This window comes from Capricornis sumatraensis, chromosome 7 (genome assembly GCF_032405125.1).
Source record: "Capricornis sumatraensis isolate serow.1 chromosome 7, serow.2, whole genome shotgun sequence".
NCBI lineage: Eukaryota > Metazoa > Chordata > Mammalia > Artiodactyla > Bovidae > Capricornis > Capricornis sumatraensis.
Window position 1 is genome coordinate 50,395,847 of NC_091075.1, and position 72,089 is coordinate 50,467,935.

Genomic DNA, 72,089 nt, shown 5'->3' on the forward strand with positions numbered 1-72,089 from the left:
TGTAAAAGTATTATGAGGTTTTTTTTCTGATAATTAATTTCAAATAATAAATGGTATATTTCACTGAAACAATAAAAATATTCCAAAACACTGCCAATTTAATGTTTAAACTAACTAGAACTCATTGTTATTGCAAACCCTTTGGCTCTCTGCCAGAATTTTTAAATTCTACACCAGTTTTCATGACACTATATGATGAAAATCTTGTCTGTTCAAGCAATTATTTTGCTCTTACTATCCTGCTTTTCTGAGAGTTTTTCTTAACTTTGAATCCAGTAACAGATACATACTTAAAATATATTTATAAAAACAGCTTGAGTTCATAACATTGAATGTGAGGTTTTAATATGACACTGGTAATGTTAAATATACAAAGTAGAGTTCTGTAGTAATGTTAGGTGATATATCTTCCTTGGAAATGTACCAAAGGGTTTCTTTTACAGAATATCATATGGACTATGTTCTCTAAAACTACAGTTTCTTGGGGAAAAAAAAAAGTTGGTTTTGTGTATCTGTTCACATCATAATCTATAAAAATTATTGGTAAGAAATTAGTTACTAATTTCTTAGTTACAAAAAACTAAGATTATGGCATCCAGTCCCATCACTCATGGCAAATATATGAGGAAACAATGGAAACAGTGAAAAATTTTATTTTCTTGGGCTCCAAAATCACTGCAGAGGGTGACTGCAGCCATGAACTTAAAAGATGCATGCTCCTTGGAAGAAAATCTATGACCAACCTAGACAGTGTATGAAAAAGTAGAGACATTACTTTGCTGACAAGGGTCCATCTAGTCAAAGTTATGATCTTTCCAGTAGTCATGTATGGATGTGAGAGCTGGAACATAAAGAAAGCTGAGTGCCAAAGAATTGATGTTTTTAAACTGTGGTGTTGGAGAAGACTCTTGAGAGTCCCTTGAAATACATGGAGATCAATCCAGTCAATCCTAAAGGACATCAGTCCTGAGGATTCATTGGAAGGACTGATGCTGAAGTTGAAATTCCAATACTACTTATGCAAAGAACTGACTCATTTGAAAAGACCCTGATGGTGGGAAAGATTGAAGGGAAGAGGAGAGGGGGACAACAGAGGATGAGATGGTTGGTTGGCATCAGCAACTCGATAGACATGAGTTTGAGCAAACTCCAGGGGATGGTGAAGGGCAGAGAAGCCCATTGTGCTGCAGTACATGGGATAGCAAAGAGATGGACACGACTGAGTGACTGAACAACAACAAAGAAATTAGTTACAGAGATTGTGTTAGATAGGTTCTAGGAAGAGTTTGAGGTTTATCTCTGCCCTGTAGCAGTTTTCAGTTTCACTTCTGTTCAGTGCAGTCGCTCAGTTTAGTTTTCAGTTTAGGATATATATATATATATATATATATATATATATATATATATATATACACACACATATATATATGCATATATATGTATGAAATAGCAAAAATGAATATGGTAATATATTTATACGTAAAGCATTCCATTTATTGACAGCCTTTTCTATCTTTGGTCATTAAAGCAACAACTGACATTTAAGTATTATGTGCCAAGCAATGTGCTAAATGTTACCTTATAAATTGATTAAGTTGATGCTGTTGTTATTATCACTGTACATCTTGGTGCTCATGGCAACAAAGCTAGATCTCTGGATCAGGAATTCAAACCCTCATTGTCTAACACAAGATTCCTCTTTGAATTGTGTAGAATTGCAGTAAAATATTTATTCAAAAGCTCTCTATAGCATCAGGCCACTTGCAGTGGATTTATACTACTACAGATGTTAAACTGAATTTGACTTTAGATAATGGCAGAGACAGAAAAAAAAAAGTCAACAAGGACATGACTTTTTCAGATGCTAAAGCTAATAATTTGTCACTCAGATAAGCTTTTTTAAAAATTGTCTTCACAGAAGAATGGGTATAAGGTCTATATGATTAATTTCCATAAATTGTTTATCAAATCTGATAGAGTCAATCTGTCCTGTATCCAGATAGGTCATCTATAGGCAAAACAATGCTTATTTGTTGTTATTAATTTTATAAAATAATCAAGTATTTCAAGAATAGAAACGTACATAATTTTAGTTCATTTTGTAAGAGAAGATTAGGAGGAAAGATCCATAGGTATTTCAGGACTGAATAAGAGGGATAAGGCAGATTGTATTTCTTTACTGGTAAAGCATTTTAGATGAAACAGGAGTTTAGAAGTTTTTAGTAACATGATAGTGATGATGATTGTAAAGGCAAAGTTAGGGAAAAGAAGACATTTAGCAGATGGGGCAAAAATGATCAAATTTGGTAGATTTAAGTAAAGTATCATTTTATGTGATGCTTTGAAATTTTATATTGTTATTAAGCACAATTATTAATATGAAGAAAACTGCCCCCCCCAAAATGAAACACAAGCAGAAATCTTTTTTGTCTTGTCCTCATTTTCCTGTGATGATCTTAACAAATTATCTGTTATTTAAGTATAAATAAAATCTGTGAAACGTCTTGAGATTGTTTTGGGAGAATCCGTCAAGGTCCTCTAAAATCAATTTTCTATAGCCAGTTGCAGTTTAAAGAATCAGTTTTTTAGTTTGAAACATCTATGGTAATACTGTGGATTATTTTTAGTCAATTCTAACATGTTATTTTTGAGAACATAAAGTTTATTGTGTGATAAAATTGGAAATCACAAGATGTACATTATGTCAGGAAGTGATGAAAGATAAATGTCTGATAAAAATATCTATTATAAAGAGATATAGAACTGAGATATAATAGACAACAGCCATTTTAAGAAAATAAATTACATCTTATTCCACATTCTCATGTTCTTCCTCTGTGCTACAATGTTATATGCTCTATTTTTGTTCATAAAATGTTATTTAATGCAGTATAAAGATTCACATTTACCATTCCATATTCTTTTGCATTATAACACAATTTTAACCGAAGACTGCCTAGTGATAGAGCATGTTCACTAAATTTTTCAAGCAATTTCATTTTCTTTCAGAGAAGAGCAAAAAGAAGACAAAGATTTAGAGACTTGTCATTAGTTCACTTGTCAATGATAAAGAATGACACTCTTCAGGAGTTATTGCAGATTATAGAACATGACCTATTTTATGATTCTAGTTTAACCTTTATGGTGAACTGGTCAACTAATCAACTAGCACCTAAAAGTCAGTTTCAAACTGATTAAACTGGTATGTTGTTATAAGAATTCCAGAAATATAGAACTGGAAAATTCTGGCACAAATTTATAGCTAAGCATCTGGGTTCAGCCCCCTATCTCTAATATTGATAGTGAATCTTGCAGATTCAAATTAAAAGACATGTATATAAACATTTTGTTGTCATATCCTAATCCCTTAAGACTGATATCAGTTCAGTTCAGTCATTCGGTCATGTCTGACTCTTTGCGACTTCATGGACTGCAGTATGTCAGGCCACCCTGTCCATCACCAACTCCTGGAGTATACTCAAGCTCATGTCCATTGAGCTTGGTAATGCCATCCAAGCATCTCATCCTCTCTCATCCCCTTCTTCTCTGCCTTCAATCTTTCCCAGCATCAGGGTCTTTTCAAATGAGTCAGCTTTTCTCATCAGGTGGCCATAGTATTGGTGTTTCAACTTTAGCATCAGTCCTTCCAATAAATATTCAGGACTGATTTCCTTTAGGATGGACTGGTTGGATCTCCTTGCAGTCCAGAGGACTCACAGGAGTCTTCTCCAACACCACAGTTCAAAAGCATCAATTCTTCAGCTCTCAGCTTTCTTTATAGTCCAACTCTCACATCCATCCATGACTACTGGAGAAACTATAGCTTTGACTAGATGGAACTTTGTTGGCAAAGTAATGTCTCTATTTTTTAATATGCTGTCTAAGTTGATCATAACTTTTCATCCAAGGAGCATGCGTCTTTTAAGTTCATGGCTTCAGTCACACTCTATAGTGATTTTGGAGCCTCCCCAAAATAAAGTTTCTCACTGTTTCCATTGTTCCCCGATCTATTTGCCATGAAGTGATGGGACCAGATGCCATGATCTTCGTTTTCTGAATGTTGAGTTTTAAGCCAACTTTTTCACTCCTCTTTCACTTTCATCAAGAGGCTCTTTAATTTTTCTTCTCTTTTTGTCATAAGTGTGGTGTCATCTGCATATCTGAGATTATTGATATTTATCCCAGCAATCTTGATTCCACCTTGTGTTTCATCCAGTCCAGCATTTCTCATGGTGTACTCTACATATAAGTTAAATAAGCAAGGTGACAATATACAGGCTTTACGTACTCCTTTCCTTATTTAGAACCAGTCTGTTCCATGTTCAGTTCTAACTGTTGCTTCCTGACCTGCACACGTATTTCTCAGGAGGCAGGTTAGTGGTCTGTTATTCCCATCTCTTTAAGAATTTTCCACAGTATGTTGTTATAGGGACTCTAGGTGCAGTAGACCTAGGTATGGCATAAGCCCTCTTGAAGGAGGTCTCCACTGACCTCACCATGGAGCTGCCAGAACTTACACAGGTCTGGGAACCAGACTCTTGGAGGGCACAAACAAAACTCTGTGTGGACGAGGACCCAGGAGAAAGGAGCAGTGGCCCCACAAGAGACTGACCCAGACTTGCCTGTGAGGGTCCAGAAGTCTCTGACAGAGGTGTGGGTTGGAAGTAGCCTGCTGTAGGGTTGAGGGCACTGAGTACATGAGTGTTTGCATGGGACCTTTTGAAGAAGTTCATGATCTGAGCCACAGTCAGCTCCTGGTCTTGTTTTTGTTGACTGTATAGAGCTTCTCCATCTTTGGATGCAAAGAATATAATCAATCTGATTTCAGTGTTTACCATCTGGTGATGTCTATGTGTAGAGACCATTATCTTCATTACCTCCAGCATAGTTTGGCTTCAGGTTAAATAATAGGAAGGGAACACAGCCCTGCCCATCAACAGAAAATTGGATTAAATACTTACTGATCATGGCCCCTGTGGTCCACTGGAGAAGGGAATGGTGAACCACTTCAGTATTCTTGCCTTGAGAACCCCATGAAGAGTATGAAAAGGCAAAATGATAGGATACCAAAAGAGGAATTCCCCAGGTCAGTAGGTGCCCAATATGCTACTGGAGATCAGTGGAGAAATAACTCCGGAAAGAATGAAGGGATGGAGCCAAAGCAAAAACTATATCCAGTTGTGGATGTGACTGGTGATAGAAGCAAGATCTGATGCTGTTAAGAGCAATATTGTATAGGAACCTGGAATGGGAAGTGGTCAAACAGGAGATGGCAAGAGTGAATGTCGACATTATAGGAATCAGTGAACTAAAATGGACTGGAATGGGTGAATTTAACTCAGATGACCATTATATCTACTACCGTGGTCAGGAATCCCTTAGAAGAAATGGAGTAGCCATCATGGTCAACAAAAGAGTCCAAAATGCAGTACTTGGACGCAATCTCAAAAACGACACAATGATCTCTGTTCGTTTCCAAGGCAAACCATTCAATATCACAGTTATCCAAGTCTATGCCCCAACCAGCAATGCTGAAGAAGCTGAAGTTGAATGGTTCTATGAAGACCTAAAAGACCTTTTAGAACTAACACCCAAAAAAGATGTCCTTTTCATTGTAGAGTACTGGAATGCAAAAGTAGGAAGTCAAGAAACACCTGGAGTAACAGGCAGATTTGGCCTTGGAGTACAGAATGAAGCAGGGCAAAGACTAATAGAGTTTTGCCAAGAAAATGCACTGATCATAGCAAACACCCTTTTGCAATAACACAAGAGAAGACTCTATAAATAGACATCATCAGATGGTAAACACCGAAATCAGATTGATTATATTCTCTGCATCCAAAGATGGAGAAGCTCTATATAGTCAACAAAAACAAGACCAGGAGCTGACTGTGGCTCAGATCATGAACTCCTTATTGCCAAATTCAGACTTAAGTTGAAGAAAGTAGGGAAAACCGTGATACCATTCAGGTATGATCTAAATCAAATCCCTTATGATTATAACTGGAAATAAAAAATAGATTTAAGGGTCTAGATCTGATAGATAGAGTGCCTGATGAACTATGGACGGAGGTTCGTGACATTGTACAGGAGACAGGGATCAAGACCATCCCCATGGAAAACAAATGCAAAACAGCAAAATGGCTTTCTGATGAGGCCTTACAGATAGCTGTGAAAAGAAGAGAAGTGAAAAGCAAAGGAGAAAAGGAAAGATATAAGCATCTGAAGGCAGAGTTCCAAAGAATAGCAAGAAGAGATAAGAAAGGCTTCCTCAGTAATCAATGCAAAGAAAGAGAGGAAAACAACAGAATGATAAAGACTAGAGATCTCTTCAAGAAAATTAGAAATACCAAGGGAACATTTCATGCAAATATGGGCTCGATAAAGGACAGAAATGGTATGGACCTAACAGAAGCAGATTATTAAGAAGAGGTGGCAAGAATACACAGAACTGTACAAAAAAGATCTTCACGACCCAGATAATCATGATGGTGTGATCACTCACCTAGAGCGAGATATCCTGGAATGTGAAGTCAAGTGGGCCTTGGAAAGCATCACTGCAAACAAAGCTAGTGGAGGTGATGGAATTCCAGTGGAGCTATTGCAAATTTTGAAAGATGATGCTGTGAAAGTGCTGCACTCAATATGCCAGCAAATATAGAAAACTCAGCAGTGGCCACAGGACTGGAAAGGTCAGTTTTCATTCCAAGCCCAAAGAAAGGCAATGCTGAAGAATGCTCAAACTACCACATAATTGCACTCATCTCACAGTCTATTAAAGTAATGCTCAAAATTCTCCAAGCCAGGCTTCAGCAATACGTGAATTATGAACTTCCAGATGTTCAAGCTGGTTTTAGAAAAAGCAGAGGAACCAGAGATCAAATTGCCAACATCTGCTGGATCATGGAAAAAGCAAGAGAGTTCCAGAAATACATCTATTTCTGCTTTATTGACAATGCCAAAGCCTTTGTCTGTGTGGATCACAATAAACTGTGTAAAATTCTGAAAGAAATGGGAATACCAGACCACCTGACCTGCCTCTTGAGAAACCTATATGCAGGTTAGGAATCAACAGTTACAACTGGACATGGAACAACAGACTGGTTCCAAATAGGAAAAGGAGTACGTCAAGGCTGTATACTGTCACCCTGCTTATTTAACTTACATACAGAGTACATCATGAGAAACGCTGGCATGGATGAAGCAGAAGCTGGAATGAAGATTGCCGGGAGAAATATCAATAACCTCAGATATGCAGATGACACCACCCTTATGGCAGAAAGTGAAGAGGAACTAAAAAGCCTCTTGATGAAAGTGAAAGGGTAGAGTGAAAAAGTTTGCTTAAAGTTCTACATTCAGATAATGAAGATCATGGCATCTGGTCCCATCACTTCATGGGAAATAGATGAGGAAACAGTGGAAACAGTGTCAGACTTTATTTTTTGGGGGCTCCAAAATCACTACAGATGATGACTGCAGCCATGAAATTAAAAGACGCTTACTCCTTGGAAGGAAAGTTATGACCAACCTAGATAGCATATTGAAAAGCAGAGACATTACTTTGCCAAAAAAGTTGCATCTCATCAAGGCTATTGATTTTCCAAGGGTCATATATGGATGTGAGAATTTGACTCTGAAGAAAGCTGAGCACCAAAGAATTGATGCTTTTGAACTGTGGTGAACATGAAGAAGAGGAATGAATCAAAATCTATTTCTTAAAATACATAAAGGAAAGGAGCGGACAGCTTTTGGTGAGACAAACCAATATTAATCAGTTGGACACATGTGTTTATGAAGGGTAAGTGTTTGGAGAAAGAAATGTGTAATACTCTTAAATAAAAGCAGCTGTAATAAAAGATGAAATTGGTGATGGTTGATTGCTATCACAAAAATAATGATAATGATGACAGTAGTGTTGATGAAAAATAAGAAATTTAAATAATATCTTTGATTTTAGGTTAGTAAGTTTTTCTATATTAGGATACAGAAGTTCCAAAAATGCTGTAATCCTTTAAAAAAATTGTAAACTCTACTAAGCATAAGAAATTAATTCATATTAGGAGATCTTGGAGACTAAGACTTTTATGTTTCAGACTGTTCTATAGAGCTTTAATGCACATAGAGAGATATAGAAAATTATTTAATCTAAAAATCAGAAAGTAAAATATTTTGACAGCGTTTTAAATGTATTAAAACCTGAGGAAAACACTCTTTCTACTTATGCACACCTTTTATTAGCATACTTTTATATATCATATAATATTTTTATACAAATATATATCAATGCTGTCTTCCTCATTTGAATAAAGCAATAATTCTACAAACTGTCAAGACCATCAACTAAATATAAACAAAGGAAAATGTACTTTGATCTTGTTACTAAGTGTGTCAAAACATACTGCTTTAATGTCATTGTGCTATCAGGAAAGGGATATAAAAGAATCAACTGATTTTCTTGCTAACTTATAGTAGATACAGACTTGTAATGACTTGGGTAATAAAAATGAAAATCAAGAAATTTTAAAATGCATGTAGAGCCTTTTAAAACACATTTTATTTCTTTTTTCATGACATGACTGCAATCCATTTCCTAAAAGAATTTGCATGCTGGTATGCTTTTCATATATATTTAAGGACAAAAATAAGTCTTCACTAGATCAATGCCACATAACAAACACAAACTTGCCTACATCTTTCATCGTATAACAAAACAGTTTTTTTTTTTTTTGACAACAACAAACTTTCACTGTTACTTTTATTAAGGTTATCCTCATTTAATTGAAAGAGTTATTTTTAATTTTAGATTTTTTTAAAGTAAGAGTTTGTTTCCAGTTGCATCACTTGGAATAGGAATCTTAAAGCATCATTTTCATAGTAAGATGATGGTTACTCTGGACTAGCAGCATCTTTTATTTTTTTTTTTTTTTTGACTTTCAAAACAATTTGGGTTCACAATTCTTGCAATGTCTTCAATGAAATCACCTTTTATTTTTATGAAGTAGACAAGAAAACATCTGAAGTGACCTCAATATGCTCTCATTTCTTAGAAGAAATTCTTTTACATTATGACACATTTTTCTGGGGCTAGAAACCCAATAAGGCAAAAATATAAATTGTTCTGCCTTGTGTGTATGTGTATCTGTACAGATATGAGTCAGTATGAAGCAGGGAAAAATAAGAGTTAATGGAAAAGAATGTGTAATAACGCATCCTGGGTATGATTCTTAACTCCATCAATACTAGCTGTGTGATCTTAGGCAAGTTACTTATTTCTTGTGTCTCATTTTTTTTCATAAAATTAGAGTTATTATGAGCATTAGTAAATTAGTTATTATTAGATATGTTACTATTTGAAACAGTACCTGGCACATAATAAGCTCTCAGTAAGTCTTCACTGTTATTTTAAATATAGAAATTTTTATTATACATTATTAGTGACAGATCATTTCTACTTTTAGTGGTTAGCTGAATTTTAATACTGAATAATTATTAGTTCCTTTTCACTTTTCTACTATTCTCCTTGGCTTAACAGCAATATCAATTGAAAGTTAATGGATGTGAAATCTATTTTATAATGGCTTGTCTCACTGATGCTACTGCTTTACAACAATGCCTCAACAATTGATCAGGCTTATAAAAATTGATTATTATTTCTGTGCTAGATTTAAAACATTAATATTTTCAATTTGTTTACATAGACAATATGGGAGAATATAAAATAAGCAACTTGTTTATGCACTTCTGCTCAGTGGGAGTCAGTTCAGTTCAGTTCAGTCACTTAGTCGTGTCTGAATCTTTGTGACCCCATGGACTGCAGCACACCAGGACTTCCTGTCCATCACCAACTTCCAGAGCTTGCTCAAACTGATGTCCATTGAGTTGGTGATGCCATCCAACCATCTCATCTTCTGTCGTCCCCTTCTCCTCCTGCCTTCAATCTTTCCTAGCATCAGGGTCTTTTCAAATGAGTCATTTCTTCGCATCAGGTAGCCAAAGTATCGGAGCTTCAGCTTCAGCATCAGTCTTTCCAGTGATTATTCAGGACTGATTTCCTTTAGGATGGACTGGTTGGATCCCCTTGCTGTCCAAGGGACTCACAAGAGTCTTCAACTCCACAGTTCGAAAGCATCAATTCTTCGGTGTTCAGCTTTCTTTATGGTGCAACTCTCACATCCATACATGACCACTGGAAAATCATAGCTTTGACTAGACAGACCTTTGTCAGCAAACTAATGTCTCTGCTTTTTAATATGTTCTCTAGCTTAGTCATAGCTTTTCTTCCAAGGAGCATGCGTCTTTTAACTTCATGGCTGCAACACCCTCTCCAGTGATTTTGGAGCCCAAGAAAATAAAGTTTGTCACAGTTTCCATTGTTTCTGCATCTATTTGCCATAGGTGATGCAATAAAATATTTAATTGTGAGGAGTTAATTATAAAGTAAATCCAAGTTTGTAAATGTAGTTATGTGTATGTAAAGTACTCTTAAGATTGTTACAAACACAGCTAAGCTGTATTAAATCACTCCTCAATGCCAAATTCCTTAGGGAGAAGACTTTTTCTGTGTAAATTGCTTTTTTTCCCATGATTTGGAGTTCCCAGAGAAGGCTTTTCTGGGTCCAGCTGGGGAAGGGCACATCCAGAAATCACGGATTTCCAACTCAAATTCTCAGATAACAACATCATCTTACTTTGGAATAAAATTGTACCAGAACTAGTGATTTTCAGCTAATATTTTCTTCAGCTTCTATAGCATACAAAGCTCAGACAAGACTTAAAAAAAAGCAAACCATGTGAAAATAAAAGTGAGAGATAAGTTTAAGGTGAAGAAAAGATAGGGGGAAAAGGAGATCAAATACACCTTCGATGACCCATTCAAGCTATTTTCTTTTCCTTTTCTTCTATCTTTTATAGCAGTTAATATCTATAATTCTTTATTATATTGAAAAAAATCTTTTAATTTTTCACTCTTTAACAATAACATCATAGGTACTGGTAGGCCTTCTGTATCTTTGGATTCCCATGCATGGATGTGGAGGTTCAAATGTACTAATCCATTTTATTTAAAAGACGTGAGTATCTGCTGATCTTAGTGTGAGGGGTTTCTAGAACTATAACAGGGAAGAATAAATCCGACCCCATATTGGGATGCTTTTGGTCACTGTCTCATGTACAGTGTTACAAACCTTTGTCCATAGTTCCTCAGGCATTCTGTCTACAATGTATGGTAATCCCTTGATATATTCATCACCTCCACTGTATAATCATAAGGGATTTGATTTAGATCATACTTGAATGGCCTAGTGCCTTTCTCTATTTTCTTCATTTAAGCCTGAAATTTGCAATAAGGAGTTCATGGGGTCACAAAGAGCTGGAAATGACAAAGCAACTGAACAACAAAAGTTTGTGATCTGAGTCACAGTCAGCTCCTGGTCATGTTTTTCCTGACTGATTGCTGAAATTTGAATGTTGAAAAGGGACTCTTGGGAGAGTGAAAAAGCTAACTTGAAATTTTACACAGAATTAACTAAAATCATAGCATTCAGTTCCATCATTTCATGGCAAATAGAAGGGGAAAAAAGTGGAAATAGTGGCAGATTTAATCTTCCTGGGGTCCAAAATTACTGTGAATAGTGACTACAGATATGAAATTAAAAGACATTCTCTCCTTGAAAGGAAAGCTATGACCAATCTAGACAGCATACTAAAAAGCAGAGACATCATTTTATCGACAAAGGTCCATATAGTCAAAGCTATGGTTTTTCCAGTAGTCATGCATAGATGTGAGAGCTGGACCATAAAGAAGGCTGAGTTTGAAGAACTGATTCTTTCATATTGTGGTGCAGATGAAGACTTTTGAGGGTCCCTTGGTCTTCAACGAGATGAAACCAGTCCATCCTAAAGGAAATAAATCCTGAATATTCATTAGAAGGACTTATGCTGAAGCTGAAGTTCCAATACTTTGGCCACCTGATGTGAAGAGCTGACTCATTGGAAAAAGATCCTGATGCTGGGAAAAACTGAGGGCAGGAGGGAAAAGGTAAGACAGAAGACAAGATGATTGGATGGCATGACCAACTCAATGGGCAAGTGTTTGAGCAAACTCTGGAAGATGATGAAGGACAGAGAAACCTGGCATGCTACGGTACATGTGGTCACAACGCGATTTAGCATCTGAACAACAACCTGATATATGATAAATGTTTGGTGTCATATAATTATTTATTAATTAAATGAATGACTAATTTAAAAAGAAGAAATAAATGAATTATTCTGAAGATAGTTATCCCATTTTCTAAAACATGACATAATGGTGAGTTCATAATTCAATAGTCAATCATTTTTAAAAGGTAATGAATACTGCTGACCATGACAATATGCCCCTTCATCTTCTAAATTTGGCTGACTTTTCTCATTTCACACTATCTATCCCTTACTAATCTGATAATTTAGTTGATTTTCAAATAAATCCACTCAAACCTATCTTATTTTTCCTTTTATGCTCAGTCTTTGCCCCATTAGAAATATTTGAGGGATTTCCCTGGTGGTCCACTGGTTAAGACTCCATGTTTCCAATACATGGAACTCAGGTTCAGTCCCTGGTTGGGGAACTAAGCTCCCACATGCAATGCAGTGCAACAGAAAAAAAAAAAAAAAAAGAGAGAGAGAGAGAGAGAGAAAGAGCTAAATATTTGAAATGAATATTAAAGAAGGTATAATATAAGACTGTAAGACATGGGAAAGTTGAGACTAGTCTTATTAGACAGCTTCCTTTTAAATATCCAGTCAAATTCTACATTAAAATGTGCTTCCAACTGCTCTGGTCTGAATATGTATTTCCTTAAATTCATATATTTCCTCCTAACTCCCAACGGGGATGCTATTAGGAGGTGGAACCTCTGGGATGTGATTAGTTTATAAAGATGGAGCCCTTTTAAATAGAGTTAGTGTTCTCAGAGAGACCTCACAGACTTCTCTAACTCATTACATCATGTGCATACATAGGGAGAAATTGACAGTCTGCTAGACAGAAGGGGGTCCTCATCAGAAGCTGAGCATGTTAACACCCTGATTTTGAAATTCCACTGCTTCAGAACTGTAAGAACACAATCTTTGTTGTTCATGAGTTTCTCTATCTGTAGTATTTTGTTATAGCAGTGTAAAAAGACTAAGATATCCAAATATTATATTACCTTCACAAACATATATTTACACATCTCATACTTGCAAAGTACTATGATATGTTAGGGACATGATGATAAGACAAAGGAAATATCTGCCATTTTATGGTATAGAAGGTAAAAAAAAAAAAAAAATTGTGAAATGATTGTGAAAATACCTGAAATGACAATATGAAGATTTAAAAGGATAAACTACACTGAGCTTCCCAGGTAGTTCAGTGGTAAAGAATCTGCCTGCCAAGTAGGAGATATAGATTTGATCCTTGGGTCAGGAAGATCTCCTGGAGAGGGAAGCTGGAAGCCACTCCTGAATTCTTGCCTAGGAAATTCCATGCACACAGGAACCTAGCAGGCTATCTTTATTGCCACTTTAATGTTGTAAACACTCCTGGAAGTCAATGTTTAAGTTAATTCTCATATGTGTGTGTTTGTGTGTGTTCTTGACTGCTCCTATTTGCTTATTCATGTGTATGTATTTATTTTCCCTAATGAAGCAGTGGGCCTAAAATTGGGAAATGATGTAGTGTAGTTGGAAGGATAAAGAAATATTGGCCTAGACTGGAATCTATGCCAAATCATAATTTTCTGTTTCCTCTATTCACACCCAGATCAACATAAATGAAGGGAAAATTTACAGATCCTGAATAACCAAATTACTATTATAGTTATGATGAACTTTTAATCAACTAGTAAAATTATGGGCTAAGAAGACTTTTGTATTTAAAATGATTGCAAAAATAGTGTAACAATTCAAAGATCTGTTGTTTTTTATTAAATGAGATACTGAATATGAAATTCTTAGCAAGGTGTCTGGCAGAGTTCAAAGATACTCTCTACTTTTGAAGTACAATATACACGTTTTGTCATAGTGGGAAAAGATGCCCCATAGCTACACAGAGATAGGCCAAGCAATTTATTACTCCCAGACCTCAGTTTACATATCCTAATATTAAAGGATGCCCTTGAGCTCTTGGGTACTCTTTTTGAAGCTGTATTCTGCCTCTGTATCTAGAAACCAAATTAATTTCCAAAGATCCCGACCTGAAAGATATAGTGATAAATTTTATAGAAATGTTCAAAGAGGGCATAATCAGCTCATAAACATACTTCTGATTGGCTGCTGGTGAGATAAGTGGGAGTCAGCATTGTCAACTAGTCTGGGGTCTAGATGCTGGTGGGCTGCTGCTGCTGCTGTTAAGTCGCTTCAGTCGTGTCCGACTCTGTGCGACTCCATTGACGGCAGCCCACCAGGCTCCACCGTCCCTGGGATTCTCCAGGCAAGAACACTGGAGTGGGTTGCCATTTCCTTCTCCAATGCATGAAAGCGAAAAGTGAAAGTGAAGTCACTGAGTTGTGTCCAACTCTCAGCGACCCCAAGGACTGCAAACTACCAGGCTCCTCCGTCCATGGGATTTTCCAAGCAAGAGTACTGGAGTGGGGTGCCATTGCCTTCTCCGGCTGGTAGGCAATATACCCCTAATTTCTCCCACCAGGTGGGGACTTCAGTATCAGCAAAACAGCTGAAAGATATTATTATGTATATCCCTTGAGGGGAACCAGGACCTTGCCCTAAGGTTTCATTATTGTTTCTCTTGACTCTTCCTCCCTTGTCTCTGAGTCTCCTCCCTTCCCTAATCAGCAGCTGTTTGACCCTATATCTTTGGAACTCAGGGAAGGTCTTGGAGGGTGAATAAAATGTATTTCCAGTGGTCAAGAAATAGGGGAAACAGAAAAGCTTTTGCTCCCAGGAGTCCCACTGGGTCATCCTTAGTATCATTTCCAAATGTCACTTTATAGCAAGAAATGGTAGACATGAGAAATAAAATAAAATTTAGGACTAGAAAAAAAATAACCAGGGTTTTGACAGGTTGAGAAGTTGTATCCAGTGTGTGCTCAGTACTGTCTGACTCTTTGTGACCCTTAGGAATATAGCTTATCAGGGTCCTTTGTCCATGGGATATTTCAGCAAGAATACTGGAGTGGGTTACCATTAACTCCTCCAGGGAATCTTCCCCACCTAGGGATGGAACCTGCATCTCCTGCATTGAAGACAGATACTTTTACCTGTTGAGAAGCTGTGTAAAACTATTTTAAACTGAGTGTATAAAAGTAAAGCCTGTTAAAACTGAAGCATATTAACATTTTTTAGTTTTATCTGAGCAACTTTATTCCAACTGGACCTCTCCACACTGAAAGTGGTTAGGAAGGCTGAAGACAGGAGCTGCCTGTGGGTGGGTGGGAAGTGCAAAGAGATTTTTATAGAAAGAAGGCAGAAATAGAGTAAGAAAATTATTAATTGGCTATAGCTTAAATTCTAGTTGGCTGTTTGTTATTGGCTGCACTTAAGTTTCAAATTTGTAACCTTGAGACAACTCGCAGCTCAGATTCTGATTTTCTTCTACAGATCACACCATGGCATTAGAACCACTTCAGTCTAACCACTTCAATCTAACATCCTCCTTATTTAATTGGTTTAATAAGCTTTTATTAAGGAACCATGAGAAACTTCCTTTTATAAAATAAATTATCATTTTAAAAGGAAGTATCTGCCTGTGTCACCAGGTAAATTGCAGATAACTTATAATCATAGATGATTTTAATTTTAAAATATAACCCATATTGGATAGAAATTGAGCACCTTAAAATTAAAGTTAGTTTTGCATAATCTGTGCTCACAGGTTTGAGAGTAACTGCTCTTGTCATTAATTTTGGAAGAAATCCTGAAAGATACTTGGGATCAATAACTTGCCACCATGATGACTAGGATTGTTATTTTTACTTGTCTCATTGGCAGTAAAATGAACACACCTTAATGAATCTGAGTCAGTTGAATTGCACTGAAATGTATTTGGAAAGCTGTCCCTTAAAATTTCCCTGTCTTTTTTTCTGTTTTTCCTTCCTTACTTGTTAGCCCGTAGAAAGCTCTGCACATAATTATTCATGTGTACGGACAGAAGAGATGGGATTTCATGAGAAAGGACATTGCAACTGCCTATAAGTGTTTCATTTTGCATACCTAAAATTCATTTGACGCATATCTCTCAGAGTCATCTAGAGAATAATTGAAATGTTTTAGAAACACCTACCCATTTCAAGTTACAGAGCCTTTATTACTCTGGTAAGTGATCCTTTGGCTACAGCAAATCTAAAATATGAATTGGAGAAATGTGTTACTGTTTGCAAAATCCGTTCTGCTAAATTGTTTCTTTAAATAAAACCAAAGTCAGCAAAAATGTGTTTCTGCAGCTGTTATTTCATAGTGCATTCCACTACTTAACCAGATTTGAAGAATTCTAAGCTTTTAAAGAAGAATCTACCTCTGTTTTGTTAATAATTTCTTTCTTTCATAGTCACAATGGGAATAAAAGAAACCTAGTTTTTACAAATGTTTGATTATCTTGAAAGTTGACACTGGAAAAAAAAAGAGCAGTATTTCTGAGATATCTATAAAGTCAAGTTTCAATTTTTTGCATGGAATTTATGTGACTATTATATCAAGCTTTTTTAAAATGTGGTCAGCACTGTCTTTGGTTTATTATAAATTGGTTTCCACATGAATTGCTTTATATAGTATAATAAATTGATTGCCGCTGTATATTGGTTTGTGTTTATAATATATTGGATTGACTGAGTAATAAATCTTTCTTTTCAGCAATTACTTTTATTGGTGTGAGTAAATTATACTGGTTTCACAGTAAGCCAAATGTTTTGCATATAAATTATACTGTTTTTGGTCAGGTGATGTTGAGTTTAACATTTAATTTAAAGATTGGGGATATTTGTATATATCGTATATATATACAAATATTACATTTCTTAGGGCTGTTATATAAATTTTTGCAGCTAACAATAGTTTGTTCTAAAGTCTCATATTTAACTTGAAAAGATTTGGTTAAGTTAGATAAACATTTTCATTTTCTCTCAGTTTGTCTTTGGTATATTTGATGGAAAAACTGCACTGAATGTATTTTTTTTTGTTATTCTGGACTCCTATCAAGGTGTGTAGGATATGGAAAATGACATTGCAGTCTAATATAATGAAAAACATTTTAAGAATTATAGCTTTACAAAATGATAGGAGCTTCCTCAACTTTTGAAATAATGAGTCTTTGATACAAATGGCTATATTTTATAACAATATGATATTATATTACAACTCAAATTCTTGCACCTGCACTTTAAGTCTTTTAAAATGTGAAAATTCTACCATTTCCTGTAGTTTATTTAATTCCATAATTTTTAAATATCGCTATGTATTTAATTATTTCAACCAACAGTAATTAAGCAACTGTTTTGTGCTTACTGCATTGGATATCACAGATAGAAAATATTTCTATTATAGCAGAAACTTCCATTGGACATCATTAATTAAAAACAAATAATTTTAAAAAATGATAGATTTGTTTTATTATCTTAAATTCTAAATCTGTATATTACAGATTGTTTTACAATGGAAGAATTGTTCCATGGCATGTTACACAGATAAATCTTTTGGTGATAGAATGATGGATTTAAAAAAAAAAAAAAAAAAGACTATGCTAGACAAAGTTAAATAATTTGATTAGGCCAGGACTCCATAAGACCCAATAAGTCTAATGTGTTTGAACACTGTGACTATTCAAGATGGGATATATTGTATAATGTTCTCCAAAAATATTTGGCTATAAGAATGTCACAGATTTTTTTTTTTTCTTTTTAAGAGTCTTTTTAGAATGGAGCCTGTGAAATATCATGGAGAGAGTTTTTTATATTTTGGAAAATATTTGAATCAAGACATTTATATTATGCTCATTATAGGTGCCTGTGATTCTATTTTATAAAATTCTTTACTGTGTTAATAGAGATTTTTCTCTCCACTATAAGTTTGGTAGATACCTATTATGAGATTAGAAAATGAGTGGCATCAAATGTATACTAACATCACAAGGTACTACTAATTCATTAAATAAATACATTATATTTCTTTTTTAAGTGAAGTATGGCTCACTTAGAGATTATATTAGTTTCAGATATACAACACAGTAATTCAACATTTTTATAGATTCTTCCATAGACTATATTTCTAATGGAATATTTATTATAATGACTTATTTCAATTTAAAGAACCAATAATAAAAGAATGCATTAGAAGTTGTATTTGGAGAAGATGGTCTTCTCCCTATTAATGTTTCTATCTTTCTTCCTAAATTTCCTCACAGGTTGCTGCCTCATGAAACTTAACTTTTTTTCTCAAATTCTAATAACTATTCTGTTGCTATCAGTAGCTAACATTTACAGAATTTTACCAAGTTTTGGACAATGTACTAGTCATTTTGTAATATCGTTGCTTTGTGTGTTTGTGTGTGTTGGGGGGGCTCAGTCATTTCAGACTCTTTGCAACCCTTTGGACTCTAGGTCTTCTGTTCCTGGGATTTTTCAGGCAAGATACTGAGGTAGGTTGCCATTTTCTCCTCCAGGGGATCGTCACAACCCACAATTCCTGCATTGCAGGCAGATTCTTTACCGATTTAGCCACCAAGGAAGCCACAGTTTTGAAATTTGAACCTAGATCTTTTGGACTCTTTGTACTTTCCAGCCTTATATAGTGTTTCATGTATTACAAAAGTATTGCCTTTTTTGCTGATACATTTTTACTTGTCTGGATAACATATTTCTGATTTATTCCAAAGTTTACATTATATTTTCACTACTCCTACGTATGTTTCATGCTTGGAAACTTTGTGACTCTGTTCTGAATTGACCCCTGCAAAAGTATGACCGCCATCCTCCATCTTAACACTTTTCACACTATTCAGCCGGATGTGTGTAACTCCAAAGCCTGGTCATTACTTGCCTCATGCTCCTTTCTCTTGATCTTCAAAGCCAGCAACAGCAGGTTAAGGCCTTTTCTCATTGCATCACTTCAACCTCCATGTCTGTATCCACCCACTGGTATCTGTATCACCCACTGGTGAAGACCTTATGATTACATTGGGCCTGTGTGGATGATCCAGGATAATCTTTCCCTGGTAAAATCATCAAATTAGCAATCTTCATTCCATGAGCAATCTTAATTCTCATAACATGGTAACAGTTTCCAGCAATTTTAACATCTGCATTTTTAGGGGGCCATTATTCTACCTAATATGGAGTGGAATATATGTGTGTGTGTTTTCTGTCTTTTTGTTCTTGAATAAAATGCCTAGACTTTGGTGTATATATTTAGTCTGCTTCATTTCCTATTGTACTAAACACATCTGGACAACCTCAGGAAAGCCTGAACATATGCCATACATTTCTTTTTATTAGGCTTAAAGACTAGATTAGTGACAAGGAGTATACAATCCATGAGTCATTTAGTTTCTATCTGACTTTGTATGTGTCCATGATGTGATTGTATAAGGAATACTCATTTAGAAATTGCATATTGCTATTTCTTGCTTACATCTCAATATTAATGTATGGCAAAATGCAATATCTGTTTCCTCATTGGAGTGCTTCTATCTGATAAATTAGGTAATCTAAGTCATGAGAGTATTATCCTCAAAAGGCAAAATAACTCATTTTTATTTTGAAAGAAACATATTTTGCATGCATATTTTTTATAACAAATTCGAATTTAGCAAAATTGTATAATCTTTGCCTTCATTTTTTAAACCTTGTGGGAAATGTGTTAAAATGTGCTAGTGTTACAGAGATAAGCTGGATTCTACATTTATGAATCCTTTTCAATGTATTTTCTTAGGTTAGAGCTGGCTAGAAGAATTGATGCAAGATTAAGGGATGGATGGAAGCAAAAAAGTAGCTTTTGATTTAAGGAATTTATTTCTAGTGATTATCAAAAATAGATTGCTGCCAGGAGTTTTCAATAGTAGCTTTTGTTGTGGATGCTAAGATTGCAATATTGGGTACCTCGTTTTCTTTTTAACCCAAAAACCTTGCTTTAATCTGTGGGAAAAGACCTAGATAGTTGAAAGCTGAGCAGAAGCTGGGTAAGAAAGAACTTTTCAGTCCAGTTCTGCCATGTACTGTCCTTTAATAATCACTCTGAAAGTTGTCATAGGTGCTTATGCTGTTCTTGGTATTCATTGTTTTTGAAACTGGAGCATCTAAATAATATCTAATAATAAGTACCAGATTCTTTAACAGGCACTTGAGATTTATTTTTCAGTTGAGTACATCTGCCAACTTTGTATCTTTAAGGACTCTTTATTTATTTTTTTGTACTTATTTAACTCCCCAAAAATACATGTTCTTGCTTTTTAAACTATTATTATTCTTTTATTCCACCTTTCATTTTTAGGCACTTTAAGAGAAACAAGAACTACTTTTATGTGCCGTGTCTGCTATCTTTCTAAAGTTCAATTTCAATATTTACTGACAAAATACTTTCTCTTTAAAAGTGGTTATGAGAGGAAGTAGCTTTAGTATATGAGGTGCCCCACAGCCTGCTAAGTGTCCACTGAATTTGTGATCACTTTGGCAAAGTGTCCAGCTTATTTTCTTGAGTTGACTATATTTATCTCCAAAGTATTATATACAAATCAAAGTGAAAAAAAAGTTTTTAATAGTGACTTTGAGATTTAACTTCATTTTGAATACTTGAGATAATCTATTTTTATTTCCTCCAGATTTTCATTGATTTGAAGAAATTTAAAACAATTAAATCCCATGCACTTTAAACACCTAGCTGTATAAACTGTACCTCAAAAGAATGAAAATTGTATTGCATTTTTTTTTGATGATGATTTTTTTTGCCAATGAAAGATTATTTTATATTGATTTTTGGAATCTGGATCTCCTTCATAGATTGATATCTCCACATTTGGCTATAAAAATGTTATTTAGAAATTTAAATAAATTAGACTACCAGGTTCCATAACATGCTCTGCTACTGGCATTAATTATGAATATGTAGAATATGCAGAGATCAATATCAGACTCATGATCAAAACATGTCTGACTCTTTGCAACCCTATGGACTGCAGACCTTAGGCTTCTCTGTCCATGGGATTCTCCAGGCAAGAATACTGGAGTGGGTTGCTGTTTCCTCCTCTAGGGGAACTTTCCAATCCAGGGACTGAACCTGTATCTTTTGTTTTTTGCATTGGTAGGCAGGTTTTCTCTGACTAGCGCCACTTGGGAAGCCCATAATCAACTACAGACATACTAAATTTAGCTGTCATCACTATTATGCAAGCTATCATCTAATTTCTGAGCACTTACTATTAAAGGTAGTGGATCACTATAGACTTGAGATGGATTTTATAGAAATAAAAACCTTCCTCAGTATTCCCAGAATAGAGATGTGACTGTGTATCACTTAATGACTGAAAAGAAGCTATGACACCTCTCATCCTTTCCTTTCTTCCTTCCTTCCTTCCTTCTCTTTTTTCTTTCTTTCCTTCATTCTTTCATTTTGCCTTTTTGTTTTAGTGAAGATTATCTAGAAGTTTCCTTTCTGAATCCCTCTCAGGACACATTAGCCAAAACTGAGCCAAATACTCATTTCCAGTACATAAAAATGGAACGATGCTGATTGGCTTAAACTTGGGTTAGAATGTTTTACCATGGACTATGGACAGGGATTATCTTTGCTGAGTTATATATAGGCAAGCTGCTCATACAAATGAGAACTCCTGCAAGGAAGGCAGGTAGGTAGATGATGATAACAACCAACAGTGTAGGCTGTACATGTTTTGCATATTTATATCAACAATATCTGAAAGCATACAAAGCATGTTTTGGGAAGCCCATAACTTTTATTAAATATTATTAAACCTACTCTTCTTGATTCACAAAAATTAAGTTGAAGCTTCTCTGCTACCCTGTTTTCATGCATTAGAATAGAATTCACAATCATTTTTAAAGTTAATATTTATTAAGTCAGTTAAGTTCAGTTCTGTTGTTCAGTCATGTCTGAAACTTTGTGACCCCATGGACTGCAGCATGCCAGGCTTCCCTGTCCATCACCAACACCCAGAGTTGCTCAAACTCTTTTAAATCTAATCAGTGATGCCATCCAACCATCTCATCCTTTGTCATCCCATTCTCTTCCTGCCTTCTCTTTCTCAGAATCAGGGTATTTTTCAATGAGTCAGTTCTTCACATCAGGTGGCCAAAGTACTGGAGTTTCAGCTTCAGCATCAGTCCTCCAATGAATATTCAGGACTGATTTCCTTTAGGATGGACTAGTTGGATCTCCTTGCAGTCCAAGGGACGCTCAAGAGTCTTCTCCAACACCACAGTTCAAAATCTTCAGTTCTTCATCATTCAGCTTCCTTATGGTCCAACTCTCACATCCATACATGACTACTGAAAAAATACCTTTGACTAGACTGACATTTGTCAGCAAAGTGATGTCTGTGGTTTTTAATATGCTGTCTAGATTGGTCATATCTTTCCTTCCAAGGAGCAAGTGTCTTTTAATTTCCTGGCTGCAATCACAATCTGCAGTGATTTTAGAGCCCCCCACAACAAAGTCTCTCACTGTTTCCATTGTTTCTCCATCTATTTGCCATGAAGTGATGGGACCATTGGCCAAGATCTTAGTTTTTCAAAAATTGAGTTTTAAGCCAACCATTTCACTGTCCTCTTTCAGTTTCATTAAGAGGCTCGTTAGTTCTTCTTCACTTTCTGCCATAAGGGTGGTGTCATCTGCATATCTGAGATTATTGATATTTCTCCTGGCAATCTTCATTCCAGCTTCTGCTTCATCCAGCCCAGAATTTCTCATGATGTACTCTGCATATAAGTTAAATAAGCAGACAATATACAGCCTTGATGTACTCCTTTCCTATTTAGAACCAATTTGTTCTTCCATGTCCTGTTCTAACTGTTGCTTCTTAACCTGTACACAGATTCCTCAGGAGGCAGGTTTCCTGAAGAATTTTCCACAGATTGTTGTGAACCACACCCACACATTCAAAGGCTTTGGCATAGTCAATAAAGCAGAAGTAGATGTTTTTCTGGAACTCTCTTGCTTTTTCCATGATCTAATGGATGTTGGCAATTTGATCTCTGATTCCTCTGCACTTTCTATATCCAGCTTGAACTTCTGGAATTTCATGGTTCACGTACTGTTTGAAACCTGGCTTGGAGAATTTTGAGCATTACTTTTCTAGCATGTGAGATGAGTGCAACTGTGCAGTAGTTTGAACATTCTTTGACATTGCCTTTCTTTGAGATTGGAATGAAAACTTTTCCTGTCCTGTGGTGTGTGCCAAGTTTTCCAAATTTGCTGGCATATTGAGTGCAGCAATTTAACAACATCATCTTTTAGGATTTGAAATAGCTCAACTGTAATTCCATCACCTCCACTAGCTTTGTTCATAGTGATGCTTCCTAAGGTCCACTTGACTTTGCATTCCAGGATGTCTGGCTCTAGGTGAGTGACCACACCATTGTGGTTATGTGGGTCATGAAGACCTTCTTTGTATAGTTCTTCTGTGTGTTCTTGCTCCCTCTTCTTAATATCTTCTGCTTCTGCTACACTTGTACTATTTTCGTCCTTTATTATGCCCATCTTTACCTGAAATGTGCCTTTGGTATCTCTATTTTTCTTGAAGAGATTTTTAGTCTTTCCTATTCTATTGTTTTCCTCTATGTTTTTGCACTGATCACTGAGAAAGTCTTTCCTATCTTCTTGCTAGTCTTTGGAACTCTCCATTCAGATGGGTATATCTCTCCTTTTCTCCTTTACCTTTAGCTTCTCTTCTTTATTCAGCTATTTGTAAGGCCTCTTCAGACAACCATTTTGCCAATTTGCATTTATTTTCCTTGGGGATGATCTTGATCACCGCCTCCTGTACAATGTCATGAACCTCTCTCCATAGTTCTCTAGACACTCTATCAGATCTAATCCCTTTAATCTATTTCTCACTTCCACTCTATTATCATAAGGGATTTGATTTTGGTCATATCTGAATGCTCTAGTGATTTCCCCTTCTTTCTTCAATTTAAGTCTGAATTTGGCAATAAAGAGTTGATGATTAGAGCCACAGTCAGCTCTTGGTCTTGTTTTTGCTGACCGTATAAAGCTTCTCCATCTTTGGCTGTAGAAAATATAATCAATTTAATTTCTGTATTGACTCTCTGGTGATGTCCATGTGTAGAGTGTTTTCTTGTGTTGTCGAAAGAGGGTGTTTGCTATGACCAGTGCGTTCTCTTGACAAAATTCTATTAGCCTTTGCCCTGCTTCATTTTGTACTCCAAGGCTAAATTTGCCTATTACTCCAGATATCTCTTGACTTCCTACTTTTGCATTCCAGTCCCCTATGGTGAAAATAACATCTTTTTTTGTGTGCACAATTGACAATCTTTCTTTCTTTCCTTTCTCTGGGGAACTTTTCACATCCTGTTTCCATTCACAGATGAAAATCAATTTCGCAATTTCTTCCTAAAAGCTAATGGAAATTTGTTCAAATCACACAGTTACTACAGAATTTGTCCAATTCAGCATAAATTCCTGCCTTGGTTTACTCATTAAGGAAAAGGCATAATATGGAACAACAAGGGAGTTTGAGGTCATGAATGAAGTAAATCTTCAGAGTCTGTAAACTGTTTATATAAATTGTGGCCAATTCAAGTCAGCCTCTTAGTTTTTTATTTTTAATGCTGATATTTCCTTAAAGATTTATCTAACAATTACCGTAAATCTAAATATATATATATATATATAGTCATGTAGATGTATATACTCATTCATGAAGAAGCATTTGCACAGGTATGCTGGGATGTCTTTTGAAAATTACATAGTTTGCATTGTGAGTGAAGAGATGGGAGCCACTGCTGGCCAGCTGTGAGAACCCTCCTGGGTTTCCCTGTGTTGCATTATCTTCCTTTTCTTTCCTTTTCTATATTTGTGAAAACTGAGAAAGATGATGCACTTCAGCACTTTGTTTGCCATGCTTGAGTTCTTTGCAAGTAGAAACATCTTCAGTGAGGATACTAACTATAAGATTTGTTCTTATGTGTAGAGAATTCTAGCAAAAGGTTTTCTAAAATAGCTTTCATTGGTAAAACTTTACCCACTTTCAAGAAATGTTTTGATTTTTTCCAACCTCCTTTGCCCATGGTGCAGTACAAGCAGGTTCCTTCTTACTTTGGCTTTAGTGTAACTACAGAACAGCAGGCTCAGCACCACCTTTAACCTCATGTATCCTCTTGTATAAAGTGAGTGATTACAATATATTTGCTCCTTGAGGTCATTCCATAGAAGAGTCTCAGAACTGACAACTTCAGAGATATAATCTCATAGATCAGCTTGCTACAATGCTCTCAGTAGAATATTTTGTGAAATTTACAGTTATCTGATTCCCTCCTGGAGAGCTGGAGGAGTGGGAAGAGAGAGGTTCAGGCAAGGTGACATGACATTTAGTACAATCTTACCAGCATCAGAGCTAAGATTTGTAACAACATTGATTAGTGCCACTGGTCAAGACAATAAACCATCCTAAAATTTATTCAAAGAAATCTACTATGACAGTTTTACACATGTTTTAAACAGTTTCTTTGCACTTAATAAATCCTATTATTATTCTCCTAAAAAAATTTAATAGACTAAGATATAAGGCAACTTGAATCTTCATATAAGAGCAGAAGTCTTCTTTATAGAATCCTATATTATTATTTTAAAAAATGATCATGCTTTCTATACATTTTATCCCATGAGGAAAAATAAATTTTGTAAACATTTGGGTAAATATTTTTTTACTTCAGATACTTGCCAGATTCATACCAAAGTAAACACACAGTGTATGGTTTACTATCATTTAATAATCAAAGTTTGACAAAATATCATCTTTATAATTCATTTTTCTTTTTGAAGGGTAATAAAGGATAGTTAACATATCAACCTTTTGAAACAGTTATTTGTAAAGTCATTTTTAGTGAATTAAGAACAATGGATATGCTTTGGGAATAGAGGGTAAGATGTGGGTAAGAAAGGGTTGTCCGCCAGATGTACTAAGGAACCCAAGGTTGCACACGTGTGCCATTGATCAATGACAATTGTTTGCTATCATTAAATACTAATCTACCTTAGGCTGCCTTTTTGTGAAAGTCTTTTCCTTTTGTGGTTGACCTTGGTATTCACATTAACCTGATTTTGTCAGTTTATAAGCATCCTGTAAGGGAAAGGTTGAATTCCTGTCATGATTTGCCACTAGCCTAAACCCAAAGAGATGCCCTTGGGCGATGCACTTCCTGTGTCCACATATTTGATAGAGAATTAAAGTGGAACATAAAATTTCTTCAGTTTTATCTGCTGTGATTTACCTCTGACCATACTCTCCACTGAGGATTCAGACATGGAGCTTTACTACTTTATTTTTGACAGCCTAAGGTAAATTGAACATTTTGTAATGCATCTCCAAACTAATTCAGATTGAACTTAAAGAACAAAAAAACAAACAAAAAACTATTGTTGTGCATGTAAAGAAAAATGTTTTATTTTCCAATTTCATGAATTTAATTTCATAATAATCTTGAACCTACATCAACTCTTTCATGTCTTACCTAATGAAAAAATGTATCTGTATGAGCCTTAAGATTTTATTATATGCCTAGTTGTTTGATTGCCACAAGGTTTTGTAACAGGAGAAAAAGGGACAGGGCACAACTTTTGAATGAATAACATAGCCCAAGGACACAAGATAAACTGGTTAGAATCAAATTCGACCAAGATGGCAGACAAGACAAGACCTTGATCCTCAATCAGCAAGTGAAGTAACACACCCAGAGAAGCATGAGAGTTCCAAGGCACTGTTAAAAGACCAAGGAGTGGGTGGTGGCCCAAATTCTAGAAATCCCTGCACCTTTTCAAAAATAGTTGGAATAATCCTCCCACTCAATAGCATATGAATTTACCCGGTCTATAAAAACTAGCCACACCATATTTTGCAGCCACACTCGCCCTCTGGAATGGTCCACACTCTGTTTGTGGAGTGTGCTTCTCTCTGTAAGTGAATAAATCCATTTGTTACCTATCACTTTGTCTCTCACTGAGTTCTTTCTGCAATGAGACATCAAGAACCTGAGCTTCATTAAGTCCTGAAACAGGGTACCATGGGTTTAGGCTGGGTTTGAGTCCCAGCCATGTGGATTCAAGTCCCAAGCAGGGTTTTGGCTAGGTTTGAATCCCATCCACATGGGTTTGAGGCCCAAACTGGGTTTTGGCCGGGTTCAAGTCCCAGCACATCGGTTCAAGTCCCAAACTGTGGTAAACGGTTTCAGTTTCACAATAACTGAAAATACAAGTTGTTCTTTGCATATAGTTCTTTGCATCTCTGCAAGGAGATCCAACCAGTCCATCCTAAAGGAAATCAGTCCTGAATATTCACTAGATGCACTGATGCTGAAGCTGAAACTCTAGTATTTGGGCCACCTGATGTGAAGAACTGACTCATTTGAAAAGACCCTGATGCTGGGAAAGATTAAAGGTGGGAGGAGAAGGGGATGACAGAGGATGAGATGGTTGGATTGCATCACCAACTCAATGGACATGAGTTTGAGTAAACTCTGGGAGTTGGTTATGGACAGAGAGGCCTGGTATGCTTCAGTACATGGGGTCACAGTCGGAGATGACTGAGCAACTGAACTGAACTGAATTGAACTGAATTTACATATAGTTTCTAGGGGCATGTGTTCGATTATTATGGAACCACCCACCCCTACCCCGCCTCACCCAAAAGATCAGGCAGTATTTGCCAGTTTTAGTAAGAAGTAAAATTATGTTCAAATTTCAAAGAATTTTATATGAGAAAAATAGTTTTACTTGGGGTACTGATACCAAAAATTCAGCCTCAGTGCACAGTGTTGAACTGAACATTGGAGACAGAATTTGGGTGAAGTAGAAAACTATAGTTTTATTTTTTTGCCAAGCAAATGGGTATACAGGACTTGTTCCCTCAAAACTGTGTGTAACAAGCTGGAAGGATTTGGTGATTGGTTATATAGCAATGGTTCAAGGAAAGGGTTGCTCATAAGAATTAGTTTGTATTCAGGTCTTGCACTCTATTAATGAGGATTCAAGTGTTCTCTGAATGATCTTCTCTGGTTCTTGAGAAAATCAAAGATTCACCTTCTCTAAAATGAAGATTGTTTCATCAAGTACTTCATCTTCCATTTGTTGGAATTTTTCAGTTCAGTTCAGTCCAGTCATTCAGTTGTGTCCAACTATTTGCGACCCCATGAATCGCAGCACACCAGGCCTCTCTGTCCATCACCAACTCCCAGAGTCCACCAAAACTCATGTCCATTGAGTCAGTGATGCCATCCAGCCATTTCATCCTCTGTCGTCCTTTTTCCTCCTGCCCCCAATCCCTCCCAGCATCAGAGTCTTTTCCAATGAGTCAACTCTTCGCATGAGGTGGTCAAAGTATTGGAGTTTCAGTTTTAGCATCATTCCTTCCAAAGAACACCCAGGACTGAACTCCTTTGGAATGGACTGGTTGGATCTCCTTGCAGTCCAAGGGACCCTCAAGAGTCTTCTCCAACACCACAGTTCAAAAGCATCAATTTTTCTACTCTAAGCTTTTTTCACAGTCCAACTCTCACATCCATACATGACTACTGGAAAAACCATAGCCTTGACTAGACGGACTTTTGTTGGAAGTAATGTCTCTGCTTTTGAATATGCTGTCTAGGTTGGTCATAACTTTCCTTCCAAGGAGTAAGCATCTTTAATTTCACGGCTGCAGTCACCATCTGCAGTAATTTTGGAGCCCCAAAAAATAAAGTCCGACACTGTTTCCACTGTTTACCTATCTATTTCCCATGAAGTGATGAGACCAGATCCTGTGATCTTCGTTTTCTGAATGTTGAGCTTTAAGCCAACTTTTTCACTCTCCTCTTTCACTTTCATCAAGAGGCTTTTTATTTCCTCTTCACTTTCTGCCATAAGGGTGGTGTCATCTGCATATCTGAGGTTATTGATATTTCTCTGGGCAGTCTTCATTCCAGCTTCTGCTTCTTCCAGTCCAGCATTTCTCATGATGTACTCTGCATATAAATTAAATAAGCAGGGTGACAGTATACAGCCTTGATGTACTCCTTTTCCTATTTGGAACCAGTCTGTTGTTCCATGTCCAGTTCTAACTGTTGCTTCCTGACCTGCATACAGATTTCTCAAGAGGCAGGTCAGGTGGTCTGGCATTCTCATCTCTCTCAGAATTTTCCACAGTTTATTGTGATCCACACAGTCAAAGGCTTTGGCATTGTCAATAAAGTAGAAATAAATGTTTTCCTGGAACTCTCTTGCTTTTTCCGTGATTCAGAAGATGTTGGCAATTTGATCTCTGGCTCCTCTGCCTTTTCTAAAACCAGCTTGAACATCTGGAAGTTCACAGCTCACGTATTGCTGAAGCCTGGCTTGGAGAATTTTGAGCATTATTTTACTAGTGTGTGCTGCTGCTGCTGCTGCTGCTGCTAATTTGTTTCAGTTGTGTCCAACTCTGTGTGACCTCATAGATGGCAGCCTGCTAGGCTCCACCATCCCTGGGATTCTCCAGGCAAGAATACTGGAGTGGGTTGCCATTTCCTTCTCCAATGCATGAAAGTGAAAGGGAAGACGCTCAGTCCTATCTGACTCTTAGCGACCCCATGGACTGCAGCCTACCAGGCTCCTCCGTCCATGGGATGTTCCAGGAAAGAGTACTGGAGTGGGTTGCCATTGCCTTCTCTGAGATGAGTGAAATTGTGCAGTAGTTTGAGCATTCTTTGGCAATACCTTTCTTTGGGATTGGAATGAAAACTGAGCTTTTCCAGTCCTGTGGCCACTGCTGAGTTTTCCAAATTTGCTTGTGTTTTGAGTGCAGCACTTTCACAGCATCATCTTTCAGGATTTGAAATAGCTCAACTGGAATTCCATCACCTCCACTAGCTTTGTCCGTAGTGATGCTTTCTAAAGCCCACTTGACTTCGCATTCCAGGATGTCTGGCTAGGTGAGTGATCACACCATCATGATTATCCGGGTCATGAGCATCTTTTTTGTACAGTTCTTCTGTGTATTCTTGCCACCTCCTCTTAATATCTTCTGCTTGTGTTCAGTCCATACCATTTATGTCCATTATCGGGCCCATCTTTGCATGAAATGTTCCCTTGGTATCTCTAATTTTCTTGAAGAGATCTCTAGTCTTTCCCATTCTGTTGTTTACCTCTATTTCTTTGCACTGATCACTGAGGAAGGCTTTCTTATCTCTGCTTGCTATTCTTTGGAACTCTGCATTCAGATGCTTATGTCTTTCCTTGTCTAGTCTTTCCCATTCTGTTGTTTACCTCTATTTCTTTGCACTGATCGCTGAGGAAGGCTTTCTTATCTCTGCTTGCTATTCTTTGGAACTCTGCATTCAGATGCTTATGTCTTTCCTTGTCTCCTTTGCTTTTCTCTTCTCTTCTTTTCACAGCTATTTGTAAGGCCTCCCCAGACAGCCATTTTGCTTTTTTGCATTTCTTTTCCATGGGGATGGTCTTGATCCCTGTCTCCTGCACAATGTCACGAACCTCCGTCCATAGTTCATCAGGCACTCTGTCTATCTGATCTAGACCCTTAAATCTATTTCTCACTTTCACTATATTATCATAAGGGATTTGATTCAGGTCATACCTGAATGGTCTAGTGGTTTTCCCTACTTTCTTCAATTTAAATCTGAATTTGTCAATAAGGAGCTCATGATCTGAGCCATAGTCAGCTCCTGGTCTTGTTTTTGCTGACTGCATAGAGCTTCTCCATCTTTGGCTGCAAAGAATATAATCAATTTGATTTTGGTGTTGACTATCTGGTGATGTCCATGTGTAGTCTTCCTTTGTGCTGTTGGAAGAGGGTGTTTGCTATAACCAGTGCGTTCTCTTGGCAAAACTCTATTAGTCTTTCCCCTGCTTCATTCTGTACTCCAAGGCCAAAATTGTTGTTACTCCAGGTGTTTCTTGACTTCCTACTTTTGCATTCCAGTCCTCTATAATGAAAAGGACATCTTTTTTGGGTGTTAGTTCTAAAAGGTCTTGTAGGTCTTCATAGAGTCACTCATCTTCAGCTTCTTCAGCATTGCTAGTTGGGGCATAGACTTGGATTACTGTGATATTGATTGGTTTGCCTTGGAAACGAACAGAGATCATTCTGTCGTTTTTGAGATTGCATCCAAGTACTGCATTTCGGACTCTTCTGTTGACCATGATGGCTACTCCATTTCTTCTAAGAGATTCTTGCCCACAGTAGTAGATATAATGGTCATCTGAGTTCAATTTACCCATTCCAGTCCATTTTAGTTCACTGATTCCTAGAATGTAGACATTCACTCTTACCATCTCCTGTTTGACCACTTCCAATTTGCCTCGATCATGGACCTGACATTCCAGGTTCCTATGCCACATTGCTCTTTACAGTATCAGACTTTGCTTCTATCACTAGTCACATCCACAAATGGGTATTATTTTTGCTTTAGTTATGTAGAAATGTTCAAAGATAGTGTTATGTGTATCCCTTGAGGTAGAAACCAGACCTCACCCCAAGGCTGCACTGTCATTTTTTGGGCTGTTCCCCCTTGTCTCTGCATCTCCTCCATTTCTGATTAGCAACTGCTCATATCTGCCCTTTGGAGCTCAAGGAAGGTAATGGAAACTGGAGACTATTTCCTGCAAACAAGAAAAGTGGAACAAGGAAAGACTTCAGCATCCAGGAGCCCCATATGGTCCTGCTTGGTTTCAGTATGAAAGTGAAGTCGCTCAGTCGTGTCCAACTCTTTGCAACCCCATGGACCGTAGCCTACCAGGCTCCTCTGTCCATGGGATTTTCCAGACAATAGTACTGGAGTGGATTGCCATTTCCTTCTCCAGGGGATCTTCCCAACCCAGGGATTGAACCCGGGTCTCCCGCATTGTAGACAGACGCTTTACCATCTGAGCCACCAGGGAATTCTTTGAAACATTGTAGGAAATTTTTTTTTTATGGTAAATTACATCTGCATTATTTCCTGGAAGTAAGAAAATGCCTGACAGTCCACCTTTTTTTTCTTTTTTCTTTTATTTTGGTAAGGAGTACAAATTAGTATGTCAATGAACACATGCCTATTAAATTTTTTAGAGATTCCTGAATTGGTTGAAAACAGCAATTTAACTTATAGGTAATTCAGAGATAAATCATGATGTTTGAGACATTTTCCTGTCTTTGCAAATTCAAAATATCCTAATTATTTAAAAAATAAGCTTTATTAAATTAATTTCCTTCCTTCTTTCTTTCTTCCCTTCCTTTCCAGAAAACTATACCATAACTAGTTGCTTATACTTATTCTTTCCTTCAAAGACCCAAGCTCTGACCCAAATAGTAAAGAGAAAACCTGAGTAAAGGCAAGTGAAACTCTCCTTATTTCTTCCAAGTAATTACTCCAGATTTATTCTATAAATTTATTTTTTCTTTCCCTGTCTTCTTTCCATGTTTGGTTAGTTGATTTTTCTTCTTTATTTTGAAAATACTGTAGTTTGGGACTATATTCTGTAAACTAATTTTGAACTGGAGTTTTCTTAGGATGACTTGCCCTGCAAAGGCTTCTTAATTCCATGGACTACATATCTATGATCTGGATGACCTCACCTAGCCAGAAAAACACCAGACTTTTTTATTCCTTTTGGTCGAGCCAGGAAATCTAAAGATTGGGATTGTATACAGTATATAAAATAAAAAGAAAAATAATGACCAAAGGGAAGTTACATAATTCCTTTGGAATTTAGTTTACAGACTTGGAAATTGAGACGATTTATGTAAATGGACATGAGTTTGAGCAAACTCCAGGAGACAGTGAAGGACAGGTAAGCCTGGAGTGCTGCAGTCCATAGGATGGCAAAGAGTCTAACATAACTTGGCAACTGAACAATGACAATAAATCAAGAAATAAAGGGTAATAGGTTAAAATTAACATTTGTTTACTGGTTTCCCCATCACCTTTTTTTTGTTCCTCTTAATACCTGTTTGAAATGTTATTTTATTCTCGTTTTATTGAAATGGATTATGAGAAATAGTCAATAAATTGTTCTATATAAGAGAAAGACAAATTAAACAACAAAATTAGAATGTTAATTTGATACTACCTTGAGTATTCATGTCTCCAAAATTTATATTTTTCTTCCATTTTATCTCATTATAAAAAAATAAGATTGCTTGGAATCCTATAAAAAAATTGGCAGAAACAAACTGCCTCCTTTTTACGACAGAAGTGAGGAGGTTAAAAATGCAAGATTAAGATCTTAATTAGACATGGCTTTATAAACATTAACTCTGCTGAGTTTTTCCTTAACTTGCGAAGAGAGATCCAATGGTAAGATCCGGTGAAAGACAGAAGTGAATTTGATGACAGAGGAAAAGGATGAGCAGGCCCTTGTTGTTGTTCAGTTGTGTCCGACTCTGCAACCCCATGCACTGCAGCATTCCAGTCTTCCTTATCCTTCACCATCTCCAGAGTTTGCTCAAATTCATGTCCGTTGAGTGATGCTATCTATTTCATCCTCCTCCACCTTCTTCTCCTTTGGCTTCTATCTTTCCCAGCATCAGGGTTTTTTCCAATGAGTTACCTCTTCACATCAGGTGGCCAAATTATTGGAGCTTCAGCTTCATCATGAGTCCTTCCAATGAATATTCAGAGTTGAATTCCTTCAGGAAATTTCCTAAGTAGGCCCTTAGGAGAGAGCAAAGTAGAGAAAAGATGGAGACTGTGAACCAAAGATGGACCTAGTTTCCTAACTTTGGAAATTATACAGAACTCTTTTTTGAGAACTAGAATAGATAATATTTCTGTTTTTAAATTGTAGTTAAACTGCCTTAGTCCCTATATCTTCCTGATCATTTAATAAACTTTATTATATGGATGATTTTGCTTCATTTGGAAAGTAAGGTGATTTTCTGTTTTCAATTTCTTGGTTGTTGGACATCAATTTGCATAATAAATATACTTGGTACCAGTTTGATGGCCTTGGGTACAGTTAAGTGATTCGTGTTTTCCAGACCACTCATTTCTGTGATTAAATATAAGCAATAATAGTCACAAATTGTACTTCATTGGCTCTATTTCTGACTCCTGGAGGGATTCAATTCATCATCACATTTGTGTAAAAAATTTTAGAAATCTGCCAGTCTTCTTTGGACAATGCTGATGGAAAACCCTTAGCTATTTCTCGTACCTTCCATACCTTTTCCTTATGTTAAAATCAAAGCTGTTGCTTTGTTGCTACTGACCAATGGGGACATTGCTTCTGCTACTGCCTGTTGAGGACAACCAAGCCAAATTAGTTGCTTTCTAAAGTTTGTTGATACTGGCTTTCTGACTGTCCATCAGCACTACTGAGCATACAAATGTCTATATTCATCGCCACTGCCGCACAGATCTGTCCCATTCTTACAGGAATGTTTAACACCAAGATGATTAACACTTAACACATAGTACTCTCATTATGGCTTCCCAGGTAGCACAGTGGTAAAGAATCCCCCTGCCAGTGAAGGAGAGGCAAGAGATGCAAGTTTGATCCCTGGGTGGGAATATCCCTGGAGTAGGAAATGGAAATGTCCAATGTATTTGCCTGAAAAATTCCATGGACAGAGCAACCTTGCAGGCTACAGTCCATGAGGTCACAAACAGTCAGACAGAACTGAGCACACACAAGCATGAGCAGGCACTCTCATAATACCAAAAGTTCTATAGCGAAACGTAATTGTTTCCAATTAAAAGTTTCCTACATTATCATCTCAGGACTCAGTCATAGGTTTTGTGCATAAGGACAATCCGAGTCAAACCCGCCCTACTGTCCTCAAATTATTTACCAGACAGTCCTAATCAACTTGGCCTATTGTTTTCCAACAAAATGCTTTGCAACTCAAAAGCAATGCATAATTTTCCCAGAAAATCATGAATTATATTTGTAAATAAGACTCATGGTGAATGTATGTAGTTATAAATTCCCAGAAAGTACTGAATTTTGTGGATAACCCAAAGTTTCAGCAAAATTAAAAAAAAAAAAAAAAAAAAAAAAGCAGCAGTTTATGTCAAGGGGAAACCACAATGTCAAAATCCTCTAAAACATCTTCATGTTAGAGGTGAGGTGATGATGTGAACAATTAGAGGCGGACATTCTCTAATCGTAAAACACACTGCCTTTTCCAGTACTCACTCACAGTTGCTTTACTGTTTTGATTCAAATCCATTATGTTTATTTTGATTTAAATGAAACTCATTTAGATATAATGAGTTGCAATGATATAAAATATAACCATATTGAATTGCACATTTTATAAATTGTTCCTTAGAATTAATAAATTATGTGAGATCAAGTGAACTGAAAAGACTGGAATCTAAGATCACATTACTTTGGGTATGTTCTTGAAAAATTTGTTGGATGAGCTATTGCAATTTTATATGTATCAAATAAAATGATTAAGTACTCTTTTATAGGTTAATTAAGTAAAATAAGATTATTTTGCAGGAACATGGACACCAGAGCCATGATTACAGACTCAGGGAGGGAGAGAGGTTGAGTTTCTTGCCTCTTCTTTCAGATTATATGTGTTATTTTGGAAAGTACATTGTTTTTGTATTACCACTTATTAAAAATTTTCATTCCAAATATAGCAGAAGGATACTAAAAAATGAGTTTAATGAGTAACAGCCAGGAAAATATTGACTGTGTATTAAACATTAGGCACCAATATCATGTCTGGTGAATTATTAACTCAATGTAGAAAATTACTGATTATTGAGCCCCAGAATGTTTTGTCACAGTATCTTTGTAATCATGAGGTTTGTATCAAAACTCCATATTAAAGAAGAGGAAGCAGAGGCTCAGAGAGTTACTAGGAGAGCTGGCACTTGGATGCAGCACAATCTGACCCTAAATTTTGTTAATACTGCCACATTGCAGGATTTCCTTGTTGGTTCAGTGGTTAGGAATATACTTGCCAATTTAGGGCACATGGGTTCGATTCCTGATATGGGAATATCCCACATTCTTGCTGTGGAACAACTAAGTCCATGTGCCACAACTAATGAAGCCCCAGCTCTAGAGTCTGCATGCCTCAATGAAGAATAGCCCCCACTCCAGGCAACTAGAAAAAGCCCACATGCAGCAATGAAGACCCAACACAGTCAAAAATAAATAAGTAATTGATTTAAAAATAAATTACCACATTGCTCCAGAGCTGCACGAAGATCATTTGCTATGTGACCTGAGATAAGTTACCTGAAATCTGGGCCTTAATTTTCTTTTCTATAAAAGTGCAAATAAAAACACTATCTCATAGAAAACTTCTGAAGATGAACTTGAATTTATATGTATAAAAAGCTTAATGTATGATACTTTGAAAGCATTCAGTATCAGCTATTATTATCTTACATGTTATAAGTGACAATGCAGCTTTAGCAAGTATTTATAAAATAGCCTTAATTTACCTCCCTCACTTCTTTTTTTCCTTCTTTTCCACTGATCTATTTTTTTCAAATATAGATATTTTATTGATAATGACTACATATCCATTCCACATACTGGATTGTTACTTTTTATATTTTGTAAAATAAAAATCTCATGTGGCAAGTGTGCTTTGGAAACACTGCCTTCAAATTTATTATTATTATCTGAAACAGCTGATGTTATTTTTTGTTATTTCACAGAAAAAAGTTTCGATAATGCTAAAGACTATATCCAAAGTTATACAATTTATAAGTGATAGACCCAAGATTACTAAGAGAGACAACCAAGTTAAATAAGCCAAGTAAATACCCCTTTGTATGTTTCAAAGATAGACCTTGCTTGCTTGCTTAGATTGTAAATGTATTGAAATTCAGGACTATTGTCTGTGTCTTTAGAGTTGAAACACAATAGAAAGAAAGAAAAGAAAGAGAGAAAGTGAAGTTTCTCAGTTGCATATGACTCTGCAACCCCATGGACTGTAGCGTATGAAGCTCCTCCATCCATGGAGTTTTCCAGGCAAGAGTATTGGAGTGGATTTGTCATCAAATGGAATAAAATATGCTTTATATAATTATATACATTCTCATGTATACTTATAATAATATTTGACATGTATTATAATATGTAGACATATACCTTTATATGTTTTATATAAATCGGTAGTATAGATAGATAGATGTGTTTGTGTGCATCCAGTAGGTATAAATCATGTTAATAAGTAATAGTCATTTAAAAAAATCACAAGTCAATGTCTCTGATCAAAACTTTCCAATCTCAATTAGAACTTCTTATCAGACTTAGACAGAGAAGGCAATGGCACCCCATTCCAGTACTCTTGCCTGGAAAATCCCATGGATGGAGGAGCCTGGTGGGCTGCAGTCCATGGGGTCACTAAGACTCGGACACGACTGAGCAACTTCACTTTCACTTTTCACTTTCATGCATTGGAGAAGGAAATGGCAACCCACTCCAGTGTTCTTGCCTGGAGAATCCCAGGGACGGGGGAGCCTGGTGGGCTGCTGTCTATGGGGTCGCAGAGTCGGACACGACTGAAGTGACTTAGCAGCAGCAGCAGCATGAGACTTAGAACAAAACTCAAACTCTTTACTGTGGACTAAAATTTGTGCATCATCTGGCCCCTGAATAACTCCAAATGTAATCACTACTTCCCTATCTCTAAATCTGCCCCAGCCATACCCTTCCTCATCCTGTTACTTTAAAATATCAAGTGTCCTTCTGCCTCAGTGTTTTTGCACTTGCAGTTTTCTCTGCCTTAAGCCCTGTACCCAGTTTTTCATGTGGCTCACTTCCACAGTTCATTTTGTCTTCACGTTTATTAAGTATGTACGAGGTAATCTCCTAAACGATTTAAGTGAGTTATTTGAAACAAGTTATTATTCAGTGATCTGGGTTAAGAATAACGAGAAAGACAAACACTGCATGGTATCACTTATATGTGGAATCTAAAAAGGGCTTCTCTGATGACTCAGTGGGTAAAGAATCCAGCTGTAACACAGAAAACACAGGAGACAGGTTCAATCCCTGGTTTGGGAAGATCCCCTGCAGGAGGAAGTGGCAACCGCTCCAGGAGTCTTGCCTGAAAAAACTCCCAATGACAAAAGGAGCCTGGAGAATTAGTCCACAGGGTTGCAAAGAGTTGGACGTGACTTAGGGACTGAGTAACAACACTATATCATATATTTGAAATTTGCCAAGAGAGTAGATATTCTCATCATAAAAAAAAGAAAGCAAAGTAGTGGTAGTGTTTAAGAATACAAGTACAAAATGCAGATCTCATCCAGTGCTAACAGTATCAAAGCAACTAATGAATTGGGTTAAAAACACAAATTTAGATGTGTTATTTAGTTAGCATCTCATCATTTTATGTACATGCACACCTCAAGCTGTATTATCTGAATAAATATTTATTGACTCTTAGAACAAAATGACAAAGACACCTCAAGGTCAGACTCTCTCAATAGGAAAGGCAGTTCTAGGGAATAGAAATCAATTATATAAACTATCAGTTGAATATGAATCCAAAGTAAATGTCGGTCCTATTATACACCGCAGAAATGGACGCTAAGATACAAGTTAACAGCACAGTGGCTGGCCAAGTTCTCATCAGTTTAGTTCAGTTCAGTTGCTCAGTCTTGTCCGACTCTCTGCGACCCCATGAATCGCAGCACGCCAGGCCTCTCTGTCCATCACCAACTCCCAGAGTTCACTCAGACTCACGTCCATCCAGTCAGTGATGCCATCCAGCCATCTCATCCTCTGTCATCCCCTTCTCCTCCTGCCCCCAGTCCCTCCCAGCATCAGAGTCTTTTCTAATGAGTCAACTGTTCACATGAGGTGGCCAAAGTACTGGAGTTTCAGCTTTAGCATCATTCCTTCCAAAGAAATCCCAGGGCTGATCTCCTTCAGAATGGACTGGTTGGATCTCCTTGCAGTCCAAGGGACTCTCAAGAGCCTTCTCCAACACCACAGTTCATAAGCATAAACTCTGATAAAACAAATGCCCATATTAGTGTGCAACAAAATGAGCCATATAACAGTGAAATCGGGCATTTGTTTTGAATAACCAAAGAAAGTGAAGTTGCTCACTTGTGCCTGACTCTTTGCGACCCCATGGACTATAGCTTAACAGGCTCCTCCGTTCATGGAATTTTCCAGGCAAGATTACTGGAGTGGGTTGCCATTTTCTTCTCCAGGGGATCTTCCCGACCCAGGGGTAGAATGCAGATCTCCCGCATTGCAGGCAGACGTCTTATCATCTGAGCCACCAGGGAAGCAAAATCCTCATTAATTTGGAAGCATGTATGTGTATCCAGGATGGACTATTAAACTACAGTAGAACTTTTCATTTTTCAACATTACCTTCCATGCAATGTTCCCAGCTTCTTTGAACACATCAGGGAAATTTGGGGCAAGTCAGAGTGCCTTGGAGGAATTCATTGGAATTACGGCTCAGCTTAAAGCCAGTCTATTCTGTTTTGGGAGCCTTTGTTTTAGCTATTTATAATTGAGGAGACAAAGCACTCTGAGCATTTTAACTTTATATGCTGTGTTAACTTATTCCCATCTGCATAACATTCAAGATATATATATATATATATTTTTTAATGAGCTCTGCACAAGTGTTTTAACTAGACAAACATGGGTTGGAATCCTGACATTGCAGTGTTATCAGAAAGCTGTCACATTTCCTGGTTTACTCCTCTCAAAACTGAAAATGATAACTACTTCATGAAGACAATTAAGACAATCCCACAATTAAGTGGGATAGTTATGAGAAACATTATCACAGGTCATGGCAGAGTAGATATTTAATGTATTAGTTTCCTTATCTTTCTTCCTTCATGCAAGAATATAAAGTGGTCACATACCACTAGATAATCATATAGAATATGCCAGCCAATTATTATACAACATTCTTCAATATGTACATTTCCTACATAGTGATTATGTCAAAATATTTATTATGGGAACTTCCAAGTACTTTCTTGATTCTTAATGAGCCAAGTGCAGAGGAAGCTGCATTACTTTCTGCTCTTACTTGTTGATTCCCCTAGTCCCAGGATTTTCAGCCCATTTCTGTTGAAAGCTTCTCTCTGTGTCCCCAGCCTTGTTCTAACCCTTCAGGTAAAAACTTAGCCTGAACATCTAATTGAGCTGTTAGATAGTATTTCTGACATTACCTGGCCTAGAAGGACTATTGATCGATCTGCACACCCCACACCTAACATCCCTTTGCAAATCTATCCATTTTGTAACTGACACAATTTCTGCCCAGTTGCTCAGCCTAAAGCTGAGCAGGCTGCATGATCTCTTTGGATTCACTGCTTTCCAATGGTAAGTTCAACCTTAAAAAGTGTATCCCCAAACATCTATTTCTTCTCATTTTCTATGTTAAAGCTACTATCATCTCTCATTTAGACTAACATAATAATCTTCTAATAAGTTTCCTTGCCTTGACTCTTAAGCCCTCTTAAAGTACATTATTTATCCAGAGATTTTGAGAGAGTCTCTCTTCTTGACCAAATTAGACGGTCTCCTCTAACTCTTCTTTCGGACTAGGTCTTATCCTTGGACACTGTCCTTGGCCTACTGAAGCAAGTTTTAGCAAGGAATCCAGGTAAGTCAGCTTGCTATCCTTGATATCTGATATCTAATCAAGTTCATTATCCCTCACCTTGATGTATAAGACCATAACCTGACTTTAGCAATAATCTCCTTAAATCAGTTCAGGAAGAATCTCCCTATTCTTCATGTCTCCTCTTGCATTCATGCCTGCTAAGTCGCTTTACTCATGGCTGTCTCTGTGCGACCCTATGGATTGTAGCCCGCCAGGCTCCTCTGTCCAGGGGAGTCTCCAGGCAAAATACCGGAGTGGGTTGCCTTGCCCTGCTTCAGGGCATCTTCCCAGTCCAGGGACTGAACCCACATTGCTTATGTCCCCTGCAGGTGGGTCCTTTACCATTAACACCACCTGGGAAGCCCACGTCTCCTCTTCAGTTCAGTTCAGTTCAGTCACTCAGTCGTGTTCAACTCTTTGCGATCCCATTATCGCAGCACGCCAGGCCTCCCTGTCCATCACCAACTCCTGGAGTTCACTCAGACTCACGTCCATCGAGTCAGTGATGCCATCCAGCCATCTCATCCTCTGTCGTCCCCTTTCCCTCCTGCCCTCAATCTCTCCCAGTATCAGCGTCTTTTCCAATGAGTCAACTTTTCGCATGAGGTGGCCAGGGTACTGGAGTTTCAGCTTCAGCATCATTCCTTCCAAAGAAATCCCAGGGCTGATCTCCTTCAGAATGGACCGGTTGGATCTCCATTCACTGACTTTCTCATTTGGCTCGTTGGCTCTCAGTCCTCAACGTCTTTCCTAAGTTGGAGGTCAGCTTAGTTTTCTTACTGCAGAAGTCTCCTTCTTCAACTGGAAAGCTTACTGAATGAAATCTGGTCTTTATGGCTTTTACTGGTGTCTAGTTGTGTTTCTCTTAAAGATTATTCACCTTGCTTTAGAAAGTAGTCACACTTTCTAAAATACAACTCCCCTCTTTGTTAATGCCTTTTATTATTTCCCAATGAAATCCTGTATTCTTTGCCAGTCTTTAAGATTATTGTATACTTTGAACCTCTTTGATTTTTCTTTTACTTTTTTCCCTTTTCTTTTTCCTCTTAGAATTTCATATGGTTACCTCTTTTTCATCAGTTAAAACATTATTCAAATGTCAGTTTTCTCAGAAAGCCTTCAGTGAATTCTCTACCCAAAGTTATGCCCCCTCAATCTCATCACTATTATTTTCATTATATTTATTTTCTTTTTTGCCATTCCCAGTGTGTTAAATATTCTTATTATTAATTTATGTGATTGTTGCCTGAGTCATTCCAGTGATATGCCAGGATTTAGTGGGTACTGAATAAGTATTTTTTCATTAACTTATCTGCCTATTTGCTTGTTTTCCTATAGAACCAGGAGGTAAAAATCATAAAGGCAAGATAACATAAAGAAATGAAGAAAGAAAACACTCAAAATACTAGAAAAAATAGTATTTTGTTCTTCAATAATGAAAAAAAATTTCAAAAATTTCCATCAGGAATTGTCCCATTAGAAATGAATAAATAATAAATAGAGTAACATTCACATATTCTTAATTCAAGGACAGATTTTAGTTCAAAAGTTTGACTAACCTCTTAAAATCCTTAATGTTCTAGATGAAAAGTCACTTCAGGGGGCAATTAGAGGATATACTCATTAAGCCAATTGTACAAAGGCCATACAGCATGGGTGTAAGAGGTTAGGCAATACCATTAAGAAGTAACCTGGAAAACCAGTCATTTGAACGACTTTGCCTTTGAGGTTACCTCACAGCAAGCAGACAGGAAGCAGCTGCATTTGCTTTTAGATTCAGAGTTACAGAGTACAAAGGATGAGGGAACTCTGCCCTCCCTTCTTATTTAGCTAGTTCTAATTTGAACTTCAATATGGAAGTTGAGTGACAAAGAAGTATGCCATAATGACTACAAAATCCATAATGTTATTGAAATTGCATAAGGTATTAAAAGCAAGTAAGTAGCTTAAGAGCAAAGGTAAGAACTCCTCCACCTCTCCCATCAATAACATCTGAAAGTGAACAAAAAATTGGTATTTAGTGGCTAAAACTGAGCCCCTAAGTTATAAAATTGACATCTCCTTTTATATAATTGTCTATTGTACACCTGGAGAAAAAAAATCAGACTTAAGAAACTTTGCTAGACTTAGGCATGACAGGCAACTGCAATGGAGACATAAAATGATTTATCTTTTTATCTTGTGAACAAGATCTATGGCAAAGTAGAGATCCAAAACCTTATACAAAGCAATCATGGAGATATATCAGACAAAGTCAGAAGAAAAATGATCATTTTTCCATGCCTTTCTAACCTCTGCTACCAGTTTCAGAATTAAATTGCTCTCTCTTTCTCTCTCACTTTTTTTTTTTTGAGTTAGTAATTTGTCTCTTTGATTTCTCAGTTATTGAAAAAACAACAAAATATCACGTCTCTAAAATAGGCAGAACTTCTTTCTCTTCTGAAGGGAAGGAGATACCTTTGTGGGACAAGTCCTGCAGACAGACCTGAGAAATAACACATTTAGTAATTCTCTGGGGCTAGATGACCCAATCAATAGAACTGATAGTTTTTCCACTTATAAGCTTGAATTTTCCCACCTAGGACCTAGAGGCTTAATAAATCTATGGTATAGGGTCTGTTTTGAACAAGGCTTCAATTGACAATTGTAAGAGTAAGTGGGATAGAGACAAATCATGATTCTCTTCTTTCAAAATTATTTCTTGACACACCAAGTGTAAGATTTCAACTCTGTGTGTGTGTATTTAACAGCTGTGGCTGGTTAATATTTAGAATCTTTGAGAAGACAATATTGTTTAAGAGAATGAGATAGCAACATGAGTTATATCGCTAGACAAGTTTTTAAATCTCCAGAGTATGACCTTGAGCATTCCTAGTCACTGATGAGTCACTACATTGACTAGCCAATGCAATTCACATCATTGAAGTGAAATGAAGTGACTCAGTCGTGTCCGATTCTTTGTGACCCCGTGGACTGTAGCCTGCCAGGCTCCTCTGTCCATGGGATTCTCCAGGCAAGAATACTGGAGTGGGTTACCATTTCCTTCTTCAGGGGATCTTCCTGATCTAGGGATCAAACCCGGGTCTCCCGCACTGGAGGCAGACACTTTAACCTCTGAGCCTGGAGTCAATGTAAATGGAAACTCCTGAGGTTATGCAGTCCTGGCTCTACATACCTAACCAAGTGGAGCTGGTCATATGCCTCAATATCTATGACAGTCACTGATAAAGTGAGGGTTGGGAACACTTAAATTTCCAAAACCCAGACTGGTTCTAAAATTATGGGGTTCTTCATGCTTTCTCAGCAATTTACCATGTTATCAAGATCTCTCAGCAAAAAGGTTGGAGAAGGCAATGGCACCCCACTCCAGTACTCTTGCCTGGAAAATCCCATAGATGGAGGAGCCTGGTAGGCTGCAGTCCATGGGGTTGCAAAGAGTCGGACAAGACTGAACGACTTCACTTTCACTTTTCACTTTCATGCATTGGAGAAGGAAATGGCAACCCACTCCAGTGTTCTTGCCTGAAGAATCCCAGGGACGGGGGAGCCTGGTGGGCTGCCATCTATGGGGTCACACAGAGTTGGACACGACTGAAGTGATTTAGCAGCAGCAGCAGCAAAAAGGTAGGCATTTCTAACAACAGATTCCAGATTTTTAAGGATTTGTCCTTTTAATTTTGGAAAACACTCAGTCACTGTCCCTTTGAATATTATCTCCTCATCATGGTGTTTTCTTTCTTTTAAAACTCTGGTTTGTTTGCTGTTTTAGTCTCTAAGTTGTGCCCAACTCTTTTGCAACCTTACGGACTACAGCTTGCCAGGCTCCTCTGTCCATGAGATTTCCCAGGCAAGAATACTGGAGTGGGTTGCCATTTCCTTCTCCAGTTACTTTTAGATTAAAACTTTTTAGGGGCCTGTTAAATTTTAGCCTTTTGATGACTATTGATCCAAAAGACACCACCAGGCCAAAGAACAGGAAAAGAAAGGATTTATTACTTGCAGAAAGTAAGAAGAACACCAGGGATCTTTCTCAAAACAATGTTTCCCAATAGCAATGCTGGGGAAGTTTTAAGTTAAAGGTACATTCATATTCATGAGGAGGCATCAGTGGTGTCATTGAATTTGGGCAAAGGTTGACAGAATCCAAGCTTTAGTAGACTGTAGTTACCGGGTTCAGAAAAGGTCAATGTCATCATTCTTTAGGTTCTAATTGATTTGGTGGTTGAGTGCTTCAGGCAAATCTTTACCATTGAAACAGAACAAGGCATCTTCACAACTGGTACATTATCTTACTATTGTTATTTCTCTTGCCTAACAACATTCATTTGTTCCTGCGTTTTTTTGTACCCTTAAGATCATTAGTTACTGAGACCTGTTCAAGGATAAGTACTATGGCCAGGCTTAGATCATAAAATGCCTTAGGTCAAAAATGGCTTCTCTCAAGTCAAGAAAGCCATGCCTGGTTCACTTTCTCCAAGAGCCCTCTACCTATCTGCTTACAGAACAAAATAATGAAAAAATACATTGTAGTACATTCAAAAAATTGAAAATTAAGTGGTGTTTAGAATGAAGGAACTGTAGCTACACACATACAGATGACTATTAGAAGATGAATGAGTTAAAAAAGAAAGTCACAAGAAAACAAACAGAAATTATACATGCATATTTAATATATATGTATTGAATATATGTATATATATTTAAAAGTCTGATAAAAATGTGAAAAAAAAAGCAGGAGAAACTAAGTATAAATAAGTATTCAATGTTGTCTTTAGAGAACAGTTACAATTCAATGATTCATAAATTAGGCAACATTCCATTTAGCAAACAGAAGTGAGCTCCAAGAAACTTACAAAGTGGGAGATTTTTTTATGTAAAAGGAGACAGGACAAGGAAGTTACTAGCAAAGAGTAGATTATTTTAGGGGAAGGCATCCCTTGTAGCTCAGTCGGTAAAGAATTTGCCAGCAGTACAGGATACCTGGGTTCGATCCCTGGGTTGGGAAGATCCCTGGAGAAGGAAATGCCAACCCACTCCAGTATCCTTGCCTGGAAAATCTCATGGACAGAGGAACCTGGTGGACTGCAGTCCATGGGGTCGCAAAGAGTCGGGCACAACTGAGCGACTAACACACACATAGGACTATCAGGCAGATTAGCTAACTAGTACTAAGTAGGTAATTCTGGATTGACTAGTTTAAGGTTCTGCTCCTAGGAATGGTTGAAATTGTAATGAATTTAGGTATTAATTCTTGGTTTGATGATCTGCACTTAGAATAAATGACTCCATTTTGAGCCCATTTACTCTTTTTTTTTAAACACATGGAGCTTTAAGTTACATTATAGTTTTTAGGTTTAATTTTAGATTAATATACACTAGTCCATTAAGTTAATTCTAAAGCAGGGGCTTGTTACATTATAAAGGGCTTTCATATGCTCTGTATTATTAATCACCTTAACTTTTGCTCATATATGTATTATTTGATAATTGATAATATTTTCCAATAAACAAATCTCTTATTTATCATTCCAATATGCAACCATATCCATATCTTCTTCTCTCCTTGCTGTGAGCAGTCTCAATAATTTCTTTCTATTCTTATAATTTTAAACTAAGTATTGTGGACTCCTTTGATATGTAGCTTCATGTAGGTCAACTTTCACTAAGGATGCATATTAACTGTCTGCCTCTTCCTCTCTGACTGTAATTCTACTTTTGTGTTCAAGAAATACATGAATTATCCATTTTCATCTTCAAATTATTTGTTTGCTTTGTGCAACACCTAAACTTTCTAGTGTTATTCTTAAAAATGAAATAACACTAAACTGGGAATCTTATTTTAGACTGCAGAAAAAGAGATGCTTAGAAGACCAAGAGTTCCACATTAAGGTGACTTGAGAGTGTATTGTCTAATGCAACAATTCCTTAAAGAAACAAGGATTGGAAGAACCATCTACACTATCTGCACTTTGAAAGTGTGTATTTAAATTTATCTATGACATTAATTTCCAGACTTTCCCTCAAACCAATTCCACACTCACATTTCAAGTATTTCTTCTTTGAATATATTATATAAGAAAGTGTCCCCAAGTGTTAGCAGGCAAATCAGACACATTGTTCCTTTAGATGTTCCAAAACAAAAGTAAAGCATAATGCGAGCATTTTTTTCTTCAATCAAAAAGATGCTAGCATTTTTCTGGAAAACACTTACCAGAAGATTGTCATAAGAATGGATCCTCCATATTTCTGCAAACTTATTTAGTTACAATGCTGTTTCAAGTACCTAATACTTTAGCTTAAATAAAATGCATTTTTTTCTTAAGCTACAGTTTTTTAAAAAATTGCTATATCACAGTGTCCAATAAATAAGCCAGACTCTTTAATTACTGAAGTCTAGTTATGAAAGGAGAATGATCAGAGGAAAGGGGGTTGTAGTTGGCTTTCTCTGGTCTTTTGTTATCTTCTCCTCTGTTTCCTACTGCGATACAAATGATTCCCTCTAGCTTGCTGACAGTAGCATTTGCTTTGGGCAAAAATAAAAAAGTATTCCTCAGAGCACTGGCTAGAAAAATGAATGTTTGCTGTCTCAACAAATTGCAACATCTCCAAAATTCAACATTTGTCATTATCCCTCAGTTCTAATAATATGAAAAGTATAGCCTTACTCTCACTTATGGAATATCCTTAACTTTCAGCTTCTGGAATGAAGTCAAAGTTGCATTAGGAAAAGCACTTAGACTTCTATGGTGGTCCAGTTTAGATTCCATGTTCCCAAAGCAGAGGGCATGAGTTCCCCATCCCTGGTTGGGGAACTAAGATCCTGCATGCTGCCAGGCACCAAAAAAGAATATCTTGTTTACAAAGTTTGAAATGATTACATTAACTGAGGTTAAGGTGAAACACATAATACAATGAAATTACTCTTCATTTTTGAAATCATTTAGCAACCCCTGGATCACTTATTCTTTGAAAATGTATACCCTGGCTTAATGTCACTGTCCCTGACACTGCTTCAGTCAAAATTCTAGGTTTTTTCAATGCCGAGTGAAAGTCGTTCATTTGTCTGACTCTGTGACAACATGTACTATGCCATGGACAGAGGAGAATTCTCTGGACATAAATACTGGATAGGGTAGCTCTTCCCTTCTCCAGAGTTATCTTCCCAACCCAGGGATGGAACCCAGGTTTCCTGCATTGCAGGCAGATTCTTTACTGTCTGAGCTACCAGGGAAGCCCTTCAATGCCTAGATTTATCCTCATTCTTAAAGTCTTGTCTCTCTGATTTTCTTATCAACCACTCTACCTCAATTTAAGTAACACTACAGTTGTGATCTAAACCTTATCATTACAAATAATTGCACCTCTCCATAATTTAAATTTTAACCACCACCATCTCCTCTCTCACCAGATGTTCTGTCTCTGAAATCTAACTCCCCCAATGCTTTGACTCTGTCTCACTTGATTCTATTACCATTCACTCTCCCTCACTGATGTCCTTACTTCCCTCTTTTCATAGCTTGAATTTCACAGTTAACCATTATGTATTCCCATCATCCACTCTTAGCAATATTATCACACTTGCTTTCCTGGAGTCTTAGCAAGCCTCCAAATTTTGTCTAAAACTAAACTCTTATTGTTTATTTAATTGTTAACTAGGGACAAGGACAAATTGTTTGCTCAAAGAAAACTCCAAAATATAAAGACCTAAATAAAATAAAAATTTATTTTTTTCTCAACTAAAGATATCAAAACAAGCAGCCCAGTTTAGCAGGGAGCCTGGACTCCATGCTGGGACTTAGACTTCCCTTCTCCCTCCCCGTTGATACAGCATTATCTTCACATTCCTGATTAGAGTTAGGTAATAGGTACGACCACAGCTCAATTCATATTATCTGGAAAGACAGAATGTGTAGTTTAACAATGATCTAAACAAGTGAGGCAGGAGTTTCCCATATAATTTTGCTTGTAACTCCAGTTAAAATTTAGCCACATTTTCACACTTAGGTAAAAAGGAATCTGTGAAAAAGTCTCTAGGAAGGATAGACATTTGCATAAGTAATTTGATTATTATGAAAGGAATTTTGGTGAAAAGTTACCAGTCCTTTTATTTGAGCATAGCTGGAGGAAAGCATATAACCATGTTGACAGTCATTGCATTAAATTCAGTAGGAAATATGTATGAATTCTCTGTGATTGTAACCCAGACTCATGAATGAGTACATATCTGTACTCTCTAATTTCACTTGTCTAAGACCATCTTGTTAGGAGTTTTCCCTTTCGTTTTTTTTACATTGTCAATTCCCTCTTTTTATTGGATCATCCACCTTACCATAAGCATATATTTATGCTGTATATATATGCTATATATTTATGGTATATGATATGGTATATTTATATACATCACCTTTAAAATAAAAGAATACCTCTTGATTTCATATACACTAGTTGTGCTATTTATATTCCTAATTACTGTAAAGCATTCTTGAAAGAGTGGTCAATAAATGTCTTTATTTCTTTCCTCTCTTGATATTCATAATATTTTTACTTGCCTTCAACATTCTACCAAAGTTACTATTCTAGGATTATAAATGGAAGACGTCTTGCTAAATCTAATGGCCAATTTTATTTTCAGTGCTCATTTTATGCGTCATTTTGCCATCATTTAACACAATCACTCTACCTAAGAACGTTATATTAGATACGCATGGTATCACAATTCTCGTTTACCTTCTATTTCACTAGCTTTACTTTCTCACTTTCATTCATATTTCCTCCTTCTCTCTCTGCTGCTAAAGATTGGAGGCACCCTAGGACTTCCTAGATTTTTTGATTCATGCTGCTTCCTGTAGGAACTGCATCCAGTTTCATGGCTTTAAGTGTTGTCTATATGCTAAAGAATCCAGACTTATGTATCTTACAATCAACTTAAAGTTCTCACTTAGAAGTTTAATAGGCATCTGAAATATAACATGTTTAAAAGTAAACTCACTTTCATCTCTAGATCTTGTCCTCCATCTCAATGGCATATCTATTCTCTTAGTTGGGATAGAAAACAGAGCTATCTTTGAAAACACTACATCATATCATACATTCATTCTTTCAGCAAATACAATTGGCTTTAATTTCACAATATACACAGATTCTAAAGTATTTTTTCCACCATGATCATTCCTCTTATCTAAGCTACCACAACTGCTCACTTTTATTACTACAAGTGCTCCCTAAATTTCTCCCTGATTCTGCCCTTTTCCTCACAGTCATTCTTAATAAGATAGAAAGAGTGATCCTGTCAAGGCTAATTATGACACTCCTCAAAATATTTAAGTGGCTTCTTATCTCAAATTAAATTCTTACATGTTTATTATCACCTACTCTACCTCATCTTTCTGTTCCCATCTCATACCATGCAGTGGTTCAGGGCATGGGTTCAGGAGACTTACTTCCTAGGTTCAGGAGACTGACTTCTCACTTTCCAGACGTTTAATCCTTGTATTCAATGTTCTCTTCTGTACAGTGGAGACAAGAATATCTACGTCACAGGGGTTTTTCTAGGCTCGAATTAATTAAATGTAAAGTACCTGGAATATTCCTGACATAATCACTGTGCAGTCAGGCTTAGATTCTACTGGTTTCTTCTCTCAGTCTCCTCTACCCAGTGAACTTCTTATTGCTCCTTAAATATGTGGAGTGCATTGTTACCTCAAAACTCTCATATTTGTTTTCCTTTGCCCCCATATAATCTCATAACTTCTATTCATCTTACTTTGATCTTTGCTCAAATTCCATCTTATTAGTGAGACTCCAATGATCACCATATTTGAAGTGGAATTTCCACTCCTACACTACTACTTACCCTTCTCATTTCCTACATGAACTTGTCTAGGCCATGCATATATTTACTATTTTCCCCTAAACCTAGTAATAGATGCAGATAATCAATAAACACCTGTTGAATAAGTGAGTTAGCAAAATATAATTTAATGTATTTGTGTTCAGCTTACACACATCATATTTTATCCTAACAGCAATCTATTAAGCATTTATAATCTCTATTTTACAAATGCAAAACCAAACCTCAGAGAAGTGGTTAATAATTTTCCCAGGATCACAAAGCTACAAATGGGTAGGACTGGACTCAGACTGATGTCTTTTTGGACTCTAATATATGATTTTTTAAATAGCATGGCAAGCTGACTTTTATGACTCTTTGATGCAAAAAATTGAGATCACATATACTTTACATCTAGACATTAATATTTGTTCTGACTGATATTTAAAATTTGAAACTTATATTTTAGGGTGCTCCATCTTTAAAAATGTTTAAAAATATTTTGTGTATGTCAACTGAAAAATATGCACAACATGAGAGCTGTGAGTTTAGTTTTATTTGGAAATTGAGGCTTACAGCCTGAAAGAGATCCTCTCATGGATCTCTGAAGAGCTGTTCCGAAACCTAAGAGGGGAGATCAGTATTTATGGAACTTTAGAGAAGCTGTACATGTAATCATGCACATATCTCAGTTGAAGGTTGTTTCTCTTTACCAGCAATGGATGTTTCCATTGACAATTTGGTGCTTTCTAGGTATAAGAAGATAAAAGAAATTAAGTTTATAAATTTTTCTCCTGAAAACACGTAACTACCCAAAGGCTTGTTCTGCAAGCTTTCTCAGAACACAGTGTCTCACACCTGATTGTCCCTCTAAACTCCTTTCAAGGGGTGTTGAAGGTCAATGACTGCGGGGACTAGCAACTTCATTTTTATAGAAGCAGATGGTGAGCAACATTTTTTAGCAGTCATCTATATCTAAAAAACATTAAATCTTACCTGAAAAGGAATTGACTGTTTTTAATGAATTACTCTGATGAAGATGCACACACATTCATAATGAGAAATGTATTACTGTGCTATATAATATTTTTAATATTAACATAAATACATTCCATGTGGTGAAGAACTATATATATATACATATAAGATTTTGAAATTCTGAGAGCATATAAAATTCTGTTCTGTGTTCCTCACAACTCCTCTGTTTGAAAAAAATTAGGTCCTCAACCACCCCCTTCACAAGGAAAACAACACAAGAACACATTAGATTTCTGTCTAATTTTGAGCTCCAAAGTTACCAAATTACTAAGTAGGAAAGCTTAATTTCTGTGTCAGAACAGAAACTATTCTTTAAAACCTAGAGCCAAAGGAAATAAATTTGATAACTATCCAAAGAATAACATTTCCCCAGAAATTGAAAATAAAGACTATAAGCATTTGATAAGGAATGACTGCATCAAGTGTTCCTAGAAAGAGGAGATTTAGGTTAGCTCAAAATCAGGTGAATTCATTTGAAACTGATCTAAGATTTTAAAAGGGGAAATATTTCTAGGTATCTGACCTTTACTATTACTGAACCAAATAAATTGGTTCTCAGAAATATGACAGAAATTGAGAATTGTAATTTTCTCATTAAGGAGATAATTACCCAAATAGGAATGCAATTACCCAATGATGAACAGTTGGAAAAGATAGATTCAATTTTACTAGTGAGAATTGAAAAGCTGTCAGAGAAAGTTCCAGAGGGAACAAAAGAAACACTCACCTTGGTCACAGATCTCCACTATTGTTAATGACAGCCATGAACATTTTACCTTTGAAAAGATGCCTGCTGAGCCACACAATGGAAAGAGACCTGGGAGGAATTGATGCTTTCACAAATTCAGGGCACTTTAGTACTAGATGATGGGATAGATAAAGTGAGAAATAAGAAAAACAGTCAGCTACTCCATCTTCAAACATATCATATTATCTCAAACTAGGCATTTTTTTCACTTTCTTGACTAATCTCTTGCCCTTTTCCATCCCCCAGCCATCCTCAAGATTGCTGGTATTTTAGCAATTACTTCAGATTTTTATTTGCTTATTGAAAACCCTTCTATATTTAATAAGCTTAATAAAGTAAGATTCATAAGGTTGGTTTATAATTGCAGAGAAATCCATTGGAAAATAATGGAATTTTATGTTTAAATATCAGTTTGGTGGTGGTTTAGTCACTAAGTCATGTTCTACTCTTGACAACCCCATGAACTGCAGTCTGCCAGGCTCCTCTCTCCATGGGATTTCCCAGGCAAGGAAGTGGAGTTGCCTCTTCCTTCTCCAGGGGATCTTCCCAACCCAAGGATTGAACCTGGATCTCTACATTGCAGGCAGTCTCCTGCATTTCAGGTGGATTCTTTACTAACTGAGCCACCAGGAAGACAGTGAATTCTCCAGGTAGTATGTAGCCACCAAAGTAAAAACAACCCTTGGATGGGATATTTTACAATTTAATATTATGATGAAGGGTATCAGAATATGACATCTCAGATATACCTTTTTGGCAATATGGGTTATTTTGAGCTAAAGGCAGACCAGAAATTCTCTAAATATAGGGCACACATTTTCTTAGTTTAAAGCTAATTTGCACTTATAAAGAAAACTGGTATTTGTAAAGGTTCTCCCTCTCCCATACCAAGACTCAAAAACTCTTAATAATGACAAAGCACTGACTTAAATCTGCATAACAAACTTTGCTAAACAACTCTTGTCTACCGTACTTTTATTGGTCCCCTTGCTGTAACTGAGTGTGGCCCACAAGAATAAGAACAATGTTCAAAATGAGAACTCTGACTCCTAAACTGTCCAGTAATAAATTTTAAAAAGTGATAGAGATAGAATTAACATGTGTTAATACTGACTGAAAGGGATGAATCATTTTTACTAACTCTGATACTATGTCATGTAACTCATATCATTAATATATTTGGGCAATTCCTAGATAACATTTAGGCTATGCTTGGGAAGGAGAATGAATAAAGGAATACATAGAAAAAATTAAAAATTATATCATAGAAATAACTGATAAAATAAAAATAAAATAGTGTAACTTACTTCCAGAAACAGAAACATGCACCGTGGTCTGCCAATTTTTTTCCTTTCTTTAGTCCTCACTTTTCCTCTTTTACCAAGTTATAGTAGCTCAAAACTGATATCTGGAATTGTACATTTAAAAGAGCTTAAAAACAGGAAAGCTTGGGAAATAGTTTTTCAGATGTTTACAGTGAAATTGTAAGAAATCTGGAAAGACTAAGAATTTTCCACTGTGACTCTTATATGCCCTTTTCTCCAACACTTGTTTCTCTCCATCTCTTCTTACATGTTTTAACTTCCTAAATCTTCCCCCTCAAAGCACTTAATAAAAGCCAAATTATCAAAACACTGGTTGCTAGTTTACAGCAAATATTTCTCCTTTTTTCCAGGAGCCCTCTTTGATTAACTAGTTTCTGAAGTCAGCTGAAATATGACTGACAATTCCCTGGCTCCCAGACCAACTAAAAGATTTGCACCTGCTTTCTCCTAGATTGAATGCTCTTTCAGAGATTTCTCATGTGTAGCAGTTAAAAATAATAGCTTATAATGCCATTGATACTCTGGTTCATTTTCAACCAGAATATGTTTTCTCATAGAGCTTCCTCTTCAATAAAACTTTCCCTCAAGTGTATCCGAAGTGAGTTACAGGTGTAACCCTGGCTATTGACTTCCGTGAGTGCTGCTCAGTGTTGGCCTAGTCTGAGGGCACTTTCAGCTGTCCCGGTGGGCAAGAAGAAGGATGAGCAACATCTAATACACTGAGATAGCATATAATGCTCTGCATATTCTGCAGCAGTGATCTGTGTGCTCCAGCAGATAGCCTCATCTTGCCCCACTGTCCATCAGTTCATAAGGTCCCCATGGAGCTTTTGGACAGTTCCTTGGTCCAGGTGTTAGGGAGCTGTTGACTGAAACCACTCTTCTTGACCAGGCTTAGTGATAACCACTTGCCTGAGTGGTCTCACAACAGAAGATCTCGACAAAGAATGAGGTGCTTCCACTGTAAACTAACCAGAAAAAATTAAGACTGGTAAGACTGGCCAAACAGAGGATGGGACGTGATAATATGTCCTACCAACCTCCCAGAAACCCTCACACTGGAATCCATCTTGGCTGGAAAATGTGCACACCACCAGGGGGGACCCTGAATTAAACCGAACATGGGCCAAGAAAGATGAATGGCCAGGGACAACCCGGGAACTAACCCCATTGTCAAAAAACCCGAGACTGTGAGCCACATAGCAGACCAGTTCTGGGTTCCCTTCTCTTGCTGCTCTCCACCTGGATGCGCCTTCCCAATAAAATCTTTTGTTTTGTCAGTATGTGTGTCACCACGGACAACTTATTCTGATTGTTAGACAGAGCCTATTCTCAAGCCCTGGAAGCCGGTCCTCTTTCTTGAAGCACAGGTGTTGAGGGATGTGCTATAGGATGAAGAGACACCAGTTGGAGTGAGGGAGTAGACAAACAAAACTCTAGCTAGTTTACTTTAATGGCTGAATTCACACTTATTAGATACTTCTGTCTCTCTGTCTCTAAAACCCTTCTCGTGACAGCAAAGCTAGAGGCCTAGTGACAGCATAACAATGTCTGCTTACTCTGGTCTTAGAAAGTCAATGATCCTTTGAAATGCAGACTTGTGTTCAGTCTATCCTTTCAATCACCAGAAATTTTAACATTACATCTATCAATGAAAGGAAAGGAATTATTATCAGATTATTTAACCAAAAATTAAAAAAAAACTATAAACTTTGAAATGATCACAAATATCTGTTTGAAAAATTAAATTTGCTTTCATAACACATTTTTTAGTTTCCTACATTCATCTGTTTGGTTGTTGTTGTTAACAGTGTCTTGTAAAGTTTTTAAGATATCATTATTAAAAATGTTAATCAGATGTTACAAATAACTACTTCAACAATTAAGAATATTCATACTCACTGATGTAAGCAAATTTTTCTCATTAAAATTTTAAGAGTATTTTACTTTAAAACTTGTAGCAAATTAAATATTAATATATTTCTCAAAACTGGATTTAGTTTAAGAGAAAACAAGAGTCTTTTCTGCAAACCTTGTAAAAATGGAAATACCAAATTTAGAATCCCATTGTGTCACTTCTATTGTGCAGCACAATGTAAACAACTTTGAGAAAAACTGACCTAATGGATTTGTGAAGATCTGTGGTTTCTGGGTTTTGAGTGTGTGATTACTCAAGGTTCTCTATGTCTTGGCTGGAAAGACCATGTGAATAACACAGGCAACCCACACTGGGGTAACACAGTGGCACTCATACTGTGTTCCTACATCTGCTGAAAATCACACCTAAATTTATTTAAAATAAGCAATGGATAAATATATGAACAAATAGATGGATAATGATAGATAATAGATATAGAGAGATGAAATAAGGTGTATTCTCAATAAACATTGATATGTCACAGATTCATTTTTCCATTTTCTAGATTTCAAGTTCAGCCATGTGAGGGCTGCATATTTTGGAGTGTTTTGTACATAAAATAATCTTTGAAACTGTGCTGCTCAGAGATTTGATATAACTCACTGAAGCTTTTTCATGATTGGTGCTTTATTTATAATGCTTTTCATTAAATTTTGGCTTATTGGCATTTAAATTCTGTATATAAAAGTCGTACACAATTTATCAATAAGTGGGTCAGGAAACAACAGTTAGAACTGGACATGGACAACAGACTGGTTCCAAATAGGAAAAGGAGTACATCAAGGCTGTATATTGCCACCCTGCTTATTTAACTTCTATGCAGAGTACATCATGAGAAACACTGGGTTGGAAGAAACACAAGCTGGAATCAAGATTGCCGGGAGAAATATTAATAACCTCAGATATGCAGATGACACCATCATTATGGCATAAAATGAAGAGGACCTAAAAAGCCTCTTAATGAAAGTGAAAAAGGAGAGTGAAAAAGTTGGCTTAAAGCTCAACATTCAGAAAACAAAGATCATGGTATATGGTCTCATCACTTCATGGGAAATAGAAGGGGAAACAGTGGAAACAGTGTCAGACTTTATTTTTTGGGGCTCCAGAATCACTGCAGATGGTGATTGCCTCCATGAAATTAAAAGATGCTCCTTGGAAGGAAAGTTATGACCAACCTAGATAGCATATTCGAAAGCAGAGACATTACTTTACCAACAAAGGTCTGTCTAGTCAAGGCTATGGTTTTTCCAGTAGTCATGTATGGATGTGAGAGTTGGACTGTGAAGAAAGCTGAGCGCCGAAGAATTGATGCGTTTGAACTGTGGTGTTGGAGAAGACTCTTGAGAGTCCCTTGGACTGCAAGGAGATCCAACTAGTCCATTCTGAAGGAGACCAGCCCTGGGATTTCTTTGGAAGAAATGATGCTAAAGCTGAAACTCCAGTACTTTGGCCACCTCATGCCAAGAGTTGACTCATTAGAAAAGACTCTGATGCTGGGAGGGATTGGGGCCAGGAGGAGAAGGGGACAACCGAGGATGAGATGGCTGGATGGCATCACTGACTCGATGGATGTGAGTTTGAGTGAACTCTGGGAGTTGGTGATGGACAGGGAGGCCTGGCGTGCTGGGATTCATGGGGTCGCAGAGTCAGACACAACTGAACGAATAAACTGACTGAACTGAACCTTCTTTTTTCCAAGATTTGGCTTATATCTTGAAAGGGTACCTATAATCCTACAAAAATAAATAAATAAAGAAAAGAAAAAGGTAATATACAAGCCAAATAAAAGATAACCAAAAACTATCTATCCTAAATTCCTGCTCTACTATGAAACCTGTCTTACTATTTATTATTGTCTGTAACTTTTCTTTCTCATCTTGAATCATTGGCATACCACCTAATCTTGAGTAGACTATACATTCTAAAAATAGAGAAATCATCATTCTTTCCCTGGCATGTTGTTTGCCACTTGATAGTTACTAAGTATTTGCTGGATGTTGAATGAATACATTTTACTCTCTATTTTCTTGTCTTTTCATAAATCTCTTTGAATTTATAAAATATTTTCTTTTAATTTTATGTCATAATGTAATTGATTTAAAATGTTTAGCATGCTTTAACTACATAATTTCTAAAGTATCTTTTAAAAAGAATGTTTCACTTTAAATTTTCACTAAAGGTTTATGTAACTCATTAGGCAATAATTCAATTAGACTGCCATATCTGACTATGGCTTTTTTTCATTCCATTTTTTACTCTTCAAGGTGGCTACCTGTTTTTTTTTTTGTTTTTATCATTTTAAAATCCCTTTTCTATGAGATAAAGTAAAACCAAATTTTTGAAAAATATTTTATTATAAATTTGGCATCAGAATCTCACAATTTTATTTTGATTTAAATTTACATTCTGGAAAAAAGATCAGAAGAATGTATCTCTTTAATACATAAACATAAACATCAATTATATCTGAAAATAGATGGATATTTGATTTGTTTCCTTATCAGGCAGAAAATAATTCATCCCTACCCTATAGTTGATGGTGCACTGTATTTTTCCTTCTGAAAAGTTCTAACTTTTGGATAATTTCAACTTTGCCCTCTGATTGTTTTTTTTTCTTGTATGTTTTATGAGCTACATACCAACTTATTTCAAAATACCCTTCAGCCAGGATGAAAATCAATGAAACTCTTTTTCTTAAAGTTTAAGGAGTTGTTTGTCCCTTTGATGATATCTTTAGTCCCCTTTGCTGTGTGTTGAGATAGACATACAAGTTCATATCTGAAAACATATTAAGCTTTATATTTTGAAATGACAGTTTTCATTTCAATTCAATTATTATATGTTATAGCTTAAAAATCTCTGTAGAAATCTAAAAAATAAGCATATTCGCTGTCAATGAGAGAAAAATCACATTTTGTTTATAAATCATAATTGACTTGGGCATAAATCCTGGCTTCAACATTTAGTAAGCAATCTTGAAGAATTTATGCTTCAACTTTTTGAATGCCAGATTCCTCAGATCTAAAATGGGAATTCTCTAAGGTTTTTCTAGGGTTTCTATTAAACAATGAAGATAACGATAGCATATAGTAATTGACTAATAAACAATTGTGTTATAGTCACTAAATTATTATTATATAAGCAAGAACTCCCTCATGCTTTAAGGTAACTTTGATAAATTGAATTCCCTTACTCATTTACCTTATTTAGTATATATTTAAACATGTATCAGGCACTTCTGTGATATAAGACTATGGACAAACCCTACCCTTTTTAGCACTTATTGTCTACTAGGAAAAAAATAAAAATAAAAACATGATTCAATGCAATTCATTAAGAGTAAATGTCAAAGCAATTTGTTTAATAATGAAATCAATATAATATACAGTGTACACTATAGTTCCAATGCTTTATGTACATTAATTTGTTTAATCCCTACATGACTATCACATTTATCCTACTTTTATCACACTTTAAGGTGAGAAATATGAATCAATAAAGGTGAAGTAATCTGCCCATTGTCACAAAGACAGTATATGGTAAAATTTGGGAACCCCTGATATTCTGTTTTTAAGCCTCACTCATAAAATTACTAAATAATCTTATTTCATTACAAAAAAAGAAAAAAAAGGAACTGAAAAACGTGTTCAGTATGTCAAAGTCATAGAGTAGGATTGCTGGGTCATATGGTAGTTTTATTCCTAGTTTTTAAAGGAATCTCCATATAGTTTTCCATAGTGGCTGCAACAGGTTACATTCCCACCAACAGTGCCAGAGGGTTCTCTTTTCTCCATAACATTTCCAGCATTTATTGTTCATGGATTTTTTGATAAAGCCATTCTGGCTGGTGTGACGTGATACCTCATTGCAGTTTTGATTTGCATCTCTAATAATTAGTGGTGCTGAACATCGTTTCATGTGCCTATTGTCTCCAAATAGACATTGGAGAAATATCTATTTAGGTATTCTGCCCTTTTTTTTCAGTAGGTATTTTTTGTTTTGATGGTGCTAATCATCATGAGCTCTTTGTAAATTTTGGAGATTAATCCCTTATTCATCACATCATTTGGTGATTCCTAGGATGCATGTTTCCCTAGACATAAAGTTGAGAAGGCAGTAGTCATGACAGAATGGATTATTATAACTGAACTCTCTAACACCTTGTAACATTTAGAGATTACACTTAATAGAACACAACTTTTTTTCTGAAAATAGGTAGAGTGAGAAATCCAGAGAAAGATTAACAAACAAGATGAGGGCACTAACATTTATGTTTACATATCAAACACTATTCATTCTTAATATCACCACATGAAACTCATTTCCAATTATCATACTTCAAATGACTTAAATAGATAGTTAATAAGCAGCAAAAATAGTATTTGAACTTAAATCTGTCTTACTCAGAAGCTATGCTCTTTTCAGTACTCGTGTTTCTTTAGTAAGGAAGTCAAATAACTCTAGCTTCATTTCCAAACCCAAACTATAACCATGGGGCTGTCTCCAGTAAACTGTGAACATAAAACTTTACGTGGTGTCCAAAGAAAGGATGTGATTCCACAGTTAACTGACAACTTATGATCCAGAGAATAGGGACAATCTTTCCTGCTCCCTGGAACTGTCAAAGGACAAATCCTGAAAATAAAGTTTTATAGGTAAACAGGCTTCAATATACAAAGAGAATTAGAACCTTTAGCTCAGTTTCTAAAGGTGGAGAATTCTGCTCATACCTTAATTTCATGCCTTGGAGTTGTGTTTGCAATAGAAATGCTAAATCGATCATCCCAGATTTGAGAAAGGAGTCTCAAATTTATACTGCACTAAATACCTAAGATGCCCCTAGGTAAGGTATTCTGAATCTCAGAGTTTTATCATTGGAACGAGACAAAGAATGCAATCAAATGCCCTCATTTACAATGTGGACATTTTAAATGCCTTACAAATTTGCCTAAAATGACTAAAAGTGACAGTGACAGAGCTGGGATCAGAATTCAGTAAAGAAATCTATATCTGCTCTAAATAGTGTAGATTTTCTTTTTTTATCCCTCAAACAAGCATATTACTTCAGCTATCTAATAATATTCCATTTAAAAGATATTTGATTGTTTTCATTTACTATTTTGTTTTATATATAAATAATAAAAGAAGTATTAACTTATAAAGAATCATTCTTTCTAAATGCAAATGTCTATCATACAAACTATATTACAAATGTTTTTGAAGAATGCTTCCAAACCCTGAGAACAAATTTTAAGACTTACCTTTAATCTGTCTCAAACAAATTTATTTTTGATTATTCAACACATTGAAAAAATGCCTTGGCCTTAGATTACCAATCACAAATAAACAAACAGGTAAGCAGATATAGGAGAAATCAATGACATTTAATTAAATCCTCATTTAATTTTAATTTGTTAGGAACCTATAGATTTTCTTGTATAAGACCCTCCCATGTACAACATTGTCACATCTCAGTCCTTTTAAGCTAGTGTTGCTCACTTTGAAATAAGGAATCAGTCTTTGTCATATTATCTTTATATCCTTAGCATCTAACATCATATCTTGCATGGAATAAGTGTTCAACAAAAATGTTAAACTAACAAATGATATATAGGAACAATCATGCTGGTAATATAATTACAGCAAAAAAGACAATGTAGTAATACTATCAGATTTTAATTCATAAAAGCAGCATACTCTAACATTAGTCTGTAAAAAGGTTTAGTTATAATGAAATATAGAAAAAGTATTTGTCTGAAATCTGGGAGATTCTTAGAAACAATCAAAATGACAATTAAGCAAGACCTTTTACAGAATGTTTATACTTGACAAAGGAAAGATACATTTTAGTGAACAGTGGAAAGTTTTAGCACTTGGATGGCATCATCGACTCAACGGACGTGAGTTTGCGTGAACTCTGGGAGTTGGTGATGGACAGCGAGGCCTGGCGTGCTGCGATTCATGGGGTCGCAAAGAGTCAGACACGACTGAGCGACTGAACTGAAATGAACTGAACTGAACTGAAAAGCAAACAGTGTTCAGAAGAAAAAGAAAGTATTGATTTTAGTTAATGAGTGTTTTTCAGCTTCTTGAAATACAGAATTCTTAATACTGGAAATGTTTTGTTTACAGCAACAAATACACTAAAGGTTGCCTTGAAAATGCCATCTTTAGGCATCTTTCTGTTGCCAGCACTCAGTAAGTGCAGTGTAGTATCTATTGTTGCCAATGTTTGGTCCATTTTTCAAATTAGAATCCATGGCCTGGAGTGGTGTAGTCGAAACATGATTGACGTGGAGTGGCCATAGAGGCAAGGTAGCAAAGGTGATGTGACGAATACCCGTTTAGTAGCAGCTGCAGATCAATACTGGTGAGTGCAGATTTTCAGATGTCTCTATTTAACCAATTTTGGTGGTAAGTGCTAATAAGCAGTGAAAGAGACAGAGCATGGTTGCAAGCAAAAAAGCAGAAACACTGCTTGCTCTATAATTTTTCTCTTGAGTCACACAAAGTAGGCTAATCACCTCAGTTTTGGACAAAGTCCTTTCAGTTTGGATTGCTTTGATATCTTCCATCTATATAAACAAGGGATAAAAGGAGCATTGCTTTCTCAATCAGACTAGGCAATAAGTGAACAGCCACACTTTTTGGACAGTCTGACAGCCCCATGATAGTGCATTAGGGTTTGACCATCTGGTAGAAACTTAAGGGAATATGTAATCTCCAGATAATGCCTTTATTTTTAATTCCATTGACAGAAATTTCACTTATGTGTGTTGTATGTAAATATACATGTGTATAGTTTACTCATTGTTTCCTAAAGATGTTCTAATATTAGACTATGTTTTTTATGTGTATCCTCCAGATTCTGATCAAGAAACAATGAAATATACTAATTACTGGTTATCATGGGTTCACTTCTTAGAATTAGAATTCCAAAGTTATCATGGATTAAGTATAACAGAAAGATTTTCATCATATAAGCTATCCAAGATAATTCTAGCTTGAATAATTCTAGGGTAGTACTCAACCACTATATTATTCAAAGATCCATGTGTGTCTGCCTTCTTCAACACATACTTTCTAATCCAACCCACAGTGTGATGACCAGCCAATAAAAAGGAAAAAAGAGGAAAAGTGCTTACAGGGCCATTCACAGAAGAGTGGGGTGGAACAGGAGGTGGCATGGGGTGAGGTGGCACCAGGGTGGTTAAGAACCATGCCTGGAAGTACACATATTACACTGATAACATTTTATCCACTATAATGTAGCCAAACCTAAAACCAAGAGAAAATGAAAAATGAGAACTACTTCTGTGCCCAGGAAGAAAAGAAATAGGTGATAGTGAGGTGCTATTTATCTCTGGCACAAGTGACATGCACAAGAAATGGGGGAGAATGCTATAGAACGCTGAGAGCTTTCTATAGTCAGCTTTTAGTTCTGATTTAGTTTATTTTACCTATGTCTCATAAACTGTCATTTCTTGTTTTATTAACTCTTTGCATTCGTATTTTCTCCAGACAAAATCTCCTAGAGATATTTGTGTTTGTTTCTCTTAAACCTACAAAAAATGTTTCCTTTGAGTAAAAATTTTATGTACATAAAAGAAATATTTTATATTTAAATGTCTTAAAGATTTGCTTAATAATTATGCAAAGCATTTTCAGTGGTGTATTTGTGAACCAGGATTCACTTTATCATATATTTTTTTAAATCAATGAATGAACTAAATAGGTATTCTTATTGTAGCAGTGGCTTCATAAATCTATGTTGTTGACATTGCCATTTACAAAGAATGGCCAGTTGAAAACACTTTTCTGAATTTCTTTCATGTTGTTTCCCTTACATAACTAGTTTAGACTTCTGGAGGCTAATTTTTTCCACACATAATTACAATTTCATGAGAAATTCACTAGCAAAAGTTATTATACATTTGGAAGAGTACTTCAGAGCCTATTTACAAACCAGGCAGGAAGTATGTAGATTTCATGCATGGAAAAGCATAAATAAAATTCATTTTTAATCATGTAATTGTACCGTTGTTTGTTTCCATGTAATTGGTGAGGAATTACATTTCTATTCATACCCTGGGTCCACTTTTGGAATAAAGCAAATGTAGTGTGAAAATGTCAGCAGCATAGTTTAAAATTACTGCTTTTAAGTGCTATAGTGTTTTATTTTTCAGTGTTTGATCAAGTGTAAGAAATATCAGGTAGAAGAACATGATGCATAGTCTGAGTTTATAAGTAGGAAATTAAATAAACAATCAAAATACTGAGATACTGCTTTCACATAAGGTTGCTGCAATGGGAAATTATTTTTTAAAAAGAAATTATCCAATAGCTACTATTTTAACTTTTTAAGTACAAGTGTCTCTACTGATGTGTGTAGAGAGGGGTGAGGAAAGGTGTGAGCATATATCTGCATGACTGTTCTATGATGAAGGGGCCACATAATTCACCTAGCCTACAGCACCCTTATTTTGTAGATCAGTCAGGGAACTATATTTTTCAGAATCACAGATTCCTCAATCCTAGAGAGAGGAGAAAACTAACACATATGTCATAATAAATTTAAAGAAAGAACACAAGTGAAGCCAAGCCCACTGCCTGGTATATTATATAAACTTTTCACAATTATTGTTCCTCCTTTTTCCATTATCACAGGCACATATTTATAGGCAGAGCCACAGCCAGAATCTGATCCTGAATTTTCTGATTCCATAGCTGGGATGTTTCTGTAACTAGCAGGTGTTATTAGAATATTCAAAATAGGTTAGTAAACTCAAATGCAGATGTTTTCCTGGTGTAGGTGTATGTATGTTAGTTGTGTTTGACTCTTTGAGACCCCATGGATTGTAACCCACCAGGGTCCTCTGTCCATGGGATATCCCAGGGAAGAATACTGGAGTGGGTTGCCATTTCCTACTGTAGGAAGTCTCTCTGACCTAGGGGTCAAACCTGCATCTCTTGGGCCTCCTGCGTTGGCAGGTGGATTCTTTATCACTGTGCCACCTGGGAAGATTTCATTGTATGACTCTATTTAAAAGGCTCCTCCACCACCACTATGAAAAAAAAATAAAAAAAGATAAAGACAAATGACAAAACAACAGCAGCAAATAGGTCCAAGAGAAAAGAAGCAGTATAAAAACTGTGATGTCAAAAGAGAGAAGAGCCATCCCATATAAGGAATAAAGGCATTCATCACTTTTTCTATGTCTTAAAAATAATCTCTAGTGATAAGTCAGACAGAGAAAGACAGATACCTTATGATGTCTTTTATAAGTGAAATCTAAAAAATAAACAAGGAAAAATCATAGATACAGAGAAATCAAATTAGTAGTTTTCAAAAGCGTGGGGGTGGGGAGGAATGGAGTAAGTGAAAAAAAAAAAAAAAAAGATCTCCACATCCATAGTGCCTACTATTTTCAAGGAAAGTGTCTCGTTTCCATTAATAAGGAAACCTCCTAATTCACAAATATACACAGTGGGTGATGTGTGTTAATAGCACTCTTAGCAACTGATAATGTGGTGCAGTTAATGTGTCTCAGCTTGAATTAACTTTACCACAAGCCTTTGTTTCCTTTTTATACAGTACAGGATCCTGTGGAAAACTCTCTTAGAATCTCACAAGGGGAATTCAATTAACTTTCCTCACTACTGTATAGCAACATAAAAATGGAGGCTATTTTAACCTTTCTCAAGTTTCCTGCTGATTAATTCAATACCTTCCATTAGTTTAACTCGGGTTATTATAAACTCACTTTCATTGTCCAGGAAATACCTTTCCACTTATCAGGCAGAGTACATCTGCCAATAGGAGCCAGAATAAGAGAAACAGACTAAAAAAATTTCCGAATATACTCTGTAGGTTTATCTTTGGTGTCACATCACTTAACATGACATTTTTTAAGCCCAGGAGCTTCTACTACAGAACTGATTGCATCCTATATGTTTGTCGTTAAAAATATTATTAATTTTAGTTACCAGAAAATTATAACATTGATTTACTTGAACACACAAATTATTTATCCTCTCTGAAATATGGTTACAAGCTAGAAAATATAGGTGCTGAAAAGCTAAAGTGTCACTATTTGCATTCTTCTTCCTTGGTGCCCATATTGTATCCCACAGATTGTGTTACTAGTTTTATTCCCCAATGGTGTCATTTTCCCCCATCTCCATAGTCACCACTCAGCTCCAAAAAGACAGACCTCCAACTGGTCTCCCACGGTCATTCTAGCACATTTAATTCCTTCCTTGCACTGTAATAAGAGATGTCTTCAAAATTCAAATCTCCTCATGACATTTGCTGTGATAAAATATCTCTATATATTGCCCAAGCTCTTAGGTTTAAAAATCAACATCCCTGCAGATAGTCTTGCTCAGCTCAGCCCTTCTTCAGCTTCTTAAACATCACACACCTCACACTATCCTTTGATCTCTGGGTTCCAATCACACTGATTTGTGATTTTTGATTTTTTAACTATGCCTAGCTTTGCACATGTAATTATCAGTTGCTTTATTAACATATACACAGGGAGCAAGTGTGTGAGAAGACTGCCTTTACTTGCTATAACATTGTGGATCTATTAGTAATGAATGAAGGGAACAGATAATATATATATAGATGCTTTCTGTGGTTCCAGAAAGAATAGAGAAATTTTTAAATTTAGTTAATCAAAACCACATTCATATCTTCCATCACTGATTTCCTACTTTTGGGTGAGTCATGCAATTCCCAGCTGGTGCTAGTGGCAAAGAACCTGCCTGCCAATGCAGGAGACATAAAAGAGTCAGCCTTAGTCTCCAGGTGGGGAAGATCCCCTGCAGGAGGGCATGGAAACCCGTTCCAATATGTTGCCTGGAGAATCCCATGGACAGAGGAGCCTGGTGGGCTGCAGCTATAGTTCTTGAGAAGTCCAACATGAGTGAACAAAGTATGAGCAAGGGAGAGATAATTGTATATTCCCACCAGGTGCTCCATGGAAAAGAAATGCAAAAAAGCAAAATGGCTGTCTGGGGAGGCCTTACAAATAGCTGTGAAAAGAAGAGAAGTGAAAAGTAAAGGAGAAAAGGAATGATATAAGCATCTGAAAGCAGAGTTCCAAAGAATAGCAAGGAGAGATAAGAAAGCCTTCTTCAGAGATCAATGCAAAGAAATAGAGGAAAACAACAGAATGGGAAGGACTAGAGATCTCTTCAAGAAAATTAGAGATACAAAGGGAACATTTCATGCAAAGATGGGCTCGATAAAGGACAGAAATCATCTGGACCTAACAGAAGCAGAAGATATAAAGAAGAGGTGGCAAGAATACACAGAAGAACTGTACAAAAATGATCTTATGACCAAGATATTCACGATGGAGTGATCACTCACCTAGGGCCAGACATCCTGGAATGTGAAGTCAGGTGATGCTTAGAAAGAATCACTATGAACAAAGCTAGTGGAGGTGATGGAATTCCAGTGGAGCTATTTCAAATCCTGAAAGATCATGCTGTGAAAGTGCGGCACTCATTATGCCAGCAAATTTTGAAAACTCAGCAGTGGCTGCAGGACTGGAAAAGGTCAGTTTTCATTCCAATCCCAAAGAAAGGCAATGCCAAAGAATGCTCAAACTACCGCACAATTGCACTCATCTCACACACTAGTAAAGTAATGCTCAAAATTCTCTAAGCCAGGCTTCAGCAATACGTGAACCGTGAACTTTCAGCTGTTCAAGCTGGTTTTAGAAAAGGCAGAAGAACCAGAGATCAAATTGCCAACATGCATTGGATGATCAAAAAAGCAAGAGAGTTCCAGAAAAACATCTATTTCTGCTTTATTGACTATGCCAAACCCTTTGACTTTGTGGATCACATTAAACTGTGGAAAATTCTGAAAGAGATGGGAATACCAGACCACCTAACCTGCTTCTTGAGAAACCTATATGCAGGTTAGGAAGCAACAGTTAGAACTGGATATGTAACAACAGACTGGTTCCAAAGAGGAAAAGGAGTACATCAAGGCTGTATATTGTCACCCTGCTTATTTAACTTCTATGCAGGGTACACCATGAGAAACGCTGGGCTAGAAGAAGCACATGCTGGAATCAAGATTGCTGAGAGAAATGTCAATAACCTCAGATATGCAGATGACACCACCCTTATGGCAGAAAGTAAAGAGGAACTAAAAAGCCTCTTGATGAAAGTGAAAGAGGAGAGTGAAAAAGTTGGCTTAAAGCTCAACATTCAGAAAACAAAGATCATGGCATCCGGTCCCATCACTTCATGGGAAATAGATGGGGAAACAGGGGAAACACTGTCAGACTTTATTTTGGGGGGCTCCAAAATCACTGCAAATGGTGATTGCAGCCATGAAATTAAAATACGCTTACTCCTTGGAAGGAAAATTATGACCAACCTAGATAGCATATTAAAAAGCAGAGACGTTATTTTCTCAACAAAGGTCCGTCTAGTCAAGGCTACGGCTTTTCCAGTGATCATTTATGGATGTGAGCGTTGGACTGTGAAGAAAGCTGGGAGCTGAAGAATTGATGCTTTTGAAAAGTGGTGTTGGAGATTCTTGAGAGTCCCTTGAACTGCAAGGAGATCCAACCCGTCCATTCTAAAGGAGATCAGTCATGGCTGTTCATTGGAAGGAGTGATGCTAAAGCTGAAATTCCAGTACTTTGGCCATCTCATGTGGAGTTGACTCATTGTAAAAGACTCTGATGCTGGGAGGGATTGGGGCAGGATGAGAGGGGACGACAGAGGATGAGATGGTTGAATGGCATCACTGACTCAATGGACATGAGTTTGAGTGAACTCCGGGAGTTGGTGATGGACAGGGAGGCCTGGCGTGCTGTGATTCATGGGGTCACAAAAAGTTGGACATGACTGAGCAACTGAACTGATCTGAGCTGAACCAGATGCTCACAGTGTATTTAGAAATACAACAATGAAATGAACTGAAAATTGGTAAAGAGCTCCCATTTATTCATGTCATCCTACTTGTTATTTTGTATTACTAAATATTTTTCATGTCATTATGACAATGTTAGGTTGTCATATAGCTTCTCTCCTTTTTCTTTTTTTAATATTAATTTATTTCTGGCTGTGCTTCATCTTCATTGCTGTGCACAGGCTTTCCCTAGGTGTGGCAACCAGGGACTACTCTGTAGTTGTGGTGTGCAGGCTTTTCATTTCAATGGCTTCTGTCATTGAGGAGCATGGGCTCTAGGCATGTGAGTTTCAGTAGTTGTAGCACTTAGGCTCAGTAGTTGTGGCTCACCAGCTTAGCACCCTGTGGCACATGGGATCTTCTCCAATCAGGGATCATACCCATGCCCTGTGCATTGGTAGGTGGATTCTAAACCACTGGACCACTGGGGAAGCCCTAGCTTTTTAATATGAAGATACTTTAACTCTTGAATTTAAAAGAAAGAAAAGCCTTTGAAGGACAAGACTGGACAGCTTGAGAACTAGTTACTGGAGTCTTTCCATACAGAGATGCAGTTTAGATGCAATTGGTTGTTGCATGATTAAGCAATAACCCCCTCGTATTTCTTAAGTCGAGGAATGATGAAGTGTCATTTGACTTCACAATGTGTGATTACTTTCGTTTTATTTTTATTTATTTGATTATTTGTATTTTTCCCTTTGAAACCTAATCTACAAGTATTTCTCTTCCCTGGAGAAAGTTAAATATATTGTGTTTTTCTTCACTGCTGTGTGAGAGAAGATTCTAGACAAAAGAGAGAAAAAATGAAAGGTCAGGGCATGCAGGTCAGGAAAAGCTGCAGGGCTAAGCCCTCAAGCCAAAAATATTCCCAGGACTAATGCGTAAAATACATAATCAGCATTTTGCAGAGTCTATTGGAGAAAAAGAAGTAAAAACCTCTGTGGTCTTCATGTTAATAAGAAACATTTCCTCTGCAATAAAAGATTTTCCAGTCCTGACACCCCACTTTCTGGTCTATAATCTTGCATGAGCTATTTAATCTCTCTGAGACTAATTTCTTCTACAAAAATGATGTAAAAGAATGGTACCAGCTTCATAGGATTAGAGTGAGAATTAAATAAGATTACTCATGTATTATTTTCCCTACAGTTCCATATATAAAGTGAATGTTCAGCAAAAAATTTATTTTACTATCATTATTATTAGTTTTAAAAAAAATAAAATCTAGACTCAATTATATGAGCATAACATATTCATCAGATAATTATGAGACTTCAAATAAAACATTTTTGAATAATTGTGCAACATTATCAATAGGAAAATACCAAGTTGATATAAAAAAATGAAAATAGTCACTGCTTCATTTTGTTGATAATATAAAATACTTTTTTTTGATATTTTCCCTAATTTTCAATCTTGCAGCAATGTAACATAAGTTACTTTTAAGGTCAATGTAAAAATAAATTTGAAAAAAAATGTTTTTAATGCATCCATTCTAAAATTTTACTCTTTCTCTGACTGTAATTTAAAAAAAAATAATTAGAGCAATTCTTTTCTTTTAAGACAGTGTTTTATTTTATTTTCTGAAGATTGAATTACAATATCTTTCTCATTCTTTTGAATATCATAATCATGTCATATATTGAAGTATACAGACATAGCAGTCATGCTTAATAATAGGCAAAATAGTACAATTTTCAGTTCATTCCATGTTATTGGGATTTTTTATGAAAACTTTTTATATTCAAATTGAATTGTTTATATGTTAACTTATTGATTTTTAGTACTTCTATAGCATTATTCTTAAAATAATCTTAAAAGCTAAACTTTATAGCACTGAAGTCTTAACAGACATGACTACTGATGTTTTTACGTATTTACACTTTTGTTACCTCTCACTGAAAGAGTTAGAATATAAACATCCAAAGTTATTTCAAAATATTTGACTTGACATTTTACTTCTGTTACATGATAATCAAGTATTCTATAAAGATTTGCTGAGTTACTAAAAATGTTCCAGTCATTTAGTGAGTACTGGGTTAAAATAATAATGTAACATGTTAAGTTGTATTTTATATTCAATAATATGTACTGAAGGAAAAGTGCTCAGTTGCTTCAGTCCTGTTGGACTCTTTGTGACCCAATGGACTGTAAAAATCAGGCTCCTCTGTCCATGGGATTTTCCCAGCAAGAATATTGGAGTGGATTGTCATGCCCTCCTCCAGGGATCTTCCCCATCCAGTAATGCAACCTGCGTCTCCTGTGTCTGCGGCATTGCAGGTGGATTCTTCACTGCTGAGCTACCCGGGAAGTCCAAAGGGACCATATGGATGTCAATAAGGATACACAGCTACAGTGGGAGGTCAGATCAATATAAACTTTTGTGTGTGTGTTGTGTATCCCCCAGATCAAATAGCAGGGGTATTGTTACAGCTACCAGTATATTGGCTCTCAGTCTCAGACTTATTCTACATTGCCTTCTCTGCACAAATTAATGGGTCCTTTAAACAGTTGTTCTTTCTCAGACGACACAATGAAGCTTTGTTATTTGTGTGTGCTGGCGATGGAATGCAGTATGATGGGACTTTCCTTCCTTATTCTAGTGTGCTCCTCTTACATGGCCAGTGCCCAACTCCTGCATCAGGGGTGAATTCTCCAGCACCAGACATAATAGCATGTGTACCTTCTGTAGCTCCCAGAATCTGTCTGCTATACCCACCCTGTGGACAGCTTCCTCTGATACCTCAGAAGGCAGATTTCTAGCAAGTTCCATTCGTGCAGCACCAGAGGGACTTCTAAGCCATTCAGTGAAGTGAAAGAGAAAGTCGCTCAGTCATGTCCAACTCATTGTGACCCTATGGACTATATAGTCCATGGAATTCTCCAGGCCAGAATACTGCAGCGCGTAGCCATCTGCTTCTCCAGGGGTTGTTACCAACCCAGGGATCGAACTGGAGTCTCCCACATTGCAGGTGGATTCTTTACCAGCTGAGACACAAGGGAAGCCCACTCATTCAGTGAGTCATATTTATTTCCTCTCCAGTGAGGTCTGGATCACAGCCCTTGGAACAGTGGTTTTTCCTTATCTTTGCTATTCTTTCACTTCTTAGAGTTCCCCTTAACACTTAACCATCAATTCCTCATTTCTCAAATTCCCTGGCGTAGTTAGTATTCTTTATGTTCTATTTTCAAATTACCATTTTTCTGTCTCCTGAGTAGACCAGGCAGATACAGGCATCAAATCTAAGCTGAAGGTGTTTGAAAAGTTTTCCCATATGAGGTGTGTCGTCTCAGTTGAATTTTGATAATAGTAGACACCATTAATAGCTAGGGCTTCCCTGTTTGGCTCAGTGGTAAAGAATCCACTTGCCATTGCAGGATTCTTTACCTGCATTTGATCTCTGGGTCAGGAAGATCCCCTGGAAGAGGGCATGGCAAACAACTTCAGTAAAATACAGGAAAATTCCATGGACAAAGGAAACTGGTGAGCTACACTCCATGGGGTAGTAAAGAGTAGGACACAACTTAGCAACTAAATAACAGGATGCTA